This window comes from Stomoxys calcitrans, chromosome 4 (assembly GCF_963082655.1).
Source record: "Stomoxys calcitrans chromosome 4, idStoCalc2.1, whole genome shotgun sequence".
In the NCBI taxonomy this organism is placed as follows: Eukaryota; Metazoa; Arthropoda; class Insecta; order Diptera; family Muscidae; genus Stomoxys; species Stomoxys calcitrans.
Window position 1 is genome coordinate 155,969,315 of NC_081555.1, and position 72,089 is coordinate 156,041,403.

Here is a 72,089-nt window from a genome sequence, read left to right on the forward strand (position 1 = left end):
GCATTCGTGTTCTGCTGGGTGCCAGGCCATCTCGAGTTGGCGGAGATCGAAGCGGCCAGCGAACTGCGCAGGAATATATCACTGATTGCCACAGATTGTGCTTAGGAATCAATCAGCCCTCGCCTGTGCAAGCTTTCTACGTGCGGATGAGGCTGCCCCGTAATTGCGAAAAGAGACAGGGTAATGGATGAAAACATCTTTCGTTGCCTGGATTTCCTCCAGGCACATAGTTATCTGGTCACTCTGGACTTCTGTAGAGGCCTGCTTTGTCTGACTGGATCATACTCTCGATGGTGAGTTACATCTTTTTATTGTTGTTGTAGCCACATTTGTATATGGAGTTAGCGATCCTCGTCAAGCACCATAGGTGAGCAAGTTCGTTCCGGTCCATGGGAACTATCGACGTGGGAACATAATGGCCATGGGACTCTCCGTGTATGGATCATCCTACTATCCGCAACCTTGTGATGTACCCGGTAGCACTCAGCTGAGCTTTTCGTGATGACTATGAACACCACACAAATGAAAGCCTAAAATTCAACCCTTTTGATGATGAGTCTTCCCGTGCTGAGTTTTCTTTTTGTTTTGTGGGTTGGTTTCTTTTTTCATTGTTATTTTGTTGTCTTGTACCGTGCTATGGTATATTTTTATCTGATTTTCTTCGTTTTCTACCATCTTCTAGAGCGCACCAAATGGGTCAAGAATTTTCCAAGTGAAGCGCCTAGTAACCGAGGGTGCTTGTCGCGTGACGTGATGAACTTCCCTGTATGCTTAGGAATAGTGCAAGAGGAATATTTTTGTTGAAACCCAAAATGCTTACCTGTGTGCCACATTCCATTATTATTGAAATAATTAACATCTCTACCCAAATCCATTGTCTCTAGAAGTTCATTTCCACAGATGATGATATTTTGGTTGCCACTGATGCTTGCAGTGTGTTGAGTCCTGAGAAGCTTTGGTAAAGAAATACTTTTTCTTGCCTTATAGCCTGGAAACGTTTATTATTGTTACTGAAAGCAATAAATCCATAGGTTTTCCATATACATTTACCTTATGATAACAATCCTTATCTAAGAAAATATAATTTGAAAGAAATTATAAGTTTTATGCAGAACTCTAGTATTTTATATATTTATTTATATAAAGCCCTCTATATATGATACAAACAAATCTATTGTTTCAATTTGTAACGGCACTTTATCGATTTTTTCTGTTACAGCAGACGCAATCGATGATACCTATTTACATGGTGCTTACTGACGCGCGTCAATAGTACTTATATTACTGTTTTTGATGGTACAACTTATTTAAAGAAGGTCAGTCCGATTAATTTCCAATTTAAAGCCTAGTAATTACTTCGTTCATAGCGAAAATGCCTATTAAATTCTTGCGAAATCCGACGGACCATAAAACACACACACAACCAAAACTCGTTGGCAGATAGTGCTCTTCGCGAGAAATAATTGTACTCAGCTGTTTGATGTACACTACCTGGGTATACTATGTGGGGTATTCAGCCACGTAGTTTCTCCATAATGTACAGCCCAGCATTATTAATGTTCAAACGACCACTTGTTTTGTTAAAGATGTAAGGCTTCCAAAATGTTTTTCCAATAATTAGTCGCATTTACTTTGACGCCAGGTTCGATAAAAACGATTGGAGAGCGTCTCGCCGTTCTTAAATCTATTACTGACGTCATTCGCAGCGAAAATTCCTATTAAATCATTGCGAAATCCGACAGACTCTAATCTTTGCCAGAACACAAACAAAAGTCAAACAACAACGCACAACATCATTGAGAGAACGAGAATTTATTCGTTCCCATTTCGTGAGCATTTAATTACATTGGCAATTAATTGAAGCGAAATTTGCATTGGCGCAGCGACATGTCGCTACTATTTTGCATATAGAACTCAGTACCACTCATGACATAATTTACCAGGTAGTACCAGTATCTTGTAGTACCAGTATTGCGCTTTTTATTGCTAAATTAAACAGTTCTCAAATTAAATTCCACAGATTTATTAATCACCATCTTACCATGTCTGTCAAAATTTTGAACTAAGAAAATTTATTCAATACCATGTACTTGCTCTGGGGTTTTGCTGCCTTTACAAAATATAACAACCATATAACGTAAGAAATAAGTATTTCGTCCAGTTACTCTCATAGACACCCATGTTTGCCCTATACCTCCATTGAGTATGCTAGCGCTACTCGACCCATCTGCTTGATTCTCCGTAAATATAAGGATTTCAGTAATGGGTTCTGGGGCAGTATAATTATAATTGAGATTTATTTCTTGACGGCGATTGTTTCCTCTATCCTTGAACATGTAGTTATAGGCTTGGGGTATATAGGCACCTGTATTAGAGCGAGAGAGAAAGACACATAAAGTATTGTCAAGCTGCTTTTGCTACAATCTTTTTCAACATCTTACCAGAAACTTCCTGTCCAAAAAAACTATGTCCGAATACTTGTGGCCCGGGTAAACAACTTTGTGCTTCTGGTTGCTTTATCAAAGTGGCAAGTACAGCAACTACCAGTAAAGCTGCTAGGCGGGACATGGTTTCTTGTATTGAAAAACTTTAAACTTAGAGTGAAGACTATAAAAGTATTTCTCCTTTATATATGCTAGCTGCCGGCTCAACAATTTTCAATTGAAGTTTCATTACAAAGTCGTGATTTAGGTACAATGGTTTTTATTTTTATTTTTCCGTAAGGCAACGAAGAAGACGTGACTTGCTTTAGATCTAATAAGAACATTAAGATTACTTTTTAAAGTATTTTCGTTTTTGGCACGTTTTCCCCCTTAAAAAATTAGGTGGCGTAGGCTACTAATCCTGGTTGAATGAGCGGTGTAAATGGGGTTTAAGTACCTTTACAATAATTTGGGCTGTAAAGACATGTCATTCAATTTCCTTAAAGGCAGATTTTACTTTAGGACTCCGGTTCTGACTTTTGAGATCCGTATCAAGTGTAATCGAAATTACGAGAATGCCAAGAAACAGTTTTGATTGGCTTTAGCTTGTTAAAGTCCAGGACAATCTGGCAAACTTGCCTATGAACATTTCATTAAGGAATTGCTGGTATACATCTCTTATATCAATGAGTGCTGCCTAATTCAATTTTAAACTTATGCCACCTAAAGCCTAGTATCATGACATAATTACCAGGTAGTATACCGTAAACAGCTTAATACAATTTTTTCGCGAAGTGCACTATCTGTCAACGAATTTTGGTTGTGCATGTGCATTATAGTTAAGAACCACAAAAATCAGAGTTGCATTAATCACTGATTTTGACAGATAGTGCACTCAATATTTTCTTGTTGGGCAACTGCCACTACCTGTAAATTAATATATCTTGCCTAGTACTGACTTCGACTTTTCGACCGAACAACTGTCGAAACGCATTATAAAAAATGGTGACGAAGTAAATGCGAATACATTCCGTAGAAGTACTAGCGACATGTCGCTGCGCCAATAGAAATGTAATTAACATGACGAAACAATTAAAGGTGGTCTTTTGTGGTACAAAAACCACAAATCATATGGTACAATCCGCCCTCTTGTCATCAAGCTGATCGTCGTTTTGCCAACACACGTAAAGAAATTTGTGTGTGTTGGCAAAGAAATTGCAAATACATATCTGACATCTTAATACTGTAAACCAGGACTGCTGTTAACAGCTGTTTGCGTGAGACCACCTTTTTAAATCCGCCTTGTGTAATTAAATGCTCAAGAAATGGGCATCAATCAACTGTGCTTGCTGTTGTCTTTGTTGTGTGTTGTTATTGATTGACTTTTGTTTGTCTTCTGGCAAAGAATAGAGTTAGTTGGATTTCGCAATATTTTCATAGGCCTTTTCGCTGCGAATGAAGTCAGTACAAGGGTTAATGAATAAACAACATCTCATCAAAATCTGGTGAAATATGCACCAAACTCGCCACAATTCACCGTTCCAAATTCCAGTGAAATTGGGTCATAAATGCGTCTTATATGGGTTCAAGACCGTAAATCGGGAGATGTACATATATGCCAGCAATATATAAATATGATCCTATCTGCGCGATTTTCGGGGAGGATGTGTAGGGGTTTAACATAGCTCACTGTACCAAGAATCGAGTAATGAAGAGGCCAGTTATGGAAAAAAAGCTTCAACCAGGAGATCACTCTATATCACGGATTAACCTTAAAATTGTTGATTTAAACCCGGTATTCGGTACGTATGTCAAAAGGGCAAAACATAGCGAAATCGGGCATTAAATGTAATTTTAATGGTCCAAAAGCCTTAAGTTAGGGAATGGATCTATATGGGGGCTGTATTAATATATAGTCCGATCTTATAACATATATATAGGCGGTTTTTGCGCAACTAAATGTGCCAAATTTCAGCGAAATCGGGTAATGAATGTGATTTTAGTTGGCCTAAGGCCTGAGGTGGGGAGTACGGTCTATATAAGGACTATATAATGATATATATTTTGATTTACATAATAACCGACCCGCATATTTGGGGTCTTAAAACACTTAATGTGCAAAGTTTCAGCTAATTCGTGTAACAAATGCGGTTTTTATTGGCCTAAAAATAGGGAGATCGCTCTATATAGAGGTTATCTTTACGACACGGATGTCGGGCATAATAACACAGCTCATTGTGTAATATTTCAGCGAAATCGGGTAATAAATGCGGCTTGTATGGGCCTATAATCCCGTTTACACTGCTTATTAAATGCGGGTTTAAGGCTCTCGTCAGCTGATTTTATAAAGGGAGACAGATGATCAAGCTATTAAATCCGGGTTTAAAGAGCAGTGTAAATGGACCTTAAACCAGGAGGAAGCTATATCCAAATATAGTCCAATCTAGTATATATATTCTGTACAAATATCTCGGGGCCTAATACAAACCACAAAACCACAGCAAAATCGTTATGAATCTAAGACCCTAAATCTATGATTGGTATATATGAGGGCTATATCGAGATATAGTCCGATCTAGACCATCTTCGAACTTTATCTGCTTATGAACAAAAGAAAAATTTTTGCAAAGTTTAAGCCCAATATCTTAATTTTTGATGAATGTAGCGTGATATCAGCAGATGGACGGACGGCGTCTCTAGCTGTGTCTTAGAATTTTGTATTGATCCAGAATACTCGTATATGTATATGCATTGAAGGGCAGGAAGTGGATATTTCGATGTGTTGCAAACGGAATGACAAACTGAATAGACCGCCATCCTTCGGTGGTGGGTAAACAAATGGTGACGAAAAGAATACAGACATTCCGCAGAAGTGGCCCTGAGCATGGCATAATTACCAGGTAGTGTACCGTAAAACGCTGAGCACAATTTTTTCTCTCGAAGTGCACTATCTGTCAACGAACTTTGGTTGTGTGTGTGTATTATAGTTAAGAACCATGACACACACAAACAACGAAAAATGGCGTGAACTAGTTACATACACAAAATCAGAGTTGTACTTGTCACTAATTTTGACAAATAGTGCACTCAAAATTTTGTTGTTTGGCAACCAAATGCATGCACAAAATTTTAGACTGATCGGATGAAAGTTGCATCCTCTATAGGCTCAAGAAGTAACAAGTAAGAGCGTGCTAAGTTCGATTGGGCCGAATCTTATATACCCTCCACCATGGATCGCATTTGTCGAGATCTATGCGCGGTATCTCTTTTTAGGTAAACAAAGAATATTGAATAAGAACTGTTATACTATTGGAGCTTTACCAAGTTATAGTCCGATTCGGACCATAAATGAATGCTGAACATTGTAGAAGTCATTATGTAATATTTCAGTTTATTTGGATAAGAATTGCGCCTTGTAGGGGCTCAAGAAGCAAAATCGGGTGATAGGTTTATATGGGAGCTGTATCAAGCTATTGATCGATTCAGACCATACTAGACACGTATGTTGAAAGTCATGAGAGAAGCCGTTGTACAAAATTTCTGCCGTATCGGATGAGAATTGCGCCCTCTAGAGGCTCAAGAAGTCAAGATCCCAGATCGGTTTGTATGGCAGCTGTATCAGGTTATGTACCGATTTGCGCCATACTTAGCACATTTATTGGAACTCATAACAAAACACCTCATGCAAAATTTCAACCAAATCGGATGGGAATTGCGCGTTCTATTGGCTCAAGAAGTCAAGATCCAAGATCGGTTTATATGACAGCTGTACCATATTATGAACCGATTATGAAGAAGTCAAGACCCAAGATCGGTTTATATGGCAGCTATTATATCAAAACATGGACCGATTTGGTCCATTTACAATCCCAACCGACCTACACTAATAAAAAGTATTTGTGCAAGGTTTCAAGCTGCTAGCTTTACTCCTTTGAAAGTTAGCGTGCTTTCGACAGACTGACGGACGGACACCTATAAGTCGACTTAAAATGACATCACGATCAAGAATATATATACTTTATGGGATCTCAGACGCATATTTCGAGGTATTACAAACAGAATGACGAAATTAGTATACCCCCATACTTTGGTGGAGGTTATAAAAACGGGAGATTTAAAAAGGAAGCTATGTATATCAGGTTATGTATATCGTTTGGCACTATCGATATTTAGTTTTTTGACTGAATATCGATTGATATTTTTCCGATGGATACTATCGCAAGTTATATTTTTTGCAAAACTAAACAAGAACAGGCAATCCGACATTCAATGTATCCTTTGAGTTATATTGGGCCTATCGAGGGCTCAAATTTTATTCGATTAGAGTAACATTTTGAACAATGATTTCTCTCATGACTTTCAACTGACTTTATTAACCTTGGTTCTATTTGGTCTGTGCATTGATATTTCTTCTATATACATCGATCTCCTGATTTTTACTTCTCATTTTTGTTTCAAATATAGGTGATGGAAAATTAACGCTAGTATTGATGCTATCGATATTTATTATTAAAACTATCCAAAATATCGAATGTTGGGATTATCGATAGTTTGTAGTTTCGAATGGTACTTGAAAAACTCAACAAGTAGGACGATTGAAAAATGTATGATTGAGATACATTTACAATTGGATCGCAAATTTTTTCTTCAATTTTACAAATAGTGTAACTTTGTCGATGGTATCGATAGGCAAAATGTCAATAGATATTTAGCGAAATCTAAAATATCGATGGTATCTATATTTTGCCAACTCTAGTGCAAAGTAGTACTGGTAAGTTATCGATATCATGCGATAACACATAATAAGAAACGATTAATCGTAAATTGCACTATATAGTACTACAACAAACACAGCATCAGTTTCAATGGAGTTGCTTTTGTTGTGTGTCGTTGTTTGTGATGTCGTCCAATAGAATGCGGCATATTTCAGTTAGAATTCACATATAGAAAGCTAGGTCACATGCGAAAACAAAAATTAGATAGGCCCCATGAACATCATTAAGGATGTCAAATCTGTTGATTGAAAATGTCATCATATAGGAGAAAACGTGAATATAGAATGAATGTTAAAGGAGAACAAGTTGACATACTCAATGACAAGTGGTGCCGGTTGATCGCTTGGCTTAACCTTATTCAGTGAATCCTGTATTTCACTTATTGTTTTCTATATTTTATATATTTTTTCTCAAATATAAAAAGAAAAACGAACCATTGAAACCAATAAACAAACTAAAATTATGCCGGCAATAGTTTCATGTGTTGCCACTATAATAGTTTTTTTTTGCCATTTTCCTCATTATAACTACTACTTTTCCCGCCGATTTTCAGCCAACGTTTCGCGATGTTTTTTTTTGTTTGGAGTTCGACAGCATTCCGCTCGAAATACTAAACAGAATATTCAGCTTTATAGACAACTCTGCTGCAAATGAACTTAGTACTAGGCTTTTCGCCGAACATCACACAAAACGCACATAAAAAAAATTGATGACGCAGACAATGCAGAAACATTCAGCTTGTCGCTGCATCACTATAAACATATCGACTTGTCGCTGCCTCATTATAAATTCCGTTTTAACAAATTTTTATGCCCATATTCACAAAACTTATGGCAACTTTATTTGAGAGATTTCCTTTAAAGAACTGTCAAATAAACCTACTTTAAAGCTGCATTAACTTTTGCGAATATGGGCATTAATCTTTATTATCAATATTCGCAATTAGGTCAATTATTTGCCATAAACAATCACCATGTAACGCAAATAATCTGAATTATGGGCTACAATTTGCAGAGTGATACTCGTCTGTCCTATACCGCCATCGATAACATAGGCTTGTGTTGTGGCATCATCAGAGGCCTCCACATACAAAGTAATTTTGGTGATCAGCGAATCATTGCTGGCATCTGGGCCGGGAAATACATACTCCAAGGTAATTTCTGATTGGACACTGTCAAATGATTGTTGGTATTGGGAAGTATAAATGATTCTGGCACCTTGATATGAACAAATAAAAAAAAACACGAAATTAAAAATATAAAAAATAATTCTAAAAAAAATTAGAATCATTTGTTTAAATTTTTTTTTCCAAAAAATCCAAAAAATTCTTTTTTTTTTTGAAGAAAACACGTTTTTCTCTTTAAATTAAATAAAATAGAATTTGAATCAAGTATAGAAATAGAATTTGAATCAAGTATAGAAATAGAACTTGAATAAAAAAATATTTTTTTTTTGTTAAAAAAATATTTTAATATTTTTTCAAGAATTTTTCAAGAAACAGTTAGGGAAATTTTTGCTCCAAAAATTTTTGTGTCAAAAAAAAGTATTTTTCCAAAAAATTTGGATTTTCAGTAAACACTTCTTTTTTTTCAAAAAAAAAAAAAAAAAAATAGTAAAGGAAGAAAAATAAAATAATAATTGAAAAAAAATTGATTTTTTTTTTAAATATTTGAACAATTTTTAAACACTTTCTCCGTCTTTGGAATACTCGTATCTTACCATCAACATCCTGTCCCAAGGTGTATTGATCGAAAAGAGTTCGTCCGGTTACAGAGGCCGCTGTTATTTCTTCCCTCTTCAATTCTATTGGTTTAGCCTTGGCGGATAGGGCAAAAACTGCTGCCACAACCATCAAATATTTAACTGTAGACGCAATCATGATATCCGCGTTTCACTTAGTTCACAAATTCACTTTTAAAAAATTATGACGATAATGTATAGATACATCGAAGTATATATAGGTGCGCCACCGTAGATAGTGGGTGGTCTGCCTAACTTGCCTATTTCCCATAGCCATTGATATTTCGTTCTTGGAAAATTTAATGTTATCAAATTGATATTTGTCGCAAGCGATCTGTTTATCAAGTACACAGTGGGGATTTTTTGTTTTTTTTTTTAGAAGTGTGAATCATAACGGTCGCATTCAAAAATCTTAAGGAAGTAAAATAAACCTATTTCATATATACATTAAGTTTTGTCTTAGTCTTAACTATAAATGTCAAGAATGGGATTCCAACTAACGAAGGTTTTGCCTAAATAGGCTAATTTCGGATCCTTTACCATCTTAAATGTAAACACTGAACTTGCCATGGATCATAGGTGAATTAGAGTATAACTCGTTTAGTAATTTATCGCCTTAATATGTTCTCCACTATGGACAAACAAAATTTTGAAAGGGACTTACCAAATATTTACGAGCCAGAAAGGGCAGCTTTGCATTGGGAACTTGTCTCCAAATAGGTTTACAGAAGGACAAAGCTAATTCTGCTACCATCTACAGACAGTGTAAAAACTGGAAATTGTCCTACAAACACCCTTTTAAAGTAACGCTGTCAAATTTGTCTCATATATGCATGTTTAGATAAACACCCATTGAATTTTTTTTGGCTTTCGACATGATTCAAACTCAGGATTTAGGCCATAGGTGGAAAAGGGTTGCCACTGCTCCCACACACTCGAAGTACTGGTTCGAACTGATGATCAACAAAAGGCTCTGTATGATCGAGATGGGCGGCATCTTCAAAGAGACAGCGATAACATTCGGAAGCCAAAACGCCCTGTATTAAATCAAAAACGGAAGAAATACTTGCTACTCTGCTAAGAGAAAGTTTTCCGGCACTCTTAGAGACAAATTTCCGGAAGCTCTGCGCACGACTGCCAGTTGGGTGGCCAAGGTTTAAAAGGGTTTAAAAAGGTGGTCTCACAGCTGAAAACAGCCGGTCAGTAGTAGGCCAATTTGACGGTATTAAGATGTCAATTCTGTGTTTACATTCACAGCAAACAACCCCATATTTTTGCGCGTTCTCTTTCTCTCATTTGCCTGCACAAGTACACACACGAGTGCATGTTCCTTCGGTTGTGTTGAGAACAATGTAATTTTTGAAATGACATCTAGATGACGGAGTGCACCATATGATTTGTGGTTGGATATCACTTAAGGTGGAGTTACATATCTCGCGCAGCACTTATGCATACTTACGCGTGCATGTCAGAACAAATTAAAATAGGTTGATTTGTATTGTGTGAGTTACACAACAAATGCACGCACGCATCTGACGGAATAATTTAACCAACTCTCAACTTTGGACGCGTTTCAGGTCGCAAAACATACGATTTAAATATGTTTATTGTTCAAAAATGTTTTTGCAGTCCGTAAATTAGAGAAATTCTTTTAAAAAATCAAAACAACTCTCAACTTTGGACGCGTTTCAGGTCGCAAAACATACGATTTAAATATGTTTATTCTTCAAAAATTTTTTTGCAGTCCGTAAATTAGAGAAATTCTTTTAAAAAATCAAAACCTTGGAAATTACATAAAAAAGCTGTTTTAGAAATTCGTAAGCAGCAATAGGCGTTTGGTGTGTAACTCAACCTAAACAACGGATGTGGCCGAACGGGCCCGGTACTGACTTCGGTTTTTCACATGAACAACTGTCAAAACGCACAATAAAAAATATGGTGACGAATATACAACGGACACATTCCGCACAAGTGGTACTGATTTCTATGAGCAAATAGTAGCGACATGTCGCTGTATCAGGATAAATTTCGCACAATTTCGCACAAATGTATTTAAATGCTCACGAAATGGGCCAAATAAACTCTGATTCAATACTGTTGTCTTTTTTGTGTGTTATTGTTTGAATTTTGTTTGTGTTCTGATAAAGAAAAGAATCCGCCGTATTTCGCAATAATTTAATAGGCATTTTCGCAGTGAATGAAGTCAGTACTAGGCTTATTATAAAACACAGCAAATGTTGCATTTAAGCCTAGTACTAAGTTTATTCATTCGCACGAAAACGGTCCATTAATTAAGTAAGCATTAAGCATTAAGTAATACAACGACACACAAAAAAACGTGATTCAGTGAAGCCGAGTTGATTGACGCCCATTTCATTTAATTACGTTTGTAATTAATTGAAGCGAAATGTATACAGACGCAGCGACATATCGCTACTATTTTACTCATAGAACCACTTCTACGGAATGTGTTCGCATTTTCTTCGTCACAATTTTTTTGTTAATGCGTTTTGACAGTTGTTCGAGCGAAAAGTCGAACTCAGTACCAAGTAAAGCTACTTGGAGTTTTACTGGAGAGAAAATTAAACTTCAAAACCAAATGTCGGAAATAGAGAAAAAAAAACTTTTGCACTCAAAAACTGCAAGAGGGTCACTGGGGGAAGTTGGAAAGATCCAATCACGTGTTATGCATTTGCTGTGATGTGCTCTGCAAGTTAAATATTCTGGATATAATATCGCTTCAACGATCCAGTTCAACGTTGCACTGACGTCATGCGGCAACATGATTATCGATATCATGCGATAACAGATTAACTACACTATAAAGTACTAAAAGAACAAAGCTACCTTTTGACGCTCTTAGAGGCACTGCCAGTTTTATTACATTTTTAACAGTGTATTTTAATTAAAAATTTAGATAATTGACAGAGTACTTCAACATGTGATAAGAAATAAAGGCGCAGCAACGTTAAAATGACGTCTCTTATAAGTAGGCATCAAAGATTGTTTTTTATAATTAAATTGAAGAAAGTTTTAAAAAGCAAACAAAAACAACGGAATGTTGCTGTTTTATAAAAATAGAATATTATATACAGGGTAGCTGACACGAAGTGTTAGCGTTTTTTTTATTGATTCAGATGAGAAGAATGTGTGGAAGTAATTTCAATTTCAGAAACCATTATCTTTTGCTCGATATAAATAATACCTTGTTCCTAGACTATTGCTTTGAGTCGGTGAAAAAACGAGTTAGTTTATGGATAGTACTGTATTCAGAGGTTAGCATGTCCGCCTTCGACGCTCAACGCCTGGGTTTGAGTCCTGTCGAGAACATCATAAACTAAAATTTTCAGCAGTGGTTATTGCCTAATCCTGACGACATTTGTGAGGTACTCTGTTATTTAAAACCCCGGCAGGCCGTTCGGACTCGGCAATAAAAAAGAGTCCCCTTATCTTTGAGCTTGAACTTGAATCGGACAGCACTCATAGATGTGTGAGCAGTTTGCCCCTGTTTTTATGGAATGTTCATGGGAAATTTTGCAGATTTTGAAGCAAAAACACTTGCTGGTTTCATTTAGTGGGACATTCCCTCATAAAGCATAGCACTGACTTTATTCGCAGCAAGAATGCCTATTGAGTTATTGCGAAATTCTACTGACTCTATACTTCGCCAGAAGACAAGCAAAAGTCAAACAACAACAAGCAACAAAGACAACAGCATAGAAACAGAGTTGATTGGTGGCAATTTATTGAAGCGAAATTTATACTGACGCAGCGACATGTCGCTACTATTTTACTCATTGAACTCAGTGCCGCTTCTATGGAATGTGTTCGCATTTTCTTCGTCACCTTTTTTTATTGTTGCGTTTTGACAGTTGGTCGAGCGGAAAGTCGAAATCAGTACTAAGCTTAACTTATGAAACAATTTTAATAAAAGTGGTATGTTATCATTGAGTTTTTTGTTGTATTTCAAGTAATCGCGAAAAACATGTGTTTTAAACTTTGAAAAACGAGCTTAGTACCAGCCATTAGGTTGAAAAGAGGATGCGGATATTAATCCGCCTCGTGCCACTATGCACATACACCCAAGATATATGCATTTACAGGTAGTGGCAGTTGCCCAACAACAAACTTTATTCTTCGCCAGAACATAGTTACATAAACAAAATCAAAGTTGCACTAATCACTGATTTTTGGCAGATAGTTCACCCAATATTTTGTTGTTGGGCAACTGTCACTACCTGTAAATGAATATATCTTGAGTCGCTGTTATGTGTTATTGTTTCGCGAGCGAAATTTGACAGTAATTATTTGTTTTATTTTCATGCCAAAATACGTTTTTTAAGTTTATATTTTCTTGCAAATAAATCATATATATATAATTCAATTTGGGTTTGTTGTTGTTGTTGGCAGCCCTTGCCGATGATGAACTCCATCGGGCCAATCCGGCACGTACAACCGGCTGCCATGGGATTGATTTGTGTTTGTTTGTTTGTTCCGTATTGACTCAAAAACGGCTGAACGGCGGGAGGGGGCGGACCCTCCCCCTTACTACAAAGGTACTACCCAAAAATAAAAGTGGACCGATCGGGATAATTTGGGATTCAAATGAAAGGTATTCAAGAGTAGAGTACGAATTTCATAATAAAAGTTGGGTTCAAGTACCTGGGGGCCGCTCCAGCCCCAAAACCCCTTAAAATAGGTTTATTTGACATTTCATGACAATATGGGACTCAAATGAAAGGTATTCGGGAGTAGAGGGCATATTAGCCAATTACGGATATATAGGAATCGGTCTGTGTGTTTTCGAAATTTTCGCATATTGTGTAGGATGGTCAGGAAGGAACATAGGCTTTAAAAATTTTCGGTATCGGAACGGACGGAACGGTATCGGAAAATTTTCGGTATCGGAACGAGGTGGTTATCCCCTCCTAATGCTGGCGACATTTGTGAGGAAATGTACCACTTGATATTGATCCCATGTATAAACTTCTCCACAGTAAGGTGTCGCACTGCGGCAAGCTGTTCGAAGTCTGCTAGTGAGTGGAGGCCCCCTATCAATGAGCTTAAACTTGAATCGGACAGCACTCATTGATATGTATTAAGTTTACCCTGGTCCTCAATGGAATATACATGGGCGAAATTTGCAATTTTTTGCCATCAGACTCACTCAGACGTTTTCGTCCATTGTGATACCTCAGGAGCAGTAGAAAGAATATGCCTTTTAGTTCCTACCGGTATGATTCAAAATCCAGATCGCTTTAAAATGGCCAACAACTTGCGAATGTCCACATCCGCTAGATCAGACAAATTCTCAAAGCCAAGAGAACTTAAAGAGGAACTCATACTGACTACTAGTGTGGGGGCAGATGTTCTATAGTTTCTTCTTCCTGGGCATCCTCTCAGCTTCTGCAGTAGTCGTTACTTGCAACCTTAAGTCTGCTAGTATATTTTCCGATGAGACAGTGACCTGGCATGGCGGACACAATGACTAAGAAGTCTGTTCTAGCCAGCAACAGCAAAGCAGTAGACCTATTCAAGTCTAGATTGGCCTCATAATTTTGTGATCATCTGTCATTCGTTGCCCTTTGGGCCTGATCCAGAAGAATTAGCTTGCATGTCGTTAGAGACATACACACAGGTTCCAGTTCCCCTGGCATGTGTAAGGTAGTTCCTAGTCTCTCAAGCTCCTTGGCTATACAATTCCCTGGGATATCTCTGTGGCCCGGCGCCCAGAAAGGTAAATTTTGTACTGTTCAGCCATCTCGTTGAGAGATCTGGGACAGTCGAGGGCGTTTTTTATGTTCAGAAATACGTTATCCATGGATTTGATAGCGACCTGGCTGTCTTAGAAGATATTTATGCCAATCTTCGTTATGGCATTATATCTTAGCCACCACCACTTTAAACGCAAGGATATTCGCTTGACACACATATAAAAAAATCCATGGCCATGTATTATGAACTTCCATTATCTGTTGAACAGCAGCTGAACTTTAATTGTTTTATAGTTATCACTAGCCGAACCGGGCCCGCTCCGCTGCGCCTTCTTTAACTCTCTAATATCTTTTTAGGGTGGGACACTTCGCCCTGACGGCGGATATCGAATTCGTGCCATTGTAGCCTATGACGCTGAACACGTTCGAATCCTGGCGGGAACATCAGACAAAGCGGTGTTTATCCCCTTTTAATATTGGTGACATTTGCGAAGTACTATATGAGAGCACACAAAATTTCGCTTAAATCGCACCACCCAACTCCGAGATCTAGCGTTTCTGAAAATTAGGGTAAGGGGGAGGGTCCGCCCCCCTTCAGATATCAAAAAATGTAGTACCCTATTTTCACCACGGGTTCATTATGCACCATCTGTGAAAATTTCAAGAAAATCGGTTCAGCCGTTTCTGACTCCATAAAGAACACACAAACAAACACAAATTTATTTTTATATATTGTATAATAAGATAAGATTATCTTGAAACTTCGTAAAGTAGTGTAATTTTTTTTATAAAAATTCATCCTTTAAGTTTCTAAACAACTGTTAACATCATTACAAAACATTTAAGTATTTCTGCGAAAGCCAAATACCATACCATGACTACAATTCACTGTACTAACGCACATTTACATGCATATGTATGTACGCCGTCTCCTGTTAACTAACCACTACCCGACCTACCTGACTAGTGATCACACGCTCACCGATCACGTATTAAAAATGTCTAGCAAAACCTCAAAGATACGTGTATGCTCCCGCCCATTATTGCTGGCCCCACACACTTCTCCCCCGTTTCTCGTGAGAGCGTAGGGGGTTTTTTAATGAATCAGTTAAACACTAGTGAGAGAGTATTATGTTAACTAGCCAGTAAATGAGCGACGCCTAGAGGTTTGTAAACAGTACTGACGTCGCTTATGCAGTGAGCTTTTTGACAGCTGAATTAATGAATCATAATGGAGTGGGGTTTTCAAAAAAATAAAGAACAATCGAAATATTGCAATACAATTGTTTAGTTATTGTTGGGATTTGTTTGCTTGCTTGTTTAGAGGCTATAAAAAACCTTACAAGAACATACTTGTTGAGTGTACATTAAGGTGGGTGGTTTGAAAGTGACAAAAATATGACAAGGTATTGAATCTTTGGGTAACATTTTTGATCCAATTATGCTGAAATTTGGAATGGTGGGGCAAGATGGGATTAAATTTAAAACAGGTTTATATTGCCTATTAAAAGGAAAAACAGATGATGGAGTTATTAAAACCTGCTGACGCACAGTGGAATAGAATCGAATAAAATATGCCAAAAAAATGCCATCTGAGAATGGATAGAGATAACATTTTTTACCCAGCACCAGAGGATGGGGGTATACAAATCTCAACATTCCGTTTGTAACACCTCGAAATATTGATCTAGGATCCCATAAAGTATATATATATATATTCTTGGTCGCCTCGAAATTCTGATTCGAACTAGCCATGTCCGTCCGTCTGCCTGTCCGTCTATCGAAATCACGATAGCGGTCATACGCGTAGAGTTAGCAGCTACAAATTTTGCAAAGATACTTCATATTGATGTAGGTCGTTGGAGATTGCAAATGGGCCATATCGGTTCAGATTTGGATATAGCTCTCATATAAACCGATTTCTCGATTTGACTTCTTGAGCCCCTGGAAAGCGCAATTTTTGTCCGATTTGGCTGATTTTTGCATATAGTATTTTGTTATGACTTCCATCAACTGTGTATGGTCCAAATCGGTCAAGAACCCGATATAGCTCCCATATAAACCGATCTCCCTATTTGACTTCTTGAGTCCTTACTAGCCGCAATTTTAATCCGATTTTTTTGAAATTTTGCACATAGTATTTTTTTATGACAACCAATAGCTGTGCCAATTACGGTCCAAATCGGTCCATAATCACATATAGGTCCGATATAAACCGGTCTACCGATTTGACTTCTTGAGTCCTTATAAGCCGCAATTTTTATCCGATTTCGCTGAAATTTTGCATGTGATGCTCTGTTACAACTACCAATAGCTGTGCCAAGTACGGTTCAAATCGGTCTATAACCTGATATAGCTTCCATATAAACCGATCTCCCGATTAGACTTCTTGAGCCCCTACAAGATGCAATTTTAATCCGATTTTGTTGAAATTTTGCATGTGGTGCACTATTACAACTTCCAATAGCTGTGTCAAGTACGGTCCAAATCGGTCTATAACCTGATATAGCTTCCATTTAAACCGATATCCCGATTAGACTTCTTGAGCCTAATTTTTTGTACAAGCCTCATTTTTTGTACAATTTGGCTGAAATTTTGCATGTAGTGCCCTGTTATAACTTCTAACAACTGTGCCAAGTACGATCCAAATCGGTTTAAAACCTGATATAGCTCCCATGTAAACCGGTCTCTCGATCATCCTTTAATTTTTACTGGTTTGAGAGAAGTTTGGTATGTAGAATAAAAAATGCCCTTCAACTAGCACGCTTTTACTTGTTTATATTGCGTTTTGACAGTTTTTCGGGCGAAAAGTCGAACACATTACTAGGCTTTAATGTATAGTGCGATTGGGGTTTTACAGGAAGTGAGTTTGATTGGGAGAGTCTTCACAACAACACCTATAGATGACGCGCGCGTCGCTCTATAGCTTTTGTGGATTTGGAAATTATGCGCCAATTTTATTGGGTTGCCCAAAAAGTAATTGCGGATTTTTCATATAGTCGGCGTTCACAAATTGTTTTCACAACTTGTGACTCTGTAATTGCATTCTTTCTTCTTTCCGTTATCAGCTGTTACTTTTAGCTTGCTTTAGAAAAAAAGTGTAAAAAAGTATATTTGATTACAGTTCATTCTAAGTTTTATTAGAAATGCATTTACTTTCTTTAAAAAAATCCGCAATTACTTTTTGGGCAACCAATATTTAGAACACCAAACAAAAAAATATGGGAAACAGCCTACTTTTTGTCCGATTTTGTTGGACAGATTACACTGTTTAACAAATGAAAACAGCAATTTCCCGATACTGTAACGGTTTTGTTTTTGAGACATATCTTTGTTCCATAATTTATGACTTTTGCCCAGATTTTCCTGTTTTTGGACACTATAAAATATTTTATAGTCGTTTTTAGATATGGATTTGGAAAGAAAAACTTCTATAACGCTATACATGTGGTGAGTATGTGTTTGAAAATTTTATTAGGGACTTTGTCAAAATAATGTATTGGCAGTATTCTGAAATACAATTATCTAATTACTAAAAGCCATGGTTTCGTCATATTGTATGTCTGAAATGCGTGGCTACAGTGAAAAAAGACATGCCGTTGCACTTGCAATTTGGAGATTTGGTTTGCATATAAATGTTGATTGCCAAGTATTCTTATTTGAAAAAGTCGTGACCAAGGTGGCGTATGATGTATGATATATGCGGGTATAATAATCGAAAATTAATCATACACACCCATGTCCAATAAAGACATACTTATTAAAGAAATTATTGAGTGGTCTAATAAGTACAAGTCATTGTTTAATATTGCAGAACAAAATATTAGCCTTTTTGGCAGCCATATCCAAATATAGACCGATCTGAACCATATACGACACGGATGTCGAACAGCCTAACATGAGTCAATGTGTAAAATTTGAGCAAAATCGGATTAAAAATGTGCTTTATTGGGTTAGGACTTTAAATCGAGAGATCGGTCTATATGGCAACCACATTCAAATCTGAACGGATCTGGGCCAAATTGAAGAAGGATGTCGAAGGGCTTAACTTAACTCACTGTCCCAAATTTCAGCAAAATCGGATGATAAATGTGGCTTTTATGGGCCTAAGACCCTAAATCGGAGGATCGGTCTATATGGCAGCTGTATTCAAATCTTGACCGATCTGAGCCAAATTGACGAAGGATGTCGAAATGTCTAACACAACTCACTGTCCCAAATTTCGGCGAAGTCGGACAATAAATGCTCATTTGATGGGTCCAAGACCTTACATCAAGAGATCGGTCTATATAGCAGCTATATTCAAATCTGGACCGATCTGAGCCAAAGTGACGAAGGATGTCGAAATGTCTAACACAACTCACTGTCCCAAATTTCGGCGAAGTCGGACAATAAATGCTCTTTTGATGGGTCCAAGACCTTAAATCAAGAGATCGGTCTATATAGCAGCTATATTCGAATCTGAACCCATCGGGGCCAAATTGAAGGAGGATGCCGAAGGGCCTAACACAACTCATTGTCCCAAATTTCGGCGACATCAAACAATAAATGAGTTTTTTATGGGCCCAAAACCTTTAATCGAGAGATCGGTCTATATGGCAGCGATATCCAAATCTGGACCGATGTGGGCCAAATTTTAAAGGGATGTCGAACAGCCTAATACAACTCACTGTCTCAAATCGGACAATAAATACGCCTTTTATGGGCCTAAGACCCTAAATCGGCGGATCGGTTTATATGGGGGCTACCTCAAGATATAGTCCGATATGGCCCATCTTTGAACTGAACCTGCCTATATATCTCTATTTTTAAAGATAGTAGCGTGATTTCAACAGACATACCGACAGACTGACGGACATGGCTAGATCGTCTTAGATTTTTACGCTGATCAAGAATATATATACTTTATAGGGTCGGAAATGTGTTGCAAACGGAATGAATATACCCCCATCCCTAGGTGGTGGGTATAAAAAGTTTATTTTTTCATTTCTAAACTTTATAACTTTTATCTGAATATGAATAGATATAGCTCCCTTATATATTGGTCCGATTTTGAGAAATATTGCAATAAATTGATCATTTGTTAACCGATTCTCTAGAAATGGTTTTCCCATTCCACTGTGCGTTGGTTTTATTGAAAGTACCTTTAATGTCCAGAAATGCTACTCTTGTATATTTATTGCCAGCGAGGGAGCCCTCTGTGTAGGCGACTAGGTCGTGAAGGGTTGTTTCAGCGGACTTTCCCTTACTGTATGCATGCCGAGACAGGCGATCGCTAGGGACCTTTGCCCTAAGATATATTGGGTTGCCCAAAAAGTAATTGCGGATTTTTTAAAAGAAAGCAAATGCATTTTTAATAAAACTTTGAATGAACTTTAATCATATATACTTTTTTTTACACTTTTTTTCTAGAGCAAGCTAAAAGTAACAGCTGATAACTGACAGAAGAAAGAATGCAATTACAGAGTCACAAGCTGTGAAAAAATTGTCAACGCCGACTATATGAAAAATCCGCAATTACTTTTTGGGCAACCCAATATTTCTATTGACCTCCCTAGAATCTTTAGCATATAAGTCTGCCATTGAATGAATTTTCTTTTTGAGCCCCTCAGATGAAATTCAATCAAATAAGCTGAGCTGCTATGAGCAAATTTATAGCAAAAAAAAACCATGGTTTTGGGTTTCACACATTTGGTTAAGCCGAACTTAGCCCCTTTTTACTTGTTTTTAAGTACATAATTTTTGGAAATCAATTAACAGTAACTACTCGTGTCTACCCCCAAAAAATACGTCTACGACTTGTGATGCATACTTAAGTTAAAGAAACTTTCCTTACTTATGCTACTATCAAAATTAGAGGCACGACTTTATAACTGAGTTAATCAAACATTAACACAGGGGAGAAACTGACCACAGTTTAGTTTGTATGAGAGACCACAGATGGTTGGTTAATCAAAACCAGAGAGTGAGAGAATGAAAGGGAGAGAGATATAAGAAGACAACAAATCTGTTGGCATCATTGATCGATCTCAACGAAAATCAGCTGAAGTGCTTTTTAGTTGTTTGAGAGCTGCATAGAAGAACGGTTGTTTATTTTATGCCAGTTTGACATACGTTAGCCGAAGCATAGTAAAACGGTGTCCAAGTGTGTGCGTGTGCGAAATTTTATTCTGAACATTGCTTTAAGTTTGTTTAAAAGAAAAATAACTTAATTGTAAGTTTTAAGCAAAAAAATCTGCAAAAAATAATAGTAATAACATTTTGTTCAGAAAAATTGTGCATTTGCATGTCTTTTGTGTCCGGGAGTAAGCTGGTGTGTGTGTGGTATTAAATTTACGTGTATAACTTATTATCGATAGTGTTGATGATGATGATGCTTTAGAATTTTGTGGTTATTGTTGTTTGTGTAAAAGATGAAATTTATTAGATTTTATTGTTGTTACACTGGCTGACCACCCCATCATCATCAACAACAACAATAGCAACAGCAACAGCAACAACTTAAACAAAATGCCATTAGACGTCAGTTGTTAAAATCTTCAATAATAATAATAAACAGCATGTGTGTGATTAATATGACTGTGGATGCTTATAAGTGTGTGTGTATGTGAGTCTCTGTATATCAGCCGGGGATTTAAAATTTCACAGATAACCAAAACAAAGTCTCATTGGAGTGAGTTAGCGTGAATGTGTGTGTGTGTGTGTGTGTGCGATTTTAACAATCAATATGATTCGAAAACAAAAGAAAAAAAGAACCTAATGAAAAAATAAAATGCCCAATGAATTAAGGTTATTTTAAAAAAGAAACAACAACAAAACACAGCACTGCAAACAGAAGTCATCATGAATGACATGATAATCTAGAAATTGAATTTAACAAAAATTCTGTGAACCAGATTTCAGAAAGCAATGCAAAATAGCCCCCACTCCTGTTGGCATTGTTCATGTGTATGTATGTATGAATGTATGTACGAGTGTGTATCAGGGAGATACCACGGCTTATCTCTTCAATTTAAATTTAATTTTAAATTATTACTTGCAAAGAAACACGATTCTGGTTCCTAGAAAACGAAACAACAACAACAACAAAACATGTGTGCTAACTTAAGTTAACTACTACTGAACGAAGAACAATGGTTATATTGAAATTAGAAAATTTTTCATTGGCAAAAATTATCTCAACAAACACCAACACCGGTATTCACCAAACTGAAAGTAGATTTGAAATAGACCTATTCTAATAATACCTATTTTAAGGCTTCATTAGGTTTTATGAAGACGGCCGCAAATAAACACATTTGGCTTAGGACTTCAAGCTCACCGGTAGATCGGTCATTCTTTGGGCTTATCTCCCAACAACTAATTTCCATAAATAAACAAAATAATGTAATGTGTTGCTTGTTTGGTTGGGTCTTGTCTCAGAATGACGTTTCTCAAGTTGTTGCTGTGTTTGTGTTGAGGTTTTTTTGCGAACTGTTTGATTTTGGATTTTTGTTTTTATATGCCTTTTCTTTGTCTTATTGTTCTTCTTTTAAATGCTTAATGACGGATATTCCGGCTAAACATGTTTGCCTAAAACGTTCTCGAGAGGAAGAGAGCGAAAAGGGAGGAAGACAAAACAAAAACTATACATTCGTTTATAAGAACAAAGTAATGAATAATTACACTGTGGAACACCAAAAAAAAAAAAAAAGAAAAAAAAAAGTAAAAACGTGTTAAGTTTGGCCGTGCCGAACTTTGGTTACAAACCACCATTTCAGACAATAAATCAGCTTTTAATGGGATTAAAACCCTTAATTAAAAGATCGGTCTATATGACAGCTATATATTTTATATTCTCTGATCTGACTCATATTTGGGTCGGATGAAAGGAGTCTTAAAACAAATCACTGTTTCCAATTTCAGCGAAATCGGGTAAGAAATAAAGATTTTATGGGCTGCAGACCCTTTGTCGGGAGATCGGTTTATATGGGAGCTATATCTAAATATAGTCCGATCTTGACCATATTTAGGTCGAACGTTGGGAAGCTTTAAACTACTCACTGTTTCAAATTTCAGCGAAATCGGATACAAAAATAAAGCTTTTATGGGCTTTAGACCCTTTATTGGCAGATCGGTCTATATGGGAGCTATATCTTAATATAGTCCGATCTTGACCATATTTAGGTCGGATGTTGGGAGGCTTAAAGCTATTCACTGTTTTAAATTTCAGCGAAATCGGATAAGAAATAAAGCATTTATGGGCTTTAGACCCTTTATCGGCAGATCGGTCTATATGGGAGCTATATCTTAATATAGTCCGATCTTGACCATATTTAGGTCGGATGTTGGAAGGCTTAATGCAACTCACTGTTTCAAATTTCAACGAAATCGGATAATAAATAAAGTTTTTATGGGCTTCAGACCCTTTATCGGCAGATCGGTCTATATGGGAGCTATACCCAAATATAGTCCGTTCTGAACCATATTTAGGTCGGATATCGGAAGTCTTAAAGCAACTCACTAACTCAAATTTCAGTGAAATCGGGTAATAAATGTAGATTTTATGGACTTCAGACCCTTTATGGGCAGATCGGTCTATATGGCAGCTATATCTAAGTACAGTCCGATCTGAACCATATTTAGGTCGGACATTGGAAGGCTCAAAACAAATCACTGCTTCAAATTTCAGCGAAATCGGATACAAAATAAAGCTTTTATGGGTTTCAGACCTCCAATCGGGAGATCGGTCTATATGTCAGCTATATCTAAATATAGTCCGATTTGAACCATGTTCAGATGTCGGTGTTGGTTCAGATGTCGGTAAGCCTTAAAATACATCCTGTTTCAAATTTCAGCGAAATCGGATAGTAGTAGTAGTAGTAGTATCACTTTATTTCTTCTTAATAATTGGTACAATTCAAAATTTTCTTAAATATAAATGTAATTTTAATTACAATTGGGCAAAACAAAAAAATAAAGTGGATTCACGACTATGACATTATGTCGTCAGTCGGTAAAAATATGTACATTTACTTATATGTTAAAGATAGCATATATTCTTGTTTCTTGTTTGTTTGGCTTTTTCGTTATGTTTTGTTTTAATTGTATTCATTAAGTATAAGTTTTCGATATCTAAGCGCCGATATAAGATAAGACACTAATTTTTTCCAATCAGCCCCATCATGTCCATCTAGTATTGATACGATTTCGTGTTGTTGAAGGTGGGGTTTACCAAATATTTGTATTCTAATTTCTCTGAGAATTGGACAGTTACCGAGAAAGTGCTGAAGTGTTTCCTTTTCATTTATATTGCAAATAGTACAGTTGTTGTTTTCATCTGTGCCTGATATATAACGATTTCCACTAAGACAAATTAGGTCGCACCTTGCTTTAAAAATCCAGGAGATTTCTTGTCTGTTGAAATTACCATTGAAATAACATGTGCCTCGTGTTAGATCTAAGTGTTTATAGATACGTGAGTTACTTTGCCGTGCTCTACGCAAATCCTTTGTTCTGTTATTGGTTGCTACACGTTCTATAAGAGCCGCTTCCATAAATTTCCAGACATTTGGTGAAATATTTTCCTCTATTGTCTGCATATCCATTTCGGTTAATAAATCATTTAAGGATCTAACCCAAAATAGCTGTTTCCGAATTATTATTTTACTTAATTGACACGGTAACCTTTCTTGGTTATATTGAAACAATGTCCTCCAAATATAATTTAAGTGCAGTTTAAGTGTATAAATGTGGCCAGCATCAAGACCTGTTTCAATTGAAATAGCGTAGTTTGGTGTTGATTCCGGTAATCTCAGAACACGTTTTAGAAAAAATCGTTGTAGTTTATCTACTTCGTCAAAATGTAAATGGCCCCACACTTGCGCAGCATATGATTGGATTGCCCTGCACACAGCTTGATACATGTTCCACTTTTGGGCCAAGGGCACCTCATCTTTATTTATAAAATTCTTCCATGTGACGTTTATGGCACTCTTCGATTGGCTATTTCGATTTTGTATATGTTTTAAAAAGGACATTTGTGGCGTTACAATTACTCCAAGGTAGTTATATTGTGAAACTATCTCAATTTGTTCTCCTTTAAAAACCCATTTTTCTTGTTCGGCTAATCTGCCTCCTTTTCGAAATACAATTATCTTCGACTTTGCCATGTTGACCGTTAAATTCCATTTAGAGCAATACTTTTCTAAATTCGTTATCATAAGTTGAAGTATCTGTTTATCCTCAGCCAAAATAACGATATCGTCGGCGTATAGCAATAATCTTATATTCAAGCCCTCTATATACAAGCCACCTTTTAAAAAATCATGGAGGTCATTGAGATATAACGCGAAAAGCAGCGGGGATAACAGACAGCCTTGTTTCACGCCCGATAATGTATCAAAATATTCAGATATTTCCTCACCTGCCCAAACTGCTGATTTTGTGTTTTTATAAATGCTTTCTACCATTTTAACAAATTTATAGGAAATACCAAGTTCATGTAGTTTATAAATTAGTAGACTTCGACTGACATTATCAAATGCAGCCTTGAAGTCAACGAAGAAGGCATATACTTTCTTTTTTTCTGCCATCTTGATATTAACTATTGCAGCAAGGTTATAAATGTTGTCTGCGGCTGAATAATTTCTGCGAAATCCCGCCTGATATTCCAGCAGTAACTTTCGTGTTTCAATCCAGGTAATAAGCCTTTCATTGAGGATTCCCATGAAGATTTTAGCAACGCAGTTCATAAAGGAGATTCCTCTATAATTCGAAACATCACTAAGACAACCTTTTTTGTGGATCGGGAATATTATGGTCTTTATAAATGTATCTTCCACATCTCCATTTTCATACACTTTGTTGTATCCACGAGCTAATTCCGATAGAAACCCTTCAGTGGCGTGTATGAAAAATTCATACGGAATTCTGTCCTCCCCTGGCGCTTTGTGCAGTTTAACATTTTGTAGCATATCTTTAACTTCGTCCACTGTAATTTCCATATCCAACAAGTGGTCTGTTGCTAGCATTGGGGCATATAGTATTGGTAATGAAGTCTGCTCAGGATTCAAAAGCCGTATGAAGTAGTCTTTTAACATGTCGACTGAGATTTTATGACTTATTTTAAGCTCTTGATTATTTATTTCTTTTACTAGCTTCCACCATTCTTTGCCATTTTTAATATTGTTAATTTTTTCATTAATGAGACAAAAGTACCTACGTTTGCTCATCTCACATACTTCTTTGTACTTCTTTTTTGCGCTTAAGTATTTTTGCTTCTGTATTTCATTGTTATTTTTTCTAAATTTGCGCAAGTTTTCAAAAACCTTTCTTCTGGCCCAATGACATGTTTCATTAAACCATTTCATCTTTGGTGTGAATTTTGACGTGATTGTCGCTTCTGATGATGCTGTTATAACTCCAGTCAAATCTTTTAGACATATTCTTTCATTGTTTTCCAGAATAGTTTGCAAATTTCTATTAAGCTTGCTCTGGTAAATATATTTATCTGCATCCTTCCAGTGCAATTTAGGTAATAATTTCAACTTTTTTTCAGCATTATTCGGCGAGTTTAATTCCAATGTTAGAACTATTGGTAGATGGTCAGACCATATTTTTTCATCAACATGAAAGCCTTCCACATATTTCAACAAAGATTGAGATACTGAACAGATATCATTCACAGATTCCCCAACAGTACTAATAAACGTAAGATTCCCATTTTCATCACCTCTGGTTTGCCCATTTAGAATCATCAGATTATTTTCGTTGCAGAATTCCAAATATGTTCGGCCCTTTGCATTTATTTCCTCATCTTTGGATTTTCTTATTGCTTTTCCAGCAGGAAATAGCTCTCTATATAGTGGAGCAATATCTTGCTGTAAATTGCCTATACGTATATTTAAGTCTCCGATTAGAATGTAATTATCGCAATCTGACTGTTCCACGAAGTTCTTAACAATCGAGTAATCATTAGACCAGTTTGCGCTTCTCAGATATAATGGTATTATTCGCAGCGTGGAGTAGGCAGTTTTGATATGCAAGCATTGTACTTCATTGGTGCTATGAAAGTGGTAGCTGATGTTATATTTTGTTAATGACCTTTTTACACCTATCATAACTCCACCAATTGCCCTTCCAAATCGGCTTAATCTTGTAGCATTTATCCAGTTTATACAATGATCGGGAAAGTATTTTTCTGCCTGTCTTGTATTTTCCATGATAAGATGGGTTTCCAATAGAATAATAATATCGAATTCATTTAAATACGTAAAAAAAAGTGGATACAAATATTTATTAGACAATCCATTGATGTTATAGGAGATTATCTTAAGTTTAAAGCTGTTTTTATTATCATGGGGAATTTTTATTTTATCTTTAGCGCGCCTTGTTTTTAGTTTTTTGAATTAATTTTCTCAAAAATGTTGTTAAAGCAAGTTGTACGTATATCTTCTCCGTACAATGACTTGAGAACGGATTCGGCTTTTTCACGTCCACACATTAGATTACTACGACTGTCCCAGGTGAACCATTTGGTATTGATCTTCATTCTGTCCTCTCTTACAATAATTTTAAACTTTTTAGATTCGTTTAAAATTTCCTTTCTGACCATTAACATGGCTACTTTGTTCTTCTGCCTTCTTGGATTAAGGTCTCGATCTATCGAAATGGATGTACCTGCTAAATTTCTTGTATTTCGGAGCACTTCCATTGCATTACTCTCATTTCCAAAATCGGCAATTACGGTTTGCGTACCATTTCGTTCGAAAATTGTGCGGGCTGATGTGATTGTAGGCGAGATATTCAATCTTTCCGTGCATATCTGCATAACAGCATTTAGCGGTGGTTTTATGTTTGATATTCCTTTGAAAATGAGTCTTGAGTTCGATATTTGGTGTTCCAGCCAACGTAAACTATCTTCACCTTCCTGCATTTTGACCCTCAATGTGCTTATCTCATCTTTCAACATTTGATTTTCAGCTTTTAGTTGTGCAATTTCGGCTTTGGCAGCTAATACTCCATCTTTTACTTCTTCTATATCTTGTTTTGTAGGAAGATTGGCAAGCTTTTCCTCCAACAGTCCATTCATTGTAGTTTTCATTAACTCCATCAAATCACTTACGTCCATATTTCCTACAGGTTTCTTCGCCATGTTGTTTATCTCTGGTGATGTTTCTAACAATTTTCGCTTTGGTTGCTGATAACTGGATGTGTTTTGCATACCTTTTTAGTAAAATAGTTCTAAATATATTCTCCACTACCGGTGATATTTTTCGAACCCTGACTTTTGGCTTTCAAAGTGTTAACGGCTAATTAGAACTTTGCAGCACTTTTCAGTGTTGGTAATCGAAATCACATACGAAACACACCACAACAGAAATGTCAAACATACCAGCTGATTATTGTTTTGTACAGAGTGCTGAATAATATTGCTCTCACCGGTTAACAGCAAAAATTTCTTCTTTCCAGTGTTTGGCTTTATATTACCAAATCGGATAGTAAATATAGCTTTTGAGGGCTTCAGACCCTTTATTGGCAGATCGGTTTATATGGCATCTTTATCTAATTATAGTCCCATCTAGACCATATTAACGTCGGATATTGGAAGGCTTAAAACAAATCATTATTTCAAATTCAGCGAAAGCTAATAAAAAATAAAGATTTTATGGGCTTCAGATCCTTTATTGGCAGATCGGTCTATATGGCAGCTATATCTAAATATAGTCCGATCTGCACAATATTTGGATCAAATGACGGGAAAACTAAAACTACTCACTGTTTTCAATTTTAGCGAAATCGGGTAAGAAATAAAGCTTTTATGGGCTTTAAACCCTTTATCGACAGATCGGTCTATATGGCAGCTATATCTAAATATAGCCCGATCTGAATCATATATGGATAAAACGTCGGGAAATCTAAAACTACTCACTGTTTTAAATTTCAGCGAAATCAGTTAAAAATAAAGCTTTTATGGGCTTCGGACCCTTAATCGGCAGATCCGTCTATATGGCAACCAAATCTATATATAGTCCGATCTGAACCATATTTGGGTCAGATGTGGGGAAATCTAAAACTACTCACTGGTGTAAATTTCAGCGAAATCGGATAAAAATAAAATTTTTATGGGCTTCAGACCCTTAATCGGCAGATCGGTCTATATGGCAGCCATATCTAAATATAGTCCGATCTGAACCATATTTGGGTCAGATGTCGGGAAATCTAAAACTACTCACTACTCAACTAAATTTTAGCGAAATCGGATAAAATATAAAGTTTTTATGGGCTTCAGAATCTTTATCAGCAGATCGGTCTATATAGCAGCTATATCTAAATATAGTCCGATATGAACCATATTTGGGTCGGATATTGGGAGGCCCAAAACTACTCACAATTTTAACCAGCGTGCATTGAAAAGTCGTAACTGTGCCAAATTTCAGCTCAATATCTCAATTTTTGAAGACTTTAGAGCGATTACTACAGACGGACGGAAAGACACACGGACATCGTTAAATCGTCTTGGAATTTTACGACAATCCGAAATATATATATTGTATATACTCTGTAGGGTTGGAAATTGAAATTTCGATTTGTTGCACACAGAATGACTTAGTAAATATACCCCCTTTACTATGGTGATGGGTATAAGAACAAGTAAAAACGTGCTATGTTCGGCGGTGCCGCATCCCATATAGGCTCCACCATGGATTGCATTTGTCAAGTTATTTGCCCGGTATCTCTTTGTTGGCAAACAAAGGATATTGGATACGAATTTCTATGCCATTGGAGCAATATCACGTTCTAGACAGAATCATACCGTAATTAGAAGCTGGGACCATAGTAGAAGCCATTGTGCAAAATTTCGGCCAAATCGGATAAATATTGCGCTTTTAAAGGCTCAAGTAGTAAAATCGGGACCTTGGTTTATAGGGGAACTATATCAGGTTATAGACCGATTCAGACCATATTTGGTATGGATGTTAGAGACCTTAGTAGAAGTCGTTGTGCAAAATTTCAGCTTAGTTGGATAAGAATTGCGGCCTCCTGAGCCAATCGGACCATAGTAGAACTCACTGCGCAAAATTTCAGCCAAGTTGGATAAGAATTTCGCCCTCTAAAGTCAAATCGGATAAGAATTGCGCCTTTCAGGGGCGCAGGAAGTAAAATCAGAGGATCGGTTTATATAGGAGCTATATCAGGTTATAGACCGATTCGGACCATACTTGGTTTGTATGTTGAATACCATTGTAGAGGTCATTGTATAAAATTACAGCCAAATTGGATAAGAATTGCGCCCTCTAGAGACAAATCGGGTAAGAATTGCTCCTTATAGTGGCTCAAGGAGTAAAATCGGAAGATCGGTTTATATGAGAGCTATATCGGGTTATTGACCGATTCACACCAAACTTGGTTTTGATGTTGGATACCATAGAAAAAGTCATTGTGTTAAATTTCAGCTAAATTGGATAAGAATTGCGCCCTCTAGAGCCAAATCGGATAAGAATTGCGCCTTGTAGTGGCTCAAGGAGAAAAATCGGAAGATCGGTTTATATGGGAGCTATATCAGGTTATAGACCGATTCGGACCATTGTTGGTTTGGATGTTGGATACCATTGAAGAAGTCATTGTGTAAAATTTCAGCTAAATTGGATAAGAATTGCGCCCTCTAGAGACAAATCGGGTAAGAATTGCGCCTTATAGTGGCTCAAGGAGTAAAATCGGAAGATCGCTTTTTATATGAGAGCTATGTCGGGTTATAGACCGATTCACATTCATTCGAAAGTTCGCGTGCTTTCGACAGACGGACGGACGGACGGACGGACAGACAGGCGGACGGCCATGGCTAAATTGACTTTGTTGGGTCTGAGATCAATGTTTCAATGTGTTAAAAATATTGACCTGAGACCCCATAAAGAGTATATACTATTCTTTATCGTCTTGCCATTTTAAGCCGTCCATCCGTCCGTTTGTCTGTCGAAAGCCCGCTAACTTTTGCAGGAGTAAAGCTAGCCGCTTGAAATTTTATATAGGTTAGGGTAGGTTTAAAAGAGGGTGCAGAAATAAATCTGCCCCATGCCAGACATACATACATAGGCATAGCTCGTAGTGTTATGTGTCCCTTTACGATACCAATAGCTATACTGACCTCCTTCCTACTTCCTTTCAGTAATAGCCTCGTCTTCTCACGATCTGGATCCCGCCATAGGATTTTCGCTGTCCTACGTTCGCACATATCAATGAATGCAGTCCGATTCAAGTTTTAAGCTCAATGATAAGGCGCCTCCTTTTTATAGCCGAGTCCGAACGGCGTGCCACAGTGCGACACCTCTTTGGAGAGAAGTTTTACATGACATAGTACCTCACAAATGTTGCCAGCATTAAGAGAGGAAAACCAATGCTAAAAATTTTTTCTGATGGTCTCCCCAGGATTCAAACCCAGGCGTTCAGCGTCATAGGCGGACATGTTAACCTCTGCGCTACGGTGGACTCCGCATTCCGTAATCGCCCGGATTTCCGACTGTAGGATCGTATTATGTTCAGGCGGTCTAAAACAGATCACAGTCCCTGGATTTTCAATGTAGACCCCAGGCTCAAATTTTGCATAACTTATTGTTATTAGTGCAGGTTGGTTGGACCATATCGGTCCATGGTTTTATATGGCTGTCATGTAAACCGATCTTGGATCTTGACCGTGATATTTGGCATAGCCAACTATGTTAGGCTTTTCGTCATCCGTGCCCTATGTGGTTCAGATTGGTTTATATTTGGATATAGCAGCCATACTTTCCGATCTCCCGACTTGAAGTCTTGTACCCATCAAAGGCGCATTTATTATCCGATTTCGTTGATATTTGGCATAGTCACCTATGACGTAGCCAGGAGGGTGGCTATTGGAACTAACGAGACGCTGAACGCCTGCGTCTTCGGACAAAATTTAAAGCGGTAGTTATCCCCTCTTAATACTGGCGACATTTGCGAGATACAATACCCATGCATGGTCATGTAAAAAATTCTACCCAAAGAGATGTCGCACTGCGGCACACCGTACAAACTTGGCTATAAAAAAGGTCCCTTATCGTTGATAAACTCAACTTGAATCGGAAAGCACTCATTGATGTATGAAAAGTTTGCCGCCGCTCGGTTCCTGAGAAAATTTTTACTCTACTCCCAAATGTCTTTCTTTTGAGCTCCATATTACTGCATTGGTAAATATTTCGGGTTTAGGGGGTATTTCGGGGATGATCAAAGTAAATGTAAGATTCGTGCTCTACTTTCAGAAACATTTCGTATGAGTCCCATAATGTCATGATCGGTAAATAAGTTGTGTTTGAAGGTGGGGTGGACCCCAGGGTCTTTGTCCCGAAAATGAATATAATTTTCCCGAAAATCAATAAATATCCACCCCAAATAGCTTTTATATAATAGGGAGATATTTTGGGGTGGGCGGCTCCCTAACACATGGCTCTATATTGTCGTGATTGGTCCATATATCCATTTGGCAGGTTTTGGGCTGTCCCTGCGGCACCCGTCCCCAACAATAGAAACCAAGTTTTTTTGGACTGGGGAGGCCATCGGCACTTTGCCCTGAAAATAGATATCAAATTCCATCTTTACTCCCAAATACCGTTGCTTTGAGCTCCATATTGCAATAGCCGGAAATAAAATTCAGTTTAAGGGTGATTTAGGACGTACTCCCAAAATTGGATATCAAATTCGTTTTCTACTCTCAAATACCTTTTATTTGAGTCCCATATTGCCATAATGGGTCAATTAATCTATTCGACGTATTTTTAGCAGGAAAAGAGCCACCTTGACTTGAACGCATCCAATTATCTTTCATTTGAATCCTATATAGCCATGGTCGGCTGATATGCCCATTTGGGGGTATTGGAAGGGAAGGCGACCACCCATTACTTGGACCTAATTTTTTTGTCATATTTGTAAATCTATCGTTCCACTTGTGATTTTGGGCGATATTTTTGGGGAAACGGGGAGGGCCCGCCCCACTCATCAACAAATTATAAAGCATATTTCTTCTTCCTGACCATATTCGTAATCTACTCCCGAAAACCTTTCATTTGAGTCCCATTTTGTCCTGATTGTCAAATAAACCTATTTTAAGGGGTTTTGGGGCTGGGGCGGCCCCCCAGGTACTTGGACTCAACTTTTTTTTATGAAATTCGTAATCTACTCTTGAATACCTTTCATTTGAATCCCATATTGTTTTTATCGGTCCACTTGTGATTTTGGGCGATATGTTTGGGGTAACGGGGAGGGCCCGCCCCCTTCCGATATCAACAAATTATAAAGCATATTTCTTTTTCCTAACCATATTCGTAATCTACTCCCGAAAACCTTTCATTTGAGTCCCATTTTGTCATGATCGTCAAATAAACCTATTTCAAGGGGTTTTGGGGCTGGGGCGGCCCCCCAGGTACTTGGACACAACTTTTATTATGAAATTCGTACTCTACTCTTGAATACCTTTCATTTGAATCCCATATTGTCCCGATCGGTCCACTATTATTTTTGGGTAGTACTTTTGGGTAAGGGGGAGGGTCCGCCCCCCGCCCGATATCAAAAAATTATATAGCCTATTTTTCCTTCCAGATCAACCTACATAATCTGTGAAAATTTCAAACAAACAAAGAAACACAAATTCAATTTTATACATAAGATAGCTGCCATAAAGACCGATCTCCCAATTCAAGGTCTTGTACCCATTAAATGCGCATTTATTTTCCGATTTCGCTCAAATTTGGGGCAGTGAGTTATGCTAGGCCTCTCGACATCTTTGTTTAGTTTGGTCTAGATCGGTCCAGCTTTGGATATAGCTGCCATATAGACCGATCTCCCGATTTCAAGGTCTCAAGCTCATTAAAGCCGCATTTATTCTCCGATTTCGCTGATATTTGGCACAGTCACCTATGTTAGGCTTTTCGACATCCGTGCCCTATATGGTTCAGATCGGACTATATTTGGATATAGCTGTTATATATTTCGATCTGCCAAAATTCCTGTTTTTCGAATGATGGGGCGTATACGTACTTATTATTGGTTTGTAGTTCTAATATGGAGGCCCCTCCGCAAAATAAAATTCTGGCTACGACTCTGGCCCCAATATATACCACTTAGGCCCGTTAAAGGTATATTTATTATCGAATTTCGCTGAAATTTGGCATAGTCACCAATGTTAGACTTTTCATTGTAACTGCCATATATGGGTGAAGCTGCCATATATACCGATCTCCCCATTTAAGGCCTTGGGTTTGTTAAAGGCACATTTAATACCCGAATTTTCTGAAATGTGGCACAGAGAGGTGTGTTGGGTCTTGGGCCTATTAAAGGTGCATTTAATACCCGATTTCCCTAAAATTTGGCACAGAGAGGTGAGTTAGGGGAGGCCATCGTGGCGCACAGGTTAGCATGTCTGCCTATGACGCTGAACGCCTGTGTTCGAATCCTGGCGAGATCATCAGAAAAAAATTTTAGCAGTGGTTTTCCCCTCCTAATGCTGGCAACATTTGTGAAGTACTATGCCGTGTAAAACTTCTCTCCAAAGAGGTGTCGCACTGCGGCACGCCGTTCGGACTCGGCTATAAAAAGAAGGCCCCTTATCATTGAGCTTAAAACTTGAATCGGACTGCACCCATTGATATGTGAGAAGTTTGCCCATGTTCCTTAGTGGAATGTTCATGGGCAAAATTTGTATTTGTTGTTGACATATTTGGGTGTAACTGCCATATTTACCGATCGGTCGATTTAAGGTCTTGGGCCTTAAAAAAGCGCATTTAATACCCTAATTCCCTTACATTTGGCACAGAGAGGTGTGTTCGGCTCTTAAATTTTTGTGTTCAATATGGTCCCGATCTTTTCATATTTGGATATAGCTGCCATACAGACCCCCCGATCTCGCGATTAAAGAACTTGGGCTCATAGCAGCCGCATTTATTATCCGATTTCGCTGAAACTTGGCATAGTGACATATGTTTGGCTTTTGGTTATGGTTTAGATCGGTTTATATTCTGATATAGCTGCCATTAAGTCCAATATTCTGTTTTACAAATGTGAACAGTGAAATCTATTGATAAGACCACTCGACGTCCGTGCAGAGTTTGGTCCAAATCGGACCATATTTCGGAATAGCTGCTTTGGGTTCATAAATAATGCATTTATCACCGGATTATGACGAAATATAAACCTGAAAGTGGTGGCGAGTTTGGTCATCGGACCATAAGGTTGCTTAAATATATACCCGAAGGTGGTTGGTATCCCAAGTTCTGTCCTGCCGAACTTAATGCCCTCTTCCATGTTTTAATATTTTCTTTTCTTTTGGGCAAAAACGTTCTCTACCATTTTCCTTATAAAAAGGTTTACACTTTGATATTTAAGAACATATCATTAGCACAGTTCGACACAGCTACATGGTTGAACATTTCCATGACGTAGATTTTTCTTTCCTCAACATTTAAGTAAAAAGCTTTGCTTGTTTTCATTGATTTTCCTAAGGTGAACAACGCTTCGTCAACCAATAGCGGGTATATCCGTTGCATCCAACAACCAAGAGCATTTCATGAATCAGCTATAATCATTTCAAGAAACGATCAACGGGTGGTCAACAAAATCGTGTGCCAGCTTTGACGTCTGACCGCAGACGGCGGTAAGCTAAGCAAGAAATGCAGCTGCTACAAACTGAAAACAACCGAGACAGTCATGTGGAGATCCGCAAAGCATCTTCCATCAAAGGCACATACACAGCCACAGGAATATTAAGGATGCCAACGATGGCGATGGCTTCAATATGCTGGACATTAATGGCTGGTATCATGCTGGCATCATACATACCTCTTAGCCAGGCCGCATTTGGTGAGTGATGATTCTTTTGATTGGCATATCTGAAGTCAGATTTTTTTTCCTTTATCCACAGATGGTGATCCCTGTGAAACCAAAGGCATGACGGGTGTCTGTAAAGCCTGGTTAGATTGTCCTGTGATAAAGACCCTCATTGAACGTGGCGAATATTCCAATCGAGAAGTGGTCAGTTGTGGTTTCGCAGTACGAGATGAATTGATCTGTTGTCCCATCATAAGATCGGAGACAAAGATAGATAACAGCACTGACAAACCAAAAGTGTAAGTAATGCCTTAATCTTTGATATTTGCTTCGAGATACCATTTAACAAACACTTGCTTGGCGAAAAATGGTCAAAATTCGAAATTCAAAATTTTGCAAAGTATCGAAAAAAGGATGTGTGACAGATTGGATGTGTCACAGATATTTTGGTTATGGTACCTTTTTTTAAGTTGTATTTTCACCCTTCCTTTTTGTTTGGAATAGCTGTGAAACTAAATCACAGCCAGGCTTGTGCAAACTGTGGGGCGATTGCCCCATGCTAAAGACTTTAATCGAGAATGGGGAGTATAGCACCAGCGAAGTGGTGCGTTGTGGTTTTAATGCTCATGAGGAAATAATTTGTTGTCCCGGTCCGGCAGTAGCTACAAAAATCGATTCAGGCCAAAACATAACTAGGTTAGTAATAGAGAAATGCTTTCGCTTGTAATATGTATAATGGGGTGGATCGCATGATTATGTCTAAACAAATTAAAAAATGTATGTCGAAATACCGTAAGTTTTTTTTCGGATTTTCATTGTGATCTACCCTAATGTCTGCTCTTACACCTATGCCTCATGCTGACTGTTTAAACTTCGTATTATATTTGTAGTTACTAATGGACGATTACTTTTAACTACTACTTGCTGGAAAATGAGATATGGCGAATAAATTTTTGAGATTTTAAAAAAGAGATTTTAAAAATTAAAAATATTTTTTTTTTAATTACTTTTATATTAGTTGTAAGTGATTATTTTTTTTATAGAATAAATGTTTAATTACACAAAATCACAGCCAGGTTGAAGGTATTATGTCAATACAGCAAAATCCCAAAAGGGGTTGGAGGTGTCAGGCCAAGCTTTTTTGGGGCCCTTTTGTTATGAACTGAACCTAAGACGAAGGGTCCTCATATTTTGTACTTTATAAAATATGGATGGATGGCGCACCATGACAGTGGGCCCCTTAATGGCAATGAAGAAAGGTCCCAATTTTGGGGTGCTTTTTCATTACAGCGAAACTCCAAAAGGTTTTGGAGTTCTCAAGCCAAGCTTTTTTGGGGCCCTTTTGTTACGAACTGAACCTAAGACGAAGGGTCCTCATATTTTGTGTATATTCGTGGTACTTTATAAGCAATGGATGGATGGCGCACCATGACAGTGGGCCCCTTAATGGCAATGAAGAAAGGTCCCAATTTTGGGGTGCTTTTTCATTATGAAAAATGACCCAAAATCAAATACACCCCAAAGTATGCAAAAAGACCCCAAAAATAAATGAAAATTATCCAATATACCAAACTTCTTTCAAACCAGCAAAAATTAAAGATTCTAGGTACCGAACAAGGATACATGGGAGCTATATCAGGATATAGACTGATTTGGACCGTACTAGGCACAGTTGTTGGAAGTCATAACAGAACACTAGACTACAAAATTTCAGCCAAATCGGACAAAAAATGCGGCTTGTAAGGGATCCAAAAGTCAAATCGGTAGATCGGTTTATATGGGAGCTATTGGGTTGCCCAAAAAGTAATTGCGGATTTTTCATATAGTCGGCGTTGACAAATTTTTTCAACGGCTTGTGACTCTGTAATTGCATTCTTTCTTCTGTCAGTTATCAGCTGTTACTTTTAGCTTGCTTTAGAAAAAAGTGTAAAAAAAGTATATATGATTAAATTTCATTCTAAGTTTTATTAAAAATGCATTTACTTTCTTTTAAAAAATCCGCAATTACTTTTTGGGCAAGCCAATATATCAGGCTGTAGATCGATTTGGACCGTACTTGGCACAGATGTTGGAAGTCATAACAGAACACTGAGTGCAAAATTTCAGCCAAATCGGACAAAAATTGCAGTATGGAAGGGCTCAAGAAGTCAAATCGGTTTGTATGGGAGCGGTTTAAAAGGTCCCTTATCATTGAGTTCAAACTTGAATTGGAAAGCCCTCATTGATGTGTGAGAATTTGGCCCCTTCTCGGTTCCTGGTGGTAATGTTCTTCCTAAGGGTAATGTTCTCATTGGGGAGGGACGGCACCTCAGACATTTCGACTCAAATATGGTTATCAAATTTGTGCTATACTTCCAAATCCCTCTAATTTTAGCCCCATATTGCCATGGCCGGTTAATATGAACCGTTTGGATGGGGTTTTTTGGGGGACCGCTGGTTACTAGGGCCCAAATTTTAATACCATATTCTTGTTCTGATTTCCAATACCTTTCATTTGATACCCTTATTGTGCCCATCGGACCACTTTCGGTCCACAATCGATATCGAAAAATTATATAGCCTATCTTTCCTTGCAGACAAACGCACACAATCTATGAACATTTTAAGAAAATCGGTTCAGCCAATTATCATATAGTCATAATGGGTCTAATGGCGTTTTTGAGAGGCGATGTGACCCCCTATACCTTGATCTGATTTCATATGCCAGATTCGAAATCTACTCCTGAATACTTTTCATTTGAGCCCCATATTGAAACGAACGTCCAATATGTCTGTTGGTGGAGTTTTGGAGTTGGGGCGGCCTGATGGGTACTTAGATTCACACTTGAATACCATATTCGTTTCTACTTTCCAATACTTTTCATTTCATACCTATATTGTCCCAATCTGTGCACTTTTGATTTTGGATTGTGTTTTTGGCTTTGTGTTTTTCGATACCGAAAAATTATGTAGCCTATATTTCCTTCCAGACCAACCTACACAATATGCGAAAATTTCGAGAAAATCGGTTCTGCCGTTTTCAGTCTATATGGAACAAGCAAATCGAGTCCCATATATCCGTGATTGGCTAATATGCCCATTTTTGGCGTTTTTGTGGGGGTGGGATGAGCCCATATACTTCGACTTGAATTTGTATGCCAGATTCGTTATCGACTCCCACACACTTTTCATTTGATATTGTCCATATTGTCCTTATCGGTCCACTTTTGATTTTGGGTGATGTTTTTGTGGTAACGGTGGAGGGTCCGCCCCTTCCCTTATTAATAAATTATAAAGCCTATTCCAACTTCCTGACCATATTCGTAATCTACTCCTGAATACCTTTCATTTGAGTCCCATATTGTCATGATCGTCAAATAAACCTATTTTAAGGGGGTTTTGGGACTGGTTTGGCCCCCCATGCGTTTGGACCCAATTTTTATTATGAAATTCGTACTTTACTCTTGAATACCTTTCATTTGAATCCCATATTGTTCCGATCGGTTCACTTTTATTTTTGGGTCGTTCTTTTGGGGTAAGGGGGAGGGTCCGCCCCTCTCCAAATATCAAAAAATCATATAGCCTATGTTTCCTTCCAGACCAAACTACACAATCTGTGAAAATTCCAAGGTAATCCGTTCAGCCGTTTTTGAGTCTGTACGGAACAAATAAACAAACCCACAAACAAACAAACACAAATTGAATTTTATATATACAATAAGATATCAGGTTATAGACCGATTTGGACCGTACTGGGAGATCGGTTTATATGGGAGCTATATCGGGTTATAGATCGCCTTGTGCCGTACATCGCACAGTTGATGACAATTATAACAGAACACTACATGCAAAATTTTAGCCAAATCGGACAAAAGTTGCGTCCTGTAAGGGCTCAAGAAGTCAAATCGGTAAATCGGTTTATATGGGAGCCACAACAGGTTATAGACCGGTTTGAACCGTACTTGAAACAGTTGTTGGAAATCATAACAGAACACCACGTGCAAAATTTTGGGAAAATCGGACAAAAATTGCGTCTTGTAAGGGCTCAAGAAGTCAAATCGGGAGATCGGGGGAGCGTCCCACCACGAAACCCCCTAAATAGGCAAATAGGCCCATCGGTACAATATGGATCTTAAATGAAAATTTGAGAGTATAAAACGAATCTGATAGAAAAATTTTAGGACAACCCAGTCTTAACCCAGAAACAACCACCTCAAACGTGCAAAATTGGGAACCAAGTATCAGTAGACAAGCCCTAACCCCCGAATTGTGCCGCTCGGTCTATATGCCCGTGTGGTGGAGGGGAGGTTTTTGGGTGAGTTGTTTGCCCACACACACAAATCTAAATATCTGAATTATTTTGTTTGTTTGAACAATATCGTACTATATACTGGTGGATCTCCAGAATAGGCCGATGACAGTGGGACAAAATCGAAAAAGAACTAGTAAAAAATATGCCATTTGAGAATGGACAGAGTTAACTCTTTGAAATTTCAAGTATAGATGCTGCGGCTCTTTTAATGGAGTGGACAATGGTTTGCCATTTAAACAATTGGTTTAGCCGAGTGGACTATGCCGTATCCACCTGTTGTGTTTGCAGCCTTTTGATGTCCAGCTTACGTACAGTGTCAGATCATATTTTTCTCACCATGCTCAAACGGGTGCGAACCTTTGCTGCAACAAGGTAATCATCCGAATCTATGTTAGCTCCTCGCATCTATTGTACGCCTTATACGTTGGATGAATGCCATCCATCTACAACAACGTGAAATTTTGCACAAATACTTCTTATAGGTCGATTGGTAGAACTGCTAGATAATCGCAACATTCGATATTTTCGATATTTATAATATTAAATATCGATAGTATCGATACAATCGTTTATTTGGCATCACCTGTAATTCAAACGAAAACCAGAAGTAAAAATCAGGAGATCGATTTATATAGAAGCAATATCAATGCACAGACCGAATAAAACCAAAATGTGCAAGTTTTTAGTCCAATCGGATGAAAATTGCTCCCTCTGAATGTTTCCTCTTACAGGAAACATTCAGTGTTAGAGCTGGCAAACTATCGATATTCGCAACAATCGTTATTTTCGATTTTTCTCATAATAAATATCGATACTATCGTTTATTTCCCATCAACTATATTTCAAACGAAAATTGGAAGTAAAAATCAAGTGATCGATTTATATTGAAGCAATATTAATGCACAGACTGCAAATGCAAATTTTGCCCATGAACATTCCACTAAGGAACAGGGGCAAACTTGTCACATATCAATGAGGGCAGTCCGATTCAAGTTTTAAGCTCAATGGTAATTGGCCTCCTTTTTATAGCCGAGTCCGAACGGCGAGTCGCAGTGCGACACCTCTTTGAAGAGAAGTTTTACATGGCATAGTACCTCACAAATGTTGCCAGCATAAGGAGGGGAAAACCGCCGTTGAAAATGTTTTCTGATGGTCTTGCCACGATTCGAACCCAGGCGTTTAGCGTCATAGGCGAACATGCTAACCTCCGCGCTACGGTGGGGTCCTTGACTGAATTAAATCAAATTTAACAAAGTCAGTTGGATGTCATGAGATAAATCATTGTACAAAATTTAAGCCTAATCGGATGAAAATAGCGCCCTCTATAGGCGCAATGTGTCTTATAGGATACAACGTTGGGTCGCTATTCAGATTCGGATCTCTTATTTTTGTTAAATTTTGCAAAAAATTTAACTTTGACGATAGTATCGAATGGGGAAATTTATATCGATATTCAGACAAAAAATATAATATCGATAGTGCCATCGATATTTCACCAACTCTATCGGTGGGGATTGCAAATGGGTCAAATCTCTCAACCCGATCTCCCGATTATACTTCTTTAACTTCTAGCTTTTGCACATGTCGTTTTGGTATAACTTCCAACAACTGTGCGTAGTATAGTTTAAAGTGGTTCATAACCTGATAAAGTTGACATGTAAACCGATGACTCGATTAGACTTCTTGGGCTTCTAGAGGCCTCAATTGTTATCCGATTTGTCTGAAATTTTGCATATGATGTTTTGGTATAACTTCTTAAAACTGTGCCAAGTATGGTCTTAATCAGCTCATAAACTGATATAGCTGCCATATAAACCGATCTGCCGATAAGACTTCTTGAGCTTCTGGAAGGCGCAATTCTCATCTTATTCAATTCTATGACTTCTAATAGCCATGACAAAAACGGTCCATATCGGTCATATATAGCTTTTACATATATGAGAAGTCATTCAAAGAACTTCTAAGTGACGCGCTTTTATTTGTTCTATGTTGAAATCTAGTGCTGCTAAATATCATGTTTTTTGCCGCGGCGAAATCCTTTAGCCTCAAACAGTTATCGTAGGTTATCTCGTGGAGACTTCATTTTGCGATTTTTGGACCAGAGATATTTTCCTTCCCTATCTTAGCATAAAAATCTTCCAGAACGATTTCAATATCAATTACAAGACAGCGGTCGTATTCCCTCTCTAGGCACTGGTAGAATATATACATGGTCTGCTCGTTTTTGTCTTCCGTCGGGGCATGGACACAAATAAGACTGATGTTGAAGAATTTGGCTTTTATGCGTATTGTGGCCAGCCTCTCATCTACCGGAGTCAAACGATGGTGACACGGTGTTTAAGACTCTCTTCCGTTTGCGGTCAAAATGGGGAAAAATTTTTTGCATGGCCCCCCTCCCCCAGGAACACGAATATGAAGTCCGTTCTTGGGGTTCGGGACTGGGGAAACACAAACGGCCCTTCCCCCCTCATCAAGCGAAATGACGCCAAATATAGGCAATATGGTACTCAAATTAAAGGAAATTTCGAGTAGAATACGAATGATGAGTGATGAGAAGTGCCAACTAATACGAAAATATCCAATTCCATGAAATTAAAAGTTACTCACGATAATAAAAGTCCTAAAGGGGATTCAAATCTGACTATCACTTCCAGTTCAATTTTTTGCACATTTACACATTTTTTTCAAATGTTTTTTATAGGGGTTCAAAAAAAATGGAGGCCATCGTAGCGCAGATGTTATCATGTCCGCCCATGACGCTGGCTGGCGAGGCCATCAGAAAATATTTTCAGCGTTGTTTTTAAAAGGGGTTCAAAATAAATGGAGGCCATCGTAGCGCAGAGGTTATTATGTCCGCCTATGACGCTGGCTGGCGAGGCCATCAGAAAATATTTTCAGCGGTGGGTTTCCCCACCTAATGCTGGCAATATTTGTGAGGTGCTATGCCATATAAAAACTTCTCTTCAAAGAGGTGTCGCACTACGGTGCGCCGTTCGGACTATAAGGAGACCCCTTATCATTGAGCTTACATTTGAATCGGATTGCACTCATTGATATGGGAGAAGTTTGTCCCTGTTCCTTCCTGAACATTCATGGGCAAAAACATGCATTGGTTCAAATTCTTAAGGCCCTGCACCCTCTAAAGCTAAATTTCCCTCAATTTGAGTTCCATAGTGCCTATATGTTGTTCATTTTCACTTGATAAGGGGGAAGGCCCGCTTTGGGGTCCCCGACTCAAAAACCAAAAATTAACTTCATATTCGTGTCTCTGGGGTCAAAATAGGGGTATGTGTGCGAAAATTTGATTTTTTGCCATTTTCCCCGTAAACTGCATTTTTGCCCTCTGAAGAATCCGGACATTCCAGGTGCATATTCGTAGATCATGGTCCTCGTTTTTGTTTGCATGAGTCGTCAAAGTAAGGGGGGAGGGGGCAATCTGAGCAATCTTTATAGTTTTCCGGGAGCGGGTAACTGGCCGAGCGCCCAACCGTATGGGTTATGAGGGATATCACGATGTATGCGAGCCACCTGCTCCAAGATCTGATGCTCGCTTTCAGCCGTACCTAGCCTGGGAACAGACTCTCATGTTGGCCACTGGTTATTTAAAGACGCCATCTATGAGTATGTTCCAAATCAATCTATTGCCTAATACAGTTTCCACATCTCCTTCTTGAACCTCTAGAGGGCACAATTTATATCCTATATCCCATTTCCTTCAAGTGTTTGTTATGAATCTCTGAATCTTTGCATACTTTTCGGCGCACTTTTATCATTTTCATTTCGCTCTACCTAACCCACTTTCAAAACAACAAAAACTAAACTGGTTTGTGGTGGCTTTTACTGTAACTATTGCTTCTTTTCTTTCCCATTCTCATTTTATTGCATCCTTGTTGGCAACACCACCTTACCGCCTCTCTTGGCACTACTAACCTCAAAAAAAAACAAAAATGTATAGAGAAACGACAACTTTGGCTATGGAAGAGACCACAAAAGAATTTTGGTTGGATGTCTTAGAGAAACTGAATGCGACCACCACAACTCAAAAGCCGGATTTCTGGTTAGATTTGTTGTCAACAACCACCCCAACAACAACCACTTCAACGACGACTACTATAAAGCCCTTAGTTATAGGCGATAAGCGTCTCAATGAAAGTTCGGAATTTTTTGATTTTTCTCAATTACTCAATCAAAATAAGAAAAATGAAGACAAAAAGGCTAAGAATCCTGCAGTACCCAGGGAAAGTAACACTAGAATGGATGAGCCCTCAGATGGTGCAACTGATGCTTGGAGAGTTCCCAATAATCAACCGGTATTTGTACCACAAACTAACGATAGAGGACAAATGAATGGTCAAGTGAATTGGGGTCAAGGTCAACCTAATGGTGGCAGAGGAAATAACTTTTTTAATGAACCTGTAAGGAACAATGGCATCCAAGGTAATACAGGACGAGGCCAAGCCAGCTTTTGGCCTAATCAACGGGAAAGTAATGGCAGAGGTACTCCAAATCAGGGCAATATTTGGCCTAACCAGCAACAGCAAAACAATGGCCTAGCAACTCCAAATCAGGGCAATATGGGTGGTGGACCTATGAATATTTGGCCCAACCAACAAGGAAACCAATTTCAAGGCAATATGGGTCGTGGACAAACGAATATGTGGCAGCAGCTACCAACTAATGGCCGAGGAAATCGTGGAAATGGGGGACGGGGACCAAACAATGTTTGGTCTTTGAATTCCCACAATGGTAGGCAAGGAAATCGGGCCCAAGGAAATATTGGCCTGGGTCAAAATAATAATTGGAATCTTAATCCCGAAAACCAAAGGCCATCCAATAGTCCCCCTGGTTTTCCAAATGGTAACATCTTTCCTCAAGAGCAGAGTCCAGTAAATTGGAATGTGGCTCAACAGCCTCAAGGCTCCGTTAATATACCTCAACAACAAACGAGTCCCCCAAGTTCCACACCTTCTTCCTCGGTGCCCAATCTCAGTGAAGAGGAGAGAGTCAATAAACTTATCAACAGTATATTTCAAACTTCCGACAGCCTAAAACCCAATGACGAAATGATCATATACACAGTTCCCACGGAACAAAATTCCAATCCTCATGCGCTTTGGCCCAATACAGATCAGATAGAGATTATAAATCCAAACGGAATGGAAAGCATTCCAGCGTTACCCATGCAAATGGCTCCCACAATGCCGCTTCTCGAGTCTCATATGGATGTAAATGATTTAGAGGCATCACCTTCGACAACAAATGTCATAGTTCAAGAATATCAGATTGAAGATGCTGCTGCCTCACCTTCCTCATTTAATCCCATACAAACGGTGTATGAAAATCTGGTTAATGCGGGCATGGATATTGTCAAGGCCAAGGCAGATAAAGTGCAACATTTGTGGCAAATGCATCAGCAGCCATCAGTACAAGGGCAATCTCAGACTCCTGTACAACAAACTCAATTTGGCCCCCAACAGGGTCAAATCGGGAGACAACCCTCGCAAGTTCAATTTCAACAGCCTCAATCTCAATTGGGGCGTCAATGGTCTGTGCCAACGCAACAGCTTGGTAATCAGCCTCAACCTGGACGACAACCTCTGCAAGTCCAACAGCCACCACAATCGCCACAAATTCAACAAGCATCAGCACAACAATTTGGAAGACAACCCATTCCAATCCAACAGCCACCTCGTAATCCCCCTCTTAATCGGCACCCATCATTGCAAGAACAGCAGCTTCCAGAAAATTCCCAGTTAACACGTCAACCCTCAACTCACATTCAATTTCCTCATTATAATCCACCAGCAAGTCCAATACAGTCAGTTCAAAACTCCGTAATATTTCCAGCACAGCAATCATCACATGTACAAAATCCCAATCCAGCAAGCAGTTCCACAACATTTGGCCAAAATCCCCCAACTAGTGGACAATTTCCAAATATACAATCACCACCTGCCAACATATTGGACCCATTTAAGCCTTTCGAATTTCGACCACCTCCAGAAGATGAACTCGGCGATTATGATAATGACAACTCCTTAAGGTGGATGCAAAACCCCCCCAGAACAGACTCATCCACACTCATGCCCACACTAATACATACACCATTGAATAACTAAAGCCAATACTCCCATAAGCCAACTGTGCTAAAATCTCTCCCATTTCTTTTGTTCATTTTCAGTCCCACAACCACTGTGAAGCCCATACAGCCCAATGAAAGGCCAGCGGTTAAAGGTTGGTTCGAAACAGACCTATTAAATACTTGAGATTTTCTTGACTTTCTTTTATTTTCTTCTCCCTCTAGCCTGCCGACGCATTGAGAAGGGCCTTACTGCTGGCATTTCCAATCATATTCTGGGTGGCATACCCACAGAATTGGGTGAATTTCCCCATATGGTGGGCATTGGCTACGGTCGAATTGGTGACGATGGTCGCGGCCCCTATGACATACGTTGCGGTGGTACACTAATCGATGCTCGTTTTGTTTTGACGGCGGCTCATTGTGTGGCGGCTCGTGACAGCATTCCCTCTATAGTTCGCATGGGTGTGGTGAATTTCACAGATCCCAATGAAATGGCCAATGCTGTGGAGATTAGAATTAAGGTAAGAAGAAAGGAAGACATTTTCCATACTGGTAACTGGCACTAAAGGCCAAATAGAATGAGGGCGTTGAGATTTTTTGAGCGTTGCGTTGAAAAATGCAACTCTGCGCAAACAAATCCAGCAAGCAAATGCTAAGGAATTTTACCTGCGTGAATTTAACGACGTCTCTAACTTCACAGGGTGACACAAAGTGACAAATAATTAACAAGTACGGAAATAAGCAACCATTTTCTGTTGCTAGCTACGGCAGATAATTATATTTCCACCAATTGTATAATGCTTTTAGCGAATGACTTCCATCCTGAAGGTCAGAAAAATACTTCGGACATAGCATAATTTGATAGAGGAATATCATATCTATAATTTGGTGTATAACTTGAGTCCGGGACACACCAAGTCCCGTACAAAGTTTTCCAGATTCCGATTTGACATTTCTCGTCAAAACACTATTTCCATTTTGGATACCAGGAATGGACTTATGTCTCAACGGAACCATATAGAAGGGTCAAATACCTACAATTCGGTGTAAGTGTTCGGGACACTCTTTGTCCCGAACAAAGTTCCAGATTTATCCTTAAAAGCTGGTATTCAGTAAACTAAATCTACTCTGGAAGCCATGAATGGACTTCATACACAAATATCGCTACGGAACCTTATAGAGGGGTGAAATGCCTACAATTTGGTCAACGGAGCCTTATGGAGGTGTCAAATGTTTCCAGATTTCTCTTTAGAAGCTGGAGGTCGGTTAACTATTTCCAGCACGGAGTCCACGTATTAAAAACTGTAGTAAGTAAACTAATTCCAGCCTGTCAGTAAACTAATTCTACATGCGTCCGGGACATGTTCTGTCCCGAATACAGTTTCCAGATTTCTCTATAGAAACTGGAGGTCAGTAAACTATTTCCAGCCTGGAGTCCACGAGTGGAATTCGTACACAAATATCTAAATGTTTTGATTTTATGTCATCTTGTGTCACCCTATGACGACCGTAGCGCATAGGTTAGCATGTCAGCCTACGACGCTGAACGCGTAGGTTTGAATCCTGGCGGAACTATCAGAAAAATTTTTAGCGGTGTTTAGCCCCTCCTAAAGCTGGCGACATTTGTGAGGTGCTATGCCATGTAAAAACTTCTCTCCAAAGAGGTGTTGCACTCGTCGGACTCGGCTATAAAATGGCCACTTATCATTGAGGTAAAACTTGAATCAGACTGCACTCATTGATATATGAGAAGTTTGCCCCTGTGAAATGTTCATGGGCAATATTTGTATTTTTGTGTCACCCTATGAATTTAGAAAATTTGTTGTTATCGAAAGTTAGCGACGTCGTTAATTTCACAACTGAAATCGAGCGTCATTCTAACTGTGTGAAGTTACCAACGATTACCACCAACATTAACTCGTTTGATAGTAGTAATACAGGGTGACACTAACACTAAACAAGTAAGTAAAAGGCTAAACAAAAGTAAAGGCCGGGCCGAATCTTGGGGGCCCACCACCATGGATTCTGGAAAAATGTATTCAAAATAAATTTAGTTGAAGGGCATTATTTTATTCAAAATACCAAATCAAACCTGGAAAAATGAAAGCTTCTAGGAACCGAACATGGATGTTCGAGAGACCTGTTTACATGGGAGCAATATCAGGTTATAGACTGATTTGGACCGTACCTAGCACAGTTGTTGGAAGTCATAGCAGAACACTACATACATTTCAGCCAAATTGGACCACAACTGCGGCTTCCAGGAGCTCAAGAAAATCAAATCTGGAGATCGGTTTATATTGGAGCTAGACCGATTTGGACCGTACTTGGCGCAGTTGTTATAAGTCATATCAGAACACTACATGCAAAATTTCAGCTATATCGGGCAAAAACTGCGGCTTGTAAGGGCTCAAGAAGTCAAATCGGGAGATCGGTTTATATGGAAGCTATATCAGGATATCGACCGATTTCGACCGTACTTAACACATTTGTTGGAAGTCATAACAGAAAACTACAAGCAAAATTTCAACCCAATCGGACAAAAATTGCGGTTTACAGGTGCTCAAGAAGTCAAATCGGGAGATCGGTTTGTATGGGAGCTGTATCTAAATCTGCACCCATATGGTCCATTTGCAATCCCTAACGACCTACATCAATATTAAGTATCTGTGCAAAATTTTAAGCGGCTAGCTTTACGCCCACTTTTTTTGGAGGTCGTAGGGGAAGCCATTGTGAAAAATTTCAGCAGAATCGGATAAGAGGTGCGCCCTCTTGAGGCTGAAGAAATCTAATCGGCAGATCGGTTTATATCGGAGGTTATGAACCGATTCTGACCATATTTGGCACATATATTGAAGGTCATAGGAGACGTCGTGGTGCAAAGTTTCATTGAAATCCGATAAGAACTGTAACCCCTAGGGACTCGATAAGTGCACTCACTGGATTGGTTTTGATGGGAGCTATGTCATTTTTTTAACCCATTCAGACCATGCATGGCACGCATTTCGGAGGTCGTAGGGGAAATCATTGTGCAAAATTTTAGCCAAATCGGTTAATAAGTGCGCCCCCAATATGCTCAAGAATTCAAATAGGGTGATCGGTTTCTATAGGAGATATATCAAAACATTGTCCGATTTGACCGATTTACCGATTTACCCAATTAACCTATGGTTATAGGAAATATAAGTGCAAATTTTCAAGCGTCTAGCTTTACTCCTTTGAAAGTCAGCATGCTTTCATAGACAGACAGACATGGCTAAATCGACTTAGAATGTCAAGACGATCAAGAATATAGCATCTCAGATCAATATATCGATGAGTTACAGATGAAATGACCAAATTAATTTGCCCCCACCCCATGGCGGAAGGTATAAAAAGTCCTTTGCATTGGAATCATGGGAGCATTTTTTTTCGGGTCGGAATTAGAAAATGGTTTACGCATCTCAAGAGTGCCTCACTTGCCGTATGCCGAGCTTCATTGGTATCAAATGTCCTGTATGAAAATCCAAACTGTATCACACAGAGCGTTAAGATCCACCAATGAACCGCAGTTGCTTCGAGACGGATCCTATCCTTATCCACATTTATCGAATGTGTGCCCAGACCATACCTCATATCTGATCCTTATCCACATTTATCGAATGTGTGCCGAGATCATACCCAAGAGGTCACCGTAACGCAGATGTGGAGCCTCGTATATAGTGACAGCAGCCTCCTTATCGAAATAGACTTCAATGCTTTCAGGACAGCGAAGATCTTCATCTGAAAGAAGCCACAGCCGTCCAGAAGACCATATGGTTCCCTTATTACAAGCAACAACTCAATAAACACTCCAGTCCCGGCGCCCCCATCCAATTTAGTCCCAACCGTTAACACAGAAGTTACCCGCAGCCCAAAGGTCCCTTTTCGTGAAAACTATGTCCAACCTATCAACAAGGAATAACACCCCTGGTAGGTTAAGTTAGGTTGGGGGGCTACCTCTGTTATTAGCCGCATCACTCGGAGACTTTAGGTCCATTGTGTTCAGCCTAGAAAGTTGAAGAGAAGAAGGAGGAAAAAATAAGGACAGAAAAATCAAACCAACGCTTAGGAGAAGAAGAAAAAATTCACCATCGAGAGTATGATCCAGTCAGCCAATTCAGGCCTCTACAGAACTCCAGAATGAAAACAGGGCCAAGAGCCTGTAGGAAGTCGAGGCACGGAATGAGGAGTTCATCCATTATCGTGGCTCCTCTCCTCGCAATTGCAGGGTAGTGACACAACAGGTGCTCGACCGTCTCCAACTCCTCCTCCTTCCGGCGCCCAGCGCGTCATCAAAAACCTCTTGTTGTAATAGCCATTCAATACTCCTGTGAGCAGACCCATATCATGCTTTCTCAGCCCCAGGATAAGCGACGTCTTGTTTCACGAAACACTCGGCAGCAGGTCCTTTGACAACCTATAGTTTACAGCATCAGCCTACGCTTTATTCGCGCTGTCGTCGTAGAAGGTGTCTATCCTACGAAGAAACTCCCACAGTGATGGTTTCGCTGATTCCATAGCAAGATCTGCGGCAATGAGCGATCCATTCCTGGCCAGCTTGTTGGCCGCTTAGTTTCCCGCCACAACTTAATAGCCCAGAACCCATCCAAGCCTAACATCCTTTCCCCTGAGGTACGTTCGCAATATCACCCAAATCACAGAAGACCCGCCTCCTAGAAAATGGGAGCTTGCGTCTGTGCAGACCCGAACATAAACAGATCAAGTGTTCGATAGTCTCCTTTTCTTCAAAACAACTCCTGCAAAGTCTTTATGCGGTATTTCCAAGCTGGCCGACATGCGGCCTATAGCATACTGTCCTGTTATGACAATAGTCAATGTAATTTCTGCGTCCACCTTCGGTCGATGACAGGCCAGAGCGTCTAAACGGTCCGGCAACCTCTCGCAGAGTCCCACCTAGCCACCGACTCCACTCTGGCCATATCATCTGCTATGTTCAGTAGCTCGACAAATGGCGTGGATGAACCCCTCCTGGTGCATTCGTCTTCCCCTTCAAATTTTCAAATTTGCCCATGAACATTCCATTTAGGAACAAGGCCAAACTTCTTACATATCAATGAGTGCTGTCAGATCCAAGTTTAAGTTCAATGATGAGGGATTTCCTTTTTATAGCCGAGTTCGAACGGCGTGCCGCATTGCGACACCTCTTAAGAGAGAAGCACCAGAGTGCCACGCAAATGTCACCAGCATATGAAGGGGTGGGATAACCCCAGCTGAACAATTGTTTCGGATTTTCTCGCCAGGAGTCGAACCCATGCATTCATTGTCATAGGCGGATATTACCTTACCTCTGTGCTACGGTGGCATCTGTCCCTTCATTCCCTGGAATCTCTTTTGGTCCTGGAATCCATTTCAGCCTATCCAAGGACTCCAAACTATCCTCGACCTCACCGATCTCGAACCAAAGCCCTTGAGCGACGCCATATTGTCCACATAAATGCTGAGTTTTGAAGGCGGTTAGTTCCTTACCAGAATTTTTCTGGCGGCGTCTGTAATGGCACAGACCTTTGCTTAAAAGACCGTACACTTACGCGGTAGTCTCAGAGACATACCGATGTTGAGTGCGTCGGAGTTGACACCCAACTCCATCTCGCAGCCATCAGGGAAAATCGAGGTCTCACCTCACTCAAACACAGCATTCGCCCCCATTTTCCCTCCTGGGAAAACTAACCCTGAATTTCCTAATTCCAAACGGTATCGGTGCCTGTTATTCGGAGATCCTGCTCAGTCTACCCTCTGCATCAATTGCATCCAGAATGGAACTGTCCTCCTTCAGCATGCCGAGCTCCGTCATGCTAAGCGCGACTTTGGAGGCACAGTTCCGAAGACAATCCTCAATGGGATGCAGGGACGCAGCATCGCTTTTAGATCTGCCTGAGGTGCGGATCTCATTGCCCTTGCGCCTGCGACGCAACCCAGAAACTGTACCCCCTCGAATCCCCCGGAACAAGTCCTCTTATCCACGCTCCTCCGTCATACCAGTGTACTTGTCTCACAATGGCTGTATACATCCAATATTTCATCTTGAGTGGTACCCTTCACTTCCTAGCGAACATCCTCCTGCAGCAATCAGTGCCTAACTTTTCTCCGTATTCCTATTGTAGGATAGCTTCGAATTAAGAACTATGCCAAGGCACTTCGCTTGACAATTGCAGAGTACCCTTCCGTCCACGGACGGCAGTCTGAACTTCGGTATCTTGTATCTGCGGGAGCCTAAACTTCCATATCTGGTATCTGCGAAGAGCACCATCTCCAACTAAATTCATTTGTAAAAATGTTAACAGAATCCATGGGGCTGGGTTCCCAAGATTCTGTCCGTCCAAACTTGGCATGTTTTTACTCGTTTTATATGTCTTTAACTCAGTGTTGGGCACATGTGCTAGTGTGCGTAATATTACCAAGCCCATGGGATTATGTTCTTGTTCATGCATTTGCACGCCACTGCTTTAACTTGGAACAAAAGGGAGATCATTATGCACTTATTTCCTTCAATTCTATTCTTATCACAGGAAACCTTCATCCACAATGACTACTCACAACGCCGCACCTACAATGATATAGCTGTCTTGGAATTGGAACAGCCAGCACCTTTCTCCAGCTACATATATCCCGTATGCCTGTACACCGATGAAGCAGACCCCAAGCCCAATGTGCGCCTGTGGGTCACCGGCTGGGGAACAGTGAATACTAAGAGTAAGAGAGACCTTTCTTCATAGGAATTGATATAAAATAATTTTCCATCTTTTTTTAACTCACAGCTCGAACATTTTCCAATATCCTATTGAAGGCCCCCTTGCATGTTACGCCTCTGGAGAAATGTAATGCCAGTTTCGTGGATTACGGCTTAACAAGACAGATCGATCAGGGTATTATAAAAACTCAGTTATGCGCCGAAGATGATCAACAACTCAAGGATGCTTGCCAAGGTGATTCGGGAGGACCTTTAAATTTGGTGGTAGATGGTGAGTATTTCAATAAGAAGAGAAGACGAATTTCCTAAATGAATATTTTTCCAGAGTCCTATTACAACTATCGTGTGGTGGGTGTTGTATCCTCCGGATTCGGTTGTGCCTCTTCCACACCTGGTCTGTATACCAGAGTGGCAGCTTTCTTAGACTTTGTGGAACAAGTGGTGTGGCCCAATGGTGGTGACTGATAACTTGCAAGTATAACCAAAGACACCAATCTCTCTGCCAATCTTAAAATTCTGTTAAAAAAAAATATTTTTCTCCTTTTTTTGTATAGTGTGATAAATCATTTCCTGTAACTTTAATTTAATATATAAAAATATTGTAAAATAAAATATTAAAAAACAAAGAAAAGCGTTTAAAGTTCGGGCGGGCCGAATCTTGGGTACCCACCACCATGGATTCCGCTAAAAATTTACCCTTATTACTTGGGTGTTTATTTGAATTATTTTGGTCTCAAGAAGTCATATTGGAATATCGGTACTTTGGGGGGCCTTTATCAACATATTGCTTGATCGGTTTATATGGGGGCTATATCTTTTTAAAAATCGATTCGGATCATACTCGGTATCGATGCTGAAAGTCATTTCAGCCATATCGGTTGAAAATTGCGCTTTCTAGGGGCTCAAGAAGGCAAATCCGGGGAATGGTTTATATGGGGGCTATATCTGTTTATAGATCGATTCCGATTATACTTGGCATGGATGTTGAAAGTCATAGCGCAAGCTTTTGTTCCAAATTTCAGCCAAATCGGATGAAAATTGAGGCTACTAGGAGCTGACGAAATCAAATTCAGGGATCGGTTTATATGGGGGCTATATCCAAATCTGAACCGATATGGCCCATTTGCAATCCCCAATGACCTAAGTCAATAAGAAGTATCTATGCAAAATTTGAAGCTGCTAGCTTTACGCTTTCGACCGCTATCGTGATTTCGGCAAACAAACGGAAGGACGGACGGACATGGCTAGATAGACTCAGAATGTCTAGACGATCCGGAATTTTAATACTTTATGGGGTCGCAGATCAATATTTCGAGGTGTTACTAACGGAATGGAGAGATTAGTATACCCCTATACTATAGTGGTGGGATATAAAGTAGAAAAGAATATAAAGTGGAAAGAAAGTAGAAGGAAAGCGCTTTAAGTTCGGGCGGACCGAATCTCACCCTCCACCATGGACTGCATGGGAGAAATTCTGTAAAAGAATTTTTCAGATATATTTGATCTCTATCATGTTCTGGACCGATTTGGACCATAAATGTCATGGCTGTCAGAAGTCGAATAAAATACCACGTTCAAAATTTCAACCAAATTGAGGCCTCTAGAGGCTCAAGATCTCAAATCAGGTGATATGTTTATATGGGAGCTGTAACAGATTGTGGACCTATTTGAACCATACTTGGCAGGGGGTTTGGAAGTCGTAGCAAAACTTTACGTGCACAAATTCAGTCAAATCAGGTGGTAATTGTGCCTTCTAAAGGCTCAAGAAGTCAAGAGCCGATATCGGTTTATAGGGCAGCTATATCAGGTTATGAACCGATTAAGACCATACCTGTCACAGTTGTTTGAAGTCTATACAAGACACTTCATGTAAAATTTAAGTCAAGTTGGATAAGAAATGAGCCCCCTAGAAGCTCAAGATCCAATATCGGTTTATAGAGCAGCTATATCAGGTTATAAACCGATTTGAGCCATACTTAGCACAGTTATTGAAAGTCTTAACAAAACACCTCATACCAGATTTTAGCGAAATCGGAAAAGAATTGCGCCTCTACAGGTTCAAGAAGTCAAGACCCGATATGGGTTTATAGGGCAACTATATCAGGTAACGAACCGATTTGCACCATACTTAGCATATTTTTAGGGAGTCATAACAAAACACTTCATGGAAGATTTCAGGCAAATCGGATAAAAAATGCGCCCTCTAGAGGCTCAAGAAGTCAAGATCCGTTATCGGTTTATATGGCAGCTATATAAGGTACCATACTTATCACCATTGTTCAAATCATACAAGGTTTCAGCCAAATCTATTAAGAAGTGCGCCCTCTAGAGGTTAAAAAAAATACGATTCAATATCGGTTTATGTGACATTTATATCAGGAGATGAAGCGATTAAGACCATACCTGACGCAGTTGGTGGAAGTCATTAGATCAAGGTGTTTATGCAAGATTTCAGCCAAATCGAATTAGAATTGCGCCCTCTGGAGGCGCAAGAAGTCAACATCCGATATCAGTTTATATGCCAGCTATAGCAGATTATGAACCGATTTCGGCTATACATGGCACAGTTAATGTAGACTTCCATTAATGAAATATGTCATGAAAGATTTCAGTCCAAACGGATAAGAATTGCGCCCTCTAGAGGCTCAATGAGTCAAACCACGATATAGGTTTATATGACAGCTATATCAGGCTATGAACCAATTTGGACCATACTTAGCACAGTTGTTGGAAGTTATAAGAAAACACATCATGCAAAATTTCAACCAAATCGAATTAGAATTGCGCCCTCTAGAGGCTCAAGAAGTTAACATCCGGTATAGTGTTGTACGACAGTCCTCTTGAGGATCAATAAGTCAAAATTCGATATTGGGTTATATAGTTATATACTTGGCACATGTTTTGGAAATTATGATAAAACGGCACATGCAAAATTTCAGCCAAATCGAATAAGAATGACGCCCTCTAGAGGCTCACTGAGTCAAAATCCGATTTCGGTTTATATGGCAGTTATATCAGTTTATGAACCAATTTAGAAAATACTTAGCAAAGTTGTTGGAAGTCATAAGAAAACACATCATGCATAATTTCAGACAAATCGAATAAGAATTGCGCCCTCTAGAGGCTCAAGAAGTAAAAATCTGGTATCGGGTTGTATGGCAGCTATATCTGGTTATGAAATAACTTTCCTATGTTTGGCACAGTGGTTGAAAGTCATAATAAAACGCTCCATGAAAGATTTCGGCCATATCAGATAAGAATTCCGCCCTCTGGAGGCTCAAGAAGTCAAGATCCGTTATCGGATTTTATGGCAGCTATGTAAGGTTATGAACCGATTTGACCCATACTTATCACCGTTGTTCGAATCATAACAAAACACTTCATACAAGTTTTCAGCCAAATCTGTTAAGAAGTGCGCCCTCTAGAGGTTAAAAAAATTAACGATTTGATATCGTTTTATATGGCATCTAAATCAAGTTGTGAACCGATTAAGACCATCCTGACACAGTTGTTAGAAGTCATCATAAAACACCTTATACCTGATTTCAGCCAAATCGAATTAGAATTGCGCCCTCTAGAGGCTCAATCGAATAAGAATTGGGCCCTCTAGAGGCTCAATAATTCAAAAGCTGATATCCGGTTATATAGTAGCTATATCAGGTTATGAACCAATTTAGACCATACTTACCACAGTTGTTGGAAGTCATTAGAAAACACATCATGCAAAATTTCAGCCAAATCGAATAAGAATGACGCTCTCTAGAGGCTCAAGAAGTTAAAATCCGAGATCGGGTTGTATGGCAGCTATATCAGATTATGAAACGACTAAGGCCATATTTGGCACATATGTTGAGAGTCATAAGGAAACACCTGGTGCAAAATTTCACCCAAATCAGATTAGCATTGCGCCCTCTAGAGGCTCAAGAAGTCAAGATCCGAGAATGGTTTATATTGTTGTTCGAAGTCTGTATAAAATGCCTCATTCCAAATTTCAGCCAATTCGGATACGAATTGCACCCTTTAGAGGCTCAGGAACTCAAGTGACAGTTATTGGAAGACATAACAAAACACCTCATGCAAAATTTCAACCAAATCGAATGAAAATTGCGCCCTATAGAAGCTCAAGAAGTCAACATCCAATAACGGTTAATGTAGCAGTTATATCAGGTTATGAACCAATTTAGAGCATATTTGGCACAGTTGTTGGAAGTCATTTCAAAATATCTCATACAAGATTTCAGCCAAATCGAATAAGAGTTACGCCCTCTAGATGCTCAGGAACTAAAGAAGTCAAGATCCCAGATGGGTTTATATGGCAGCTTTATCAGGTTATAAACTGATTTATACCATACTTGGCACAGTTACTGGAAGTCTATACGAAACATCTTGTGCACAATTTTATTCAAATCGGATAGAAATAACGCCCTCTAGAGGCTAAAGAATTTGAGCTCTAAGACTGGTTTATATGGCAGCGATATCAGGTTATAAACAGATTTGGGCCATACTTACAGTACAGCTTTTGCAAGTCTCATACAAAATTTCAGCCAAATCCAAATCGGATAAAAATTGCGCCCTCTAGAGGCTCAAGAAGTCATGGTCTGAGTTTAATTTACATGGCAACTACATCAAAACATTTAGCGATATGGCCCATTTACAATCTCAATCGACTTCACTAACAGAGAGTAAAATTTTAAGCGGTTTACCTTACTCCTGCGAAAGTTGGCATGCTTTCGGCAAACGGACAGATATGGCTTATTCGAATGTCTAGACAATCCAGAATATATATACTTTGGGGTCTCAGATCATTATTATGATGTATTACAACTATAATGGCAAAATTAGTATACCCGTATCCTATAGTGGAGGATATAAAAATGTTTAAAATGGTTTCTTACATTTTAATAAATGCCATCCATGCTGGGGGGTATATAAGATTCCTTACGTTCGAATTTAAGGTTCTTTTTCCTATTTTTAATAACTTGTCACAATGATGATGATGCACTTAAATAAACATTTGTATAGGTTTCCCCGAAAACTTTTGTAAACAACTACAAAAATATGTTGCCAATTACTTTGGTGTCGGCAAACATATGGATTACTAATCCATAAATACAAAATGAAAACACACTACACACATATAACCCCAAAAGAAGCAACATGTGTTTGTTTTTTCCTTTTGAGATAGATGCACACAATATTTTCAGCCTTTCAATTCATTCTCTCCTTTTTTAGGTTTTCATTGCTATTGTTGACATACTAAAAGTATGCTTTATAAATAAGGAAATAATGTAAATAAGCCAAGAGAAAGAGAGAGAGAGAGCCAGCTAGGCAACAATAATATTTACCACACACAGCCCTAAAGCATGCTTTACATTTTCTCTTAAATATATAATAGGTAGAGAAAGGGGGTGCACAAGTGTTAGGGGAAAGCATTAAACAACTCTCTTAAAATTTTCTTATAGGGTGACCATATCTATGTTTTTGATTATGAAAAGCTTTTAGACCTATCCAACAGCTGTTTCTCTGGCAAAAGCTCCAAGTGCCGACATTATTTTGTTTTCATTTTAAATGGCTAGCACGCCTTAATTTACCTTTAGTTGTACGCGACTATTCATGGCATAACGAACGTCTTCTACAGGGATACGGTTACGGTTTGCGGCAAAATTTATTTGAAATTTGTTGACAGTGAAAAGGAAATTGTTATTAAAACTAAGAAAAATCTCCACATACATACTTATGTATAACAAAAATTGTTTTTAATCAAAATTTTAAAGAAATTGAAACAAAATGGGTTAAATTTACCTTAGCTATTTTATATTAGGAATATTAGTGAGAATCATGTAATTTGTGCTTATGCCTAAATGTATGCTTTAAATGTTGATATCAAATGCAGCAAAATATTTCAACAATCCAGATGCTTTAAATTCGTTAAGATAAAGTTAAAAATTTATAGTTAACTATAGAAACACAAGTTGTTTATAAAGTGAATGGTGTTTTAAGTGGAATTTTTGTGAACGAGCATATTTTTAACAAAGCATTAAACAAAACGAAATTTGATCTATGGAATAATATATACATGTAAATTAATAATTTGTGTACAATTCATCAAAACTCAGTTAAGACTTATTCACATTTGGATTACCTTTTTGAATTGGAGTAAATATAGGAACAATGAATGTAAGTAAATATTTTAGTTAAAACTTATGTCAGAAAATAGCAAGAGTTTCATTTATGGCAGCCGGCAATCAATTAGAACATTTCATATAACTATTAAGGAAAAAATATTTATTTAAATCCTACATCCTTTCTGTGGTTCAGGATTCTCACGAAATTTTGTCTTATGACTCTTGATATCACAGATGAATTTGATAGAAATCGGCTCAGATTTAGATATAGCTCCAATATATATAGATTTTTCAAAATGAAAAAGAACATCAACTAAATGGCCAACATGCTTATAGGACCATATATTCTTCATCAAATTTTGCATTACCAAATAGCAAATGGCTGCCCTCTATCCTTGTTAGCCTCACGAATTCTATCTCTGAAATCTGTGCCCAAAATGATCAGAATCGATCCATATTTCGCTATAGCTCTGCAATAAAGACCGATTTAAGTTCTTCGAACCAAAATTCGATAAAGATCAAAATATAAAAGCCATTTTTCGTCTGTTAAGAACTTAAAAGGGAACTCCTTCTGACTGCCAGAGCGGGATACATACACAGCAGTGGTTCTATTGTCTCTTTTTCCTTGACGTGCTCACAGCTTTAGCAAAAATCATTTCTTGCTGGCTTCACACTACCGCGGTCAGGTAACTTTCTGGGTACGACCATTCTTAGTTCTTCAGTGTGCACCCCAAAGCTTGTCTGATTGTCTAGTTTGGAATCTCCCGTATAGAAGTCTATGAAACTTCTTTATCAGGGATATTGTAGTTCCAATAGGATCTATCAGGAATAGTAGCACAGTTCTTATCAAAAAGCGTCTCAAGTAGGGTGTAATCCAAATTGCCTGGAACATCGGTCGCCACATGAGAGAGAGCTCCCTTAGCCTCAGGAGAGCTCTCTTAGCCTCACGGTAGTGGTCGCAGAAATTTGTCTAGCTACAATGTCCAGATGCATTAAGTGTAGCATTAGATTCATTTCATCAGATGGAGTAGTCCTCAATACGGCTGCGATGCACAGACAAGCCATGCTTTGGATCCGGCTGAGTATTGTACAGTAGGTGGATTTTTGAAGCGCCGTCCACCAGACCACAACACCATATAGCATTATAGGTGTGACAACTGCAGTATATACTTAGTGCATGACACACGATTTAAATCCCCAACTTTCACCAATAGTTCTCTTGCATAGGGTGCATAGGGCAAGAAATGCCTTTCTTTCCCTTTTCAAAATATTGGTAAGGGATCCTGCTGAGTATTGAACGGCAGATGGACTTTTGAAGTGCCGTTCACCAGACCACAACACCATATAGCATTATAGGTCTGACAACTGTTGTATATACCCAGTGGATGACACGCGGATGGCATAGGGCAAGAGTTCTTTCTTTCTTTCCCTTTTCAAAATATTGGTAAGGGATCCTGTTGAGTATTGAACGGTAGGTGGACTTTTGAAGCGCCGTTCACCAGATCTCAACACCATATAGCATTATAGGTCTGACAACTGCAGTATACACCCAGTGCATGACAAGCGGTTTAAACCCCCAACTTTTGCCGATAGCTCTCTTGCATAGGGTGCATAGGGCAAGAGTTACCTTCTTTTCCTTGTCCACTGCATATACCCAATGGATGACACATTTACCAATAGCTCTCTTGCATAGGGTGCATAGGGCAAGAGTTGCATTTCTCGCCCATACCAACATGTTGGTAAGGAATCTGGCTGAGTATTGAACTGTAGGTGGACTTTTGAAGCGCCATCCACCAGACCACAACACCATACAGCATTATAAGTCAGACAACTGCTGTATATACCCAGTGGATGACACGCGGTTTAAACACCCAACTTTTGCCAATAACTCTCTTGCAGGTGCATAGGGCAAGAGTTGCCTTTCTTTACCTTCCTAAAATATTCGTAAGGGATCCGGCTGAGTATTGAACAGTAGGTGGATTTTTGAAGCGCCGTTCACCAGATGACAACACCATATAGTCTCCCATTCCGTCTACCCTTGAGGAGGTTAAAGCAACGAGTACTTAGTCCATGAACCATTCCTTCACACACCCATGGTTCCTGGATAAGAATCAATGCAAATCCTCCTTCTATCAGCTGGAGCTTTTGAGTTCCATCCTGTTCCATCCATTCAAGTTGAGCCCAATCCAACCGGAAGACCCACACAGGTGTAGTCTGATCCCGTTTCGACATCTACCCTACCTGTTTTGATCGTGGCGAGGGGATTTTCAGTTTTCTGAATTTTTAGGTCCCCCAACTGGCAACGTCCTTGCTTGGACCCAAGTTATTATTGTTCGCCTTAGATCTTTTGGGAATGGGATGCCTTCCAGGTGACCGCAGCTTTTTGGTTGACTGCTGTGTCGTTTCCGAATCAGACGTATAGCCTTAGGGGTAGCCTGTGCAGCAAATCTCCGATCTCAATTAAGGGAACCTCTCTCCTTATCAATGAGGGTTTCAGGATCAATCGCACCAAGCCACTCAATAAACCTGAGACCGATGCGCCTTTTATTACTCCAACCTCTTAACGTCCAACCGGAGAAGGCAAGCTAATACGGGTTGCCTTCTCCGGGAAGGCAAATTATAGGCATGCGAGAATTAAGTTTGTTCGGTCTTGTGCTTAAGACTCGAATCGGGTGTATTCGTCAAAAGCCCCTACTGATCAGTCGACTGTTGGCTGGAGGAGTCTGGCGCAGCCGCTCTTACACTGGAAACAGACACAGATCATCAATTGCCTAATGGATAACCCTATCATAGCTTTCCTTGAGTGATTTAAAATTTTTTCCGTCCGCTCCACTCAATGGTTCAAACAGAACTACCGTATTCGGACCGTACTGGGCACAATTTTGGATGTCGTTTCAAAACACACTTTGAAAACTTTAGCTTGATGTCACCAGACAGACAGAAGAACAAACGGACATGGCTTGACCATCTTAGCATTTAATGCCGACGAAGAATATTCAAATGTGCTTTGTATGGTCGGAAATGTATATTTCGATGTGTTGCAAAAGGAATGATTAAATGAATATACATACCCCCATGCGGTGGTGGGTATAAAAATTGTTCACCAGTGGTTTTGATATATTTCAAAGTTTTATGCTATTTTAAAACTACACTTTTTTTCAATGTTTTTAAAGAATGGATTTCATTTACACAAATATTTATATTAACATAAAATGTATGTCGTTGTAAAGATGTTAGGGGGATTACTGTATGGAAAATATAAACCGCTTATATTGAATTGTTAAAAAAAATTCTTAACATTTAACAATGGATTTAGCATAACAAGAGCCGGCGGAAAATATCCTTGAAAAATTTCACTATAGTTATCATCACAAATGGATGTGTGGTATTCAAATGTGCAAATCCTAAATATATGCAAACATGCAAAATATTCATCAACATCCTAAAAGTATGCATTATATATATTTATATGCTGGTTGATGGCATATATGTTAGTAGGAGTGCATTTGAAAGGGAAGGTGTTTCTTGTCATTCATTTGGAAATTATTTGTAAAATTTTTAACAATGGACAATATTAGCTACGATGCGGTTATGGCTTACGAGGATTGTTACTTTATATTTTAGGCCCAGAAAATTTTTAAAATTTTTAACAATGGACAATATTAGCTATGTTGCGGTTATGGCTTTCGAGGGTTGCTGATTTATATTTTAGGTCCAGAAAATTACTATAAAACCAAACATTTTCCAAAATCTTCACCTCTACCAAATCATGTCCTTTAGAGGGAATCGTTTGATTTAATTTGCTATTACCTCCACCATAGAATGGGGTTATATTAACTTCGTCATTACGTTTGTAACAGTTTATATATTTTTTGGTCGTCATGACATTTAAGGTCTAGCCAAGTCCGTATGTCTATTGAAAACACACCTACTTTCGTAAGAGTAAACTAGGCGCTCAAAATTATCCACATGTATATTCTATTGGTCTTACAAATATTCATATATTCCAAGGCCATGCATCATTTATATGAAAACTTTTGTACTTACAAAGGCCACTTAACTAAAGGTGTATGTATTAATTCCAAAACTCGTATATACATTTAAAACTCATATACAAATATTAAATTCCAAAAAAACGAAAAATCCCTTATTTTCCAATTAAATCCCCTCATGAAATATTAAGCATGTGAACTCCTAAAAGTATACAACATGTTCAAACCCAAATGAAATTCACTTAGCCACCCATTGAAACGGCATATAATCAACCAAACCACCTGGGGAGGCACTGATTGCCCCAAACCCTTGCCCATTTTATTAAACACACACGAACTGGGGGAGTCATATCCGCCTGCGGAAATGTTGTTAATTAAAGCTTTTAGTTTTATGCCCTGACCGTCACATATAAAGTATCAACAAATTTGTTGCTATTAATGAATAACACTGCACGCTTGTTAACATAAATATTGCGACTATATTTCTGTAGTATTTGGGTAATTAAAGTCTACAATAAAGCCATAAATTATTTTGGGGTTACTGAGGGAGGTTGTGGTACATGAAAATGAAGAGAAAAGATTTCAGAGATATGGTTATTGCTTTTTGCGCCTAAAAGTATGCTTCAGTATATCAGTTAACAACATTGTGTGGCTAATTATTGTGCATTGCCGCGGGTGTCACCGATGGGTAATGATGAAGGCACTATTAATCGAGAAGAGAAGAAAATTAATAACGCATTAAGAACTGAAAGATAATATGACAAGATGAAAACTTTATAAAGAATGGCGTCAGGCACTCCATCATTCCAAATAACGATGACGTTTGAAAAAACATAGCTATTAAGCTGAATGTTTCCCCAAAAATTTCCGGTTTTAAGGTCTTGAGCCTCGAAAAGCCTAATTTTTAATCAGCATTCAAGCTGTTAAATACCCATGGTTTGTCCTGGTCCGGAACTTTGCTTCATTTAACATATTTGACAACGCCATAATTTTATGCAAAATGATTTTTAATATCCATACCGACAGGTATGGGATTACAACAAATTTATAAATTTTTTTTTCAAAAATATAACCAGTGCTTTATCAAACTTTTTGAACTTTAAGGACAGGCTTAACAAAGCATTTTTGTCTTCTACAACAAGCAAAGGCCTAATGGAATGTTGCAAAAGCATTGGCAAGGGAAATATTTACAATATCTTATTTCGCAAGCCTAAAAGCATGCAATAATTTATTCGCCAAAAAATATGCTGCCATCAGCCAGCCACCGCCATGGGACAAACGAGATGAATGTCTTGCTATTGTTTGTGCTTAGAGGGGGTAATAGGAAAGTTTTTAGCTTCTTTCAAAAACAAGATCAAAGAGATTTATTAATGTGTGTATGTCTGTGTTAAGGTGTGGAAAGTTGTTCCCATACCGCCAGATTAGATGCTCCAGAGAATGTATTCTTATTTTAAAGTGTTAAATAACATGTCAAGTAGACAAACAAAGATAATTTATAGATCCTATTTAAGGAAAAAGGAAACCACGGCATGTTATATTTGAAATATTTCAAGTTCATATTTCACAGGGAATATATGGAAGATGGGGCATTTGAAAAGACAAAGAAAAAAATAAAAGCAAGTAAAAGCATGCTAAGTTCGGTCGGGCTGAATCGTATATACCCTCCACCAGGAAACGCATTTGTCGAGCTCTCTTCCCGGTATCTCTTTTTAGGCAAACAAAGGGTAAAGGAAAACAATTGCTATGTTAATTGCAATTGAATATTGGAGACCATAGAAGAAGTCATTGCATAAAATGTCAACCAAATCTAGTAAGAATTACGCCCTTTAGGGGCTGAAGAAGTAAAGTGGGAGATCGGTTTATTGGGGAGCTATATTAGGCTTTAGACCGATTCAGACCATATTCGACACGTATTTTAAAGGTCATGGGAGAAGTCGTTCAAGAAAATTTCAGCCAAATCGGATAATAATTGCGCACTTTAGAGGCTCAAGAAGTCAAGATCCCAGATCGGTTTATAAGGCAGCTATATCAGGTTAAGGACCGATTTGAACCATACTTCGTATTGGAAGTCATAACAAAACACCTCGTGCATAATTTCAGCCAAATTGGATTAGAATTGCGCCCTATAGTGGCTCAAGAAATAAAATTGGGAGATCTGTTTATATGGGAGCTATATCAAGTTATGGACTTATTGAGCCTATATTTAGCACGTATGTTAAAGCCCATATGGAAGTCGTTGTGTAGCCAAATCGGATAAGGTCTGCTCCCTCTAGAGGCCCTCTATATGTATAATCGGGAGCTCGGTTTATATTGGAGCTATATCAGGTTGTGTTCCCATTTGGGCCATACCTGGCACAGTATGGTTGATGGTCAAACCAAAACACTTCACGCAAAATTTCAGCCAAATCGGCCTCTATCGGCTCAAGAAGTCAAGATCCGAGATCGGTTTATATCGAACCTATGTCAGGTCTGAAATCCATTTGGACCATACATGGCGCAGTTGTAAAAAGTTATAACAAAACACTTCATACAAAATTTCAGCCAAATTGGATAAAAGTAGCGCCCTCTAGAGGCTCAAGAAATCAAGATCTGAGATCGGTTCATATGGGAGCTATACCAGGTTATGATCCGATTTGGACCACAAGTGTCACAATTATTGATGGTCAAAACAAAACACTTCGTTCAAAATGTCAGCCAAATCGGCTAATAATTGCGACGCGACCTCTATCGGCTCAAAATGTCAAGATCCGAGATCGGTTTATATGGGAGCTATATCAGGTCATGAACCAATTTTGATCATACTTAAAATAGCTGTAAGAAGTTAGAACAAAACACCTCATGCAAAATTTCAATCAAATCGGAGAAGTATTGCGCCCTCTAGCGGTTGAGGAAGTCAAGATCCGAAATCGTTTTATATGGGAACTATATCAGATAATGAACCGATTTAGACCATACTTGGTACAGTTGTCAAACCAAAACACTTCATGCAAATTTTACCCAAATCGTATAAGAATTGCGCCCTCTAGAGGCTCAAGAAGTCAAGATCAGCGATCGGTTTATATGGCAGCTATACAGAATGACGAAATTTGTATACCCCAATCCTATGGTTTAGGTTATAAAAATAACAAAACTTAACAAACAACGCGGTGCTAACGCGAGGACGAGGCTTGTGTACATCTTTGATGACAGCAAGATGGCCATAAGGGCAATAAAAATCAGGACGGTAGAGTCATAAATAGCATTGGAGTGCAAGAAGGAGATTAGCGCCTTCTCTGAGAACAGCACGATCCGCATCGTTGGGGTGTCGGGCCATAGCGTAGTAAGAGGGAATGAAAAAGCGTACGAATGGGCAGTGAATGCCGGAGGATTGCCGTCAACAAACTTGTTTAACCCGAAGCCTTTCGGGTCAACGCAGTCCCAGTTCAGAGCGTGGGCTACGAACGAGCATGTAATTCTGCGGAATAGCAAAACGGTAGACAGGACGAGGAAATCCTATGAGGAGATTCTGATTGTGAGAAGACGAGGCTATTACTGATATGAAGCTAGCAGGAGGTCAATAAAGCTTTCGGTATCATAACCGGACACATAGGACTACGAGCTCACTTATACATAATAGGTGCGCCAAGTTAAGGTTAGTGTAGATGATGAGACGTTGGAGCATTTCCTATGTCATTGCCTGGCTAGGGCGGCTAACATACATCGGCACCTAGGTGGGGACACAATACTAGACATAAATCAACTAAGAGGCGTGGTATGGAGAACAATAACGGATTTTCTAAGCAGCACGGAATACCTGACTTAAATTTTCTTTTTCGAGGTTCCTTTTTAAGCCGTTTACTGGATTAGGTATATGTCCATAATGACATGGGGCGTATTCATATCCGCATCCTCTTTTCAACCTAACCTAACAAAAAATTCTATAAATAAAAGATTTTTTGAAAAATTTCGGCAGACATTGTTTAGTTATTTTTCCTCTCATTTAAATTGAATGATTGTCTTGTATGACAACAAGGTCTACAGTTGGCTACACCATCATACCGCCATCACTTATCCTGCTTTCCTAAGCTTATGTGAGTGCATGTCTAATCTCTTTATACGGTACAAATACAGAAATATTTAAATTAAAGCTGCTCAACCACAATGAACAAATTAATGTTGTGTGGACAAAAATGTATTGCCACAAATTTGTTTAATTAGCCTTCGGGTATTTAAATGTATTTGAAAATTATTTTAAACATAATTTTTAGTTCGTTAGGTGACATAAATTATTTAAATTTGTCGAAAGTTTTTCATGTGACACTTGCGGTGGAAAACATTTCATCGATTATGGTTTAATTTAATAGCAAAAGAAATATTAAATATACATAAGTAAATTGTAGCATACCTTTTTGCGTTAACCCTGTTTGAATAGAGTGAAAACATTTCTATTGTTTAAATAGACTAATAACATTTCTGTCGTTTAAACAAAGTGTGTTGATACAAATAAAACTTAATATTGCATTTATTTCAATTTATTAGCTCGTTTGGAAGTTATCTAAAAATTACAAAATAATTTATAGCATACATTTGGGAGGTTAAATTATAATAGTTTCGCATTGGTTATTTTAGGGGGCTTTTAATTTGAAAATTTTTTGCAAAACAAAGTTGCAAAGAAGGTCAGCAAGCATGATTCGTGGCATAACATTCAAATCTAGTAGCACTGTGGAGCTGTCAGTTAAAGTATGTAATATGAATAAAAGTTCTAGAACTATCCTACATCATTGGGAAGGGATATCCTAGTACCGCCATTCCATTTGTAGGATCTTCAAAACTTTTCCTAAGCCTCTATTAAGTACATATATTTTTAATTGCCATGTGGATGCAGCCCTATCCGTCTGTCTGTATAGCTAATCTCTCGAAACAGTGCACAAAATTTCTTATTAAAGTAAAGGGTGATTTTTTAGCTATTATCTTTTTGGCAACACTGGTTTAAACAGCTCACGCACGTTTCGTGTTTTGTTTCGCTGTCAGACATCTTCAGCTGGGTCTATAATTTAACCATGAATCGTCTTACAAACGAACAGCGCTTGCAAATTGTTGCATTCTATTATCAAAATGCGTGCTCTGTTAAGAAAGTCATAGCGCACATCTTCCATTTTATGAACGATGCTCATTTTTGGTTTAATGGGTATGTAAATAAGCAGAATTGTCGTTTTTGGAGTGAAGATCATTCAGAAGCATTGCAAGAGCTACAAATGCATCCAGAAAATTCACAGTTGGGTGCGGTTTAAGGGCTGGTGGCATCATTGGACTGTACTTCTTCAAAGATGATGCGAATCGTAACGTAACTCTGAATGGTGAGCGCTACCGTGAGATGATATCCAACTTTTTTCTTGCCCAAAATGCTTGACTTCCAGGACGGCCTTACATGTCACATAGCAAGCGTAACAATGAACTTATTGAGAGGCGAGTTGGGTGAAATTTTTATTTCATGTTCGCGACCAGTCCGTTTGTCGTCTTGATCGTGCGATTTAGCGCCTTTAGACTATTTTTTGTGGGGCTATGTTAAAGCTCAAGTCTACATACAGGCAAGCCCGCTTCAATTGACACATTGGAAGACAACATTGAAGCATTTATTCCTGAGATACCGGCCGAAATGTTGGAAAGGGTATGCCAAAATTGGACTAAGCGGATAGACCATTTGAAGCGCAATCACGGTCAACAAGAAAAATTCTTTGAAGAACTTGGGATTTTATTGAGGGACAGTCTGATTAAAGTTTTACCTCAATGATAAGGGACCATTTGGAGGAGATGTGTCAACTTAGCTGGATACCTCACAAAAGTCACTAGCATAAGTGTGGGGAGATAAACAACGCTGAAAATAATTTCGAGTTGGAATGTGAACCAAAGGGTTCGACCTTACAAGTGGATATAAAAAATTTTGCCCAATGACCTTCAGCATACATGAAAAAATTATCAGGTGACCGCCAATCAAACCAAGTATGGCGCGAATCAGGAATCCTATTTTGGTGAGTTGGTAGCGTTGCTAGGATTGCTAGTCATCAATGGTCATAGGTTCGATTCCCACCAAAGGTCTGGTATGTGGCTCCTGTGGTATCTCAATGGAAACAAGTAAGAGAGTGGTAAGTTCGGCCGGGCCGAATTTTATATACCCTCCACCATGGATGGCATTTGTCGGGTTCTTTGCCCGGTATCTCTTTTTAGGCAAACAAAGAATAATGAATGGGAACTGTTATACTATTGAAGCTATATCAAGTTATTGTCCGATTTGGACCATAATTGAATTGAATGCTGAACATTGTAGAAGTCATTGTCATTTCAGTCCTTTCGGATAAGAATTACGCCTTGTAGGGGCTCAAGGAGCAAAATCGGGAGATCGGTTTATATGGGAGCTGTTTCAAGCAATAGATCGATTCAGACCATATTGGACAAGTATATTGAATGTCATGGGAGAGGCCGTTGTATAAAATTTCTGACAAATTGGATGAGAAATGCGCCCTCTAGTGGCTCAAGAAGTCAAGGTCACAGATCGGTTTATATGGCAGCTACATCAGGTTATGTACCGATTTGCGCCATACTTAGCACAGTTGTTGGAAGTCAGAACAAAACAGCTCAAGCAAAACATCAGCAAAATCGGATGAGAATTGCGCCCTCTAGCGGCTCAAGAAGACAAGATCCTCAAAAAGTCAAGACGCAAGATCGGTTATATGGCAGCTATATCAAAACATGGACCGATTTGGCCCATTTACAAATCAACCGACCTACTCTAATAAAAAGTATTTGTGCAAAATTTGAAGTGCCTAGCTTTACTCCTTCGAAAGTTAGCGAGCTTTCGACAGACAAACGGACGACGGATGGACGGACAGACAGATGGACAGAGAGACGGACGGACGGACGGATGGACGGACGGACAGACGGACGACAGTCCAACGGACCTGGCTACGGACATAGCTGGATCGGCCTAAAATGTCATGACGATCAAGAATACATATATATTTTGTGGGGTCTTAGACGCATATTTCGAAAATGACGAAATTAGTGCACCACCATCCTATAGTGGAGGGTATAAAAATTAATCCAAGTGAGTCCGTTTAGAAAAAACAAGTAAAAGCATGCTAAGTTCGGTCGGGCCGATTCTTGGGAACCCACCACCATGAATTCTGCTAAAAATTTATACAAACTAAATTTAGTTGAAGGGCATAATTTTATTCTAAAGGGTGATTTTTTTGAGGTTAGGATTTTCATGCATTAGTATTTGACAGATCACGTGGGATTTCAGACATGGTGTCAAAGAGAAAGATGCTCAGTATGCTTTGACATTTCATCATGAATAGACTTACTAACGAGCAACGCTTGTAAATCATTTTCATTGAATGGGCCCTAGAAAAGTTGGGAGAAAATCCGCTTTTTTATCGACAAATTTTGTTCAGCGATGAGGCTCATTTCTGGTTGAATGGCTACGTAAATAAGCAAAATTGCCGCATTTGGAGTGAAGAGCAACCAGAAGCCGTTCAAGAACTTCCCATGCATCCCGAAAAATGCACTGTTTGGTGTGGTTTGTACGCTGGTGGAATCATTGGACCGTATTTTTTCAAAGATGCTGTTGGACGCAACGTTACGGTGAATGAACACATTTCGAACCGAACACTGATTTTGGTAATAAAATTCAATGATTTGCAAGCGTTGCTCGTTAGTAAGTCTATTCATGATGAAATGTCAAAGCATACTGAGCATCTTTCTCTTTGACACCATGTCTGAAATCCCACGTGATCTGTCAAATACTAATGCATGAAAATCCTAACCTCAAAAAAATCACCCTTTATATCAGATTATGGACCGATTTAAACCATACTTGGCACACTTGTTGGAAGTCATAACAGAACACTACAAGCAAAATTTCAGCCAAATCGTACAAAAATTACGGCTTGTAAGGGTTCAATAAGTCAAATTGGGAGATCAGTTTATATGGGTGCTATTTAAGGTTATAGACAGATTTGAACCGTACTAGGCACTATTAGCCACTACAGGAATAAATGCCTTGTTAATCCGTTGTTATATAAATTGCATGCACATAATCAGAATACGATTGTGTGTTTATGAGGAATAGAAAATCAATGATGCTTATAAATGTCAACACATGTATGTATGCGCATGGTTCGACTTCATTTGTAACGAATGGAAAATTAGAACTTCAATACCTTGTTTAATGTTGCCTTGGCTATAAAGCCTTCTGAGTTTGGTTGATTCCTTGATATTTGATCTTCAAACTAAAATGTCAATAAATAATCCTCATCAAATTTCAATGAATCCAATTTGTCGTAATTAATTGAAAGTTATTTTTAACATTTTCATTCTCTGGAAACAGATGGATAAAATCCCAGGATTACATTTCAATTACCTAATTATCTAATGTTGGTCAATGGCCCACCTCCCCCCTCCCCCCCAAACATTCATACACCCTATCGTATTGTTATGGTTTCCAGGTAATTGAGTTTCGCTTCAATGATTTTAGCTTCATTACATTTAATCCTGGAATCAATGCTAGTGGGATTTTATTACTATAGCTATTTTTACATGCTGTTAATAATAAAAACTATAATTAAAAAATAATTACTAATTGAATATTATTGTTAGAATAATCGAAAAACAATATGTTGGTTAATTATTTTAATTGATCACACTAAATTGGCGCAAGTAATTTGTGTGATGGTGATTAAAATGAGAATCTACGGGTTATTGACCCTGTTGAAAATCATATCTATGCGTGGTAGACTTTATTTTTTTTAAAAAACAAACATATTTTAAAGCACTCTTAAAACGCTACAAACAAGTAAAAAGGCGTTTGGATACCCACCAGCTCGGGTATATATGTTAACCACCTTCCATCAAAATCCGGTGAAAATTACATACCTTATGTCCCATAGCAGTTATATCGAAATATGTTCCGATTTGGACCAAATACTAATAAGTACTAGTCATTGCTCAATTAATAGTCTTTTTAGCAGCTATATCTAAAAATAAACCGATCTGAACCATATACGACACAGATGTCGAAAAGCCTAACATAAGTCACTGTGTCAAATTTCAGTGAAATCGGACAATAAATGCGCCTTTAATGGCCCCAAAACCTAAAACCGAGAGATCGGTCTATATGGCAGCTATATCCAAATCTGGACCGATCTGTACCATATTGCAGAAGTATGTTAAGGGGCATAATTTAACTCACTGTCCCAAATTTTGGCGACATCGGGCAATAAATGCGCCTTTCATGGGCCCAAAACCTTAAATCGGGAGTTCGGTCTATATGGCAGCTATATCCAAATCTGTACCGATCTGGGCGAAATTGACGAAGGATGTCGAAGGGCCTAACACAACTCACTGTCCCAAATTTCAGCAAAATCGG

The 72,089-nt window shown here is 38.6% G+C and overlaps 3 protein-coding genes across 5 annotated transcripts; 1 reads left to right on the forward strand and 2 right to left on the reverse strand.

The window, feature by feature from the left end:
* Positions 1–2,007: 2,007 nt before the first annotated feature.
* Positions 2,008–2,617, reverse strand: LOC106096044 (uncharacterized). The gene is made up of 2 exons (XM_013263564.2): positions 2,442–2,617; positions 2,008–2,365 (listed from the first exon to the last, which is right to left on the reverse strand). The coding sequence occupies exons 1-2, from the start codon at positions 2,566–2,568 to the stop codon at positions 2,073–2,075; spliced, it is 420 nt and encodes a 139-aa protein (XP_013119018.2). The 5' UTR covers positions 2,569–2,617; the 3' UTR covers positions 2,008–2,072.
* A 5,370-nt stretch (positions 2,618–7,987) lies between these two features.
* Positions 7,988–9,132, reverse strand: LOC106096048 (uncharacterized). Its single transcript, XM_013263568.2, has 2 exons — positions 8,918–9,132; positions 7,988–8,415 (listed from the first exon to the last, which is right to left on the reverse strand). Exons 1-2 carry the CDS (start codon positions 9,075–9,077, stop codon positions 8,150–8,152), a joined length of 426 nt encoding a protein of 141 aa, XP_013119022.1. The 5' UTR covers positions 9,078–9,132; the 3' UTR covers positions 7,988–8,149.
* An 11,561-nt stretch (positions 9,133–20,693) lies between these two features.
* On the forward strand, positions 20,694–53,200 carry LOC106096061 (serine protease Hayan). Of its 3 annotated transcripts, XM_059367180.1 has the most exons (10): positions 20,694–20,965; positions 35,143–35,499; positions 35,561–35,765; positions 43,713–45,800; positions 45,939–45,991; positions 46,062–46,360; positions 52,388–52,571; positions 52,637–52,840; positions 52,895–53,044; positions 53,124–53,200. In XM_059367180.1, the coding sequence occupies exons 2-9, from the start codon at positions 35,310–35,312 to the stop codon at positions 53,032–53,034; spliced, it is 3,363 nt and encodes a 1,120-aa protein (XP_059223163.1). In that variant the 5' UTR covers positions 20,694–20,965; positions 35,143–35,309; the 3' UTR covers positions 53,035–53,044; positions 53,124–53,200. The 3 variants fall into 3 exon arrangements, with proteins under 3 accessions (XP_059223163.1, XP_013119058.2, XP_013119057.2); XM_013263604.2 differs by having other exon boundaries at positions 20,694–20,976; positions 52,895–53,200; XM_013263603.2 differs by having other exon boundaries at positions 52,895–53,200.
* Positions 53,201–72,089: the final 18,889 nt, after the last annotated feature.

Coding starts and splice junctions, on each gene's coding strand:
- LOC106096044 (XM_013263564.2), bottom strand. CDS start 2,568: ATGTCCCGCCTAGCAGCTTTACTGGTAGTTGCTGTACTTGCCACTTTG. Junction 2,366..2,441: donor TTTTGGACAGGAAGTTTCTG/GTAAGATGTTGA, acceptor GCTCTAATACAG/GTGCCTATATACCCCAAGCC.
- LOC106096048 (XM_013263568.2), bottom strand. CDS start 9,077: ATGATTGCGTCTACAGTTAAATATTTGATGGTTGTGGCAGCAGTTTTT. Junction 8,416..8,917: donor CTTGGGACAGGATGTTGATG/GTAAGATACGAG, acceptor GTTCATATCAAG/GTGCCAGAATCATTTATACT.
- LOC106096061 (XM_013263604.2), top strand. CDS start 35,310: ATGCAGCTGCTACAAACTGAAAACAACCGAGACAGTCATGTGGAGATC. Junction 35,500..35,560: donor TCTTAGCCAGGCCGCATTTG/GTGAGTGATGAT, acceptor CTTTATCCACAG/ATGGTGATCCCTGTGAAACC. Junction 45,801..45,938: donor GATAATGACAACTCCTTAAG/GTGGATGCAAAA, acceptor GTTCATTTTCAG/TCCCACAACCACTGTGAAGC.